This window comes from Episyrphus balteatus, chromosome 1 (genome assembly GCF_945859705.1).
Source record: "Episyrphus balteatus chromosome 1, idEpiBalt1.1, whole genome shotgun sequence".
Lineage (NCBI taxonomy): Eukaryota > Metazoa > Arthropoda > Insecta > Diptera > Syrphidae > Episyrphus > Episyrphus balteatus.
The window spans coordinates 54,294,285-54,366,373 of NC_079134.1; the positions used below are offsets into that span (position 1 = coordinate 54,294,285).

Consider the following 72,089-nt stretch of genomic DNA (forward strand, 5'->3'; position numbering starts at 1 on the left):
CACTCATTTTACCAATTTATAATAGACATGTCGCTGAATATTCAGCCATTTTTAAATTCGTTTACAGTAAGCATAGCTATTTTAAACTTTTAACTACGAATTCCTCTCCTAAAAATTTCTTAAAAAGAATATTGGCAAGTTTTTCGCTTCGACACAGTTCTAATGACCATTTGGTTTAGCGGGATTAAGAATCGACTGCAGTTACATATAGTTGATACAAAGTATTGTGATTCCTAAAAAAAAATTTATTTGGTCTGAGCTAACCCTCTCGAAATGAAATCCTAGCTACGGCTATGAATATGATCATTAAAATAAATTCAATTAAATGAATACACCCTCAATATCTAGAAAATTTTGCAAGGGCGTTTTAAATTGTGTACATATTTTAGGTAGATACTTTACGGTGTATCTAAGGCTGAGATATTTTGTTTTCAAGTTCAAATTAAAAAAACCTAGTATATACATAAAAGATAAATGGGGATTTTGCTGCCCAGTTCAGTCAGGTCGACATCTGCTAAACTATATCATATTTATATTACCATTTTGTCTACATTATGATATGACGTAATGTCATGTATGATTAAAAGTTTTTTGTGAATCAACACACAAATACACACTTATAAGTAGTATAACAACACATTTTTAAATTTATATCAGTTTTGAATTTTTGACGGAAATAGACTTATGTACTAAAAAAAACCACTCTTAAGGTCGCTTTCAATCCACTCTGACTCACTTTAATTAAGTGGCTTAAACCCAGTTTCAGGGTGTGAGTAATAGTAATACTAGATATTTACGATATTAGGTATAGAGACCAAATTGAACTTAAGCAGTGAATTGGTAAAATGAGATGAGATTGTTTTGAATTGAAAACTGTTTTTTTTTTTTTTAATTATTCATTGATAAATTATATTATTGCAAGATCGGAATGCCGAAAGAACATTATGTACCTACCTACCTACATACGTACGAGCACTTATTTTGCAGTTTGGGGGACATTGAAATAATACCAAACAAAACTAATGATGCAGTTATATTTCAAATATCTATTGTATTGATAAACTTAAATATTACGAAACTTCACCATTTTTGACAAAAAACTAAAAACAAATAGTGTAGAATTTCTACGTGTTCATTGTCATGAAATTAAATTTTTTATGAAAATGGGCTATAGATTCAATATTAAGTTCACCCATCACGGGCATATAGGTATAACACCCTTTAACCTTCTGGGCATCGAAGAAACTAAATTTTCAAGTTCCGCCGATGTTATACTAGCCGTGTTTTATTGGTAACTCAGTACTTAGCTCAGTAAAATTTTACACGGGAAACAACAACAAATGATTGCTGAGGATAAACAAATGTTTTGTATTTGTTGGTTTACAGAGAAACTGTTTTTATAGACTTATACATTTTTGACCCTTCAACAATATAGGATTATAAAAAATAAATAAAAGTTATCGTTTTTTGTTGTTTGCAGCATAAAATGTTTACTTAGTAAAATACTGAGTACCAATAAAACACGGCTACTATATATTCCTCTGCTAGCCATTTTCTTAGCATTGGCGCACTTTAAATGTTATGTTTTCGAGTTTTTCACTGCAAAATCTCCAACACGTGTTCAATTACATTTAAGTTTGGCATGTGTGGAGGTGAGTACAATTGCCATGGAGCGTGAAAGGAGCCAATATGAGCCGTAGGTTTTGGATCGTTATCTTGCTGAAAAATCTAACTCTGTCGAAGATTCAAAACATAGACTGATGCTTTCAAATTTTGTTCCAAAACTAATTTATATTGTAACGATGAATTACTGAACTACTTTTAAGATAAAAGTCTGAACACACTACCTACTACTGCAAAGGTAGAAATGTGAACGGACCTTTAGTAATTAAGAAACTACCCTCTAAACACATCCCAAAATATCCCACTAGACTGGAAGTATGAAGCACCCCTCCTGGAAAGGAAGTTTCGAGAAGCAAAGACGAGAACCTTCGAAGATATTCTCGAATCTCAAAATTCCGGTATAAAAGGGCAGCGTAGACACCGACCCGACACAGTTTAATCTTGAAAGTGAAAGAGTACAGTACAAAGTGAAATAAAGTGTTGCGAATTGTTGGTAGTAAATAAAGTGATTTAAAAGTGTGTTTGTTTGAGCGAATAATAAAAGTAAATTGAGTTGAAATAAAGTGTGTTTTTATTTGAACGGAAATATAAGTGGAAATTAAATAAGTTTTATTGTGAACCCGGAATAAAACATTACATTGGTGTCAGAAAAGTGGAATAAAACTTATTTATTTGTGCGAATCAGATAATTTCGCGAATAAAATAAAAAGTGCGCGTGTGTTTTAACAATAAACAAAGTGTAAAACATTTTGAAATAAGTAAAAGTGCTCGCGTTTTGAAAAGTTAAAATGGGTAAAACACTAAATCAGTTAAGTTTGACTGAGCTGAAGGCGGAATTAACTAGGTCTTCCTACTGCTGGATCGAAAAATGATCTCATTATTCGTCTACAGGATTATTTAACCCAGAAAAACGAAGATTTGGAAACATTTCAATTCGAAGTTGAAATGATAGAAGAACGAGTAAGTACTAGTTCCGATATGTCATCCATGATGGCTGTTCTCCTTGCAAAATTTGAAGAACAGAAAGATCAAATGGAACAACAACGTAAAGAACAAAAGGATTAACAGAAGAATGTTCTCAAACAAATAGAAAAACAACAGAGTAGTGTTCTAGAAAAAATAGAGACACAACGCACAGAGCAAAAGAACCTTCTAGATGAACAGAAAACCCTCATCGAAGGTAAGCTAAATATGATCGAAAACAAGTTTGTTGCTCTTGATGCTTCCATAAAAGACGTTGCAAAACAATCTCAAGAAAAAATCGAGAAAGTTGAAGAAAAACTCGAGAAAGTAGAAGGAAAATTCGACCAAGTCGATGACAAATTTGAAAAAATAGAAATTAAAATGCAAAGTTTTTACGAAGAACTTGACAAGGTTCGGAAGATTAAGATCCGAGAAAGCTCTGGTGAGTATTCAAAGAAGAAGGAAATGCATCCACCAACCTTTGATGGACAAAGTTCTTGGTCGATCTACAAGAAACAGTTTGAGGCAGCTGCCACAACAAATGGCTGGGATGACGAAGACAAATGTATAGCGCTGACTCTTGCTCTTAGAGGTCCTGCTGCTGAGTTGTTACAAACTTTACCACCAGAAAAGAATGGTAACTTTAACGCTCTTGTCCAGGTCCTTGAAAAGCGCTTTGGAGATGGCCATATGCAGGAGGTCTTCCGCGTCTAACTCAATACAAGAGTCCAGAAAAGAGGAGAAACTCTGCAACAACTCCAAGCTGATATTGAAAGGTTAGCGACAGCAGGAGACGACATTTTCAATCAGTTTGCGACAGAAGCCTTTGTTCGTGCTGTATCTGATATAAATCTTCAGCGAGCGATACGAACAGCTGGAAAACGTTCCCTTCCTGAAGCATTTGCGTTCGCACTAACTATGGAAGCAGCAGAACAGGCTTATCAAGGCGTTCATCGGGTAAGAGAAGTTGCAGTGGAGGAATGCTCTTGTCAAAAACTCGCATTCCAAAGAAACCAGCGAGACGGAGCTGCTCGATGCTGGAACTGTAACAAGACAGGACATCTCCAGCGGCAGTGCAGATTGCCACCAAGAAGAACTGCTTGCGAACACTGTGGAAACAGGAATTTTGCCCAACAACAGGTAAGCGATACAACCAACACTCATGCTCAGCTTGATTCCCATTCGGGGAAACGAGTAAGAACCAACTTCGAGGGGCAGAAGCTGGTTTCTGGTATCGATGGCCCCAGAACCACAATTCAAGTCTCACAGACTAAACGAGACAACAAAAGTCTGACAGTGGAGGCGACCATAAACAACAAACAACACGTGGCTACAATTGACACCGGTGCCACCGCCTCTATTGTACGAATAGACTTGTTGAAGATGACATGGCTACATAACACTAACAGCTACCGTCTGAAGACCGCCACAGGAGAAGCAGCAAGAGTGTACGGAGAAGTTCGTCTTGAGGTCCGTATAGTAGAACTAAAGTTTTCACATGTGTTTTTGGTGGCAGATATATGTGACGAGTGCATCATTGGAATCGACTTTATGAAGGAGCATGGAATCATTTTGGATATCGGTAATCAAGTCCTGAAATACAGAAATGTAGAGATTCCAATGGTCTATGGCAGCGAAAACTCGAGAACAATTAGAACTGTCATCAAAGAAGACATGTGCCTGCCTCCTTCTTCAGAAGTTTTTGTGTGGACCAAGTTAAAGGGGAACTTTGGAAGCCATCGATACCTCATGGTTGAACCAGAAGTTGAGCAAAGTTCCGAAAACATCATCATCGGGAAGACTCTTTTGGCACCAAAGAACAACATGGTACCTGTACGGATACTTAACATCAAACCGTACCCAATCAAGCTTAAGAAAGGAGAAGTTGTTGGGCAATGTGAATCTGTGGCCGCAATAACTAAGATCAACGAGGTGGATACACAGATGACTATGAACTCGGAGAAACTAAAGAAACAAATTCTCAAATCAGACAACTTGAGTCAACATCAGCTTAATGTTGCGGGAAGTCTTCTTCATGAATATGCTGATATCTTCTCTTCACCTAGCGGGCAATACGGCCGAACACAACTGGTGCAGTATCGAATCGATACAGGAGATGCTAGGCCGATTAGTCAACCAGCAAGACGTCTCCCCTTGGCCAAACAAGGTGAAGTTGAAGAAATGATAACAATGAAGAAAGACGGGCTAATCGAAAATTCCAAAAGCCCTTGGGCATCACCGGTAGTTCTCGTCAAAAAGAAGGATGGAAGCACTCGATTTTGTGTCGACTACCGCAGGCTGAATGATGTGACGAAGAAAGATAGCTACCCACTGCCAAGAATCAGCGATACTCTAGATGCAATGGAGAGCACAATGGTTTTCGACTTTGGATTTGAAGAGTGGCTACTGGCAGGTGGAAATCCATCCAGAAGATCGGGAGAAGACGGCTTTCTCCACAGGAAATGGTCTGTGGCAGTTTAATGTCATGCCGTTTGGGCTATGCAATGCCCCAGCTACTTTTGAGCGCTTAATGGAGTGCGTTTTAAATGGATTAACCTGGAAATCTTGCCTAGTCTATTTGGATGATGTCATCGTTTACGGGAAAACATTTGATGACCATTGTGAAAACCTAAAGGCTGTATTCCAAAGGCTACGAGAAGCACATCTTAAGTTGAATCCAAAGAAATGTGCACTTTTCAAGACCGAGGTTAAATACTTGGGGCATATCATCTCATCCCAAGGAGTAAAGACTGATCCTGAAAAAGTTGACACTGTGAAAAATTGGCTGACCCCTCAGGACAAGCATCAACTTCGGAGTTTCCTCGGTTTGGCAACGTACTATCGACGATTCGTGAAGGATTTTGCGAGAATGGCCAAAAGCTTGCACCAGCTTACGGAGAAGGGTAAACCCTTTAACCCTTAACTATAGTGGTGAAAATTTGTGGTGTTTTGAAATGATAAAATAAAATACAAAATTGAATTTTTTTATAAATTTTGTTTTTAAGCATCAAAAGATAACAATTTAAAAAAAAATAAAAAAATAAAAAAAAAAAAGAGAAAATTCATTTTCAACGGTTTTTATTAACTTTTTAAAAGTTGATGTGGGTCCCCTGGACCCACCACTATAGTTAAGGGTTAAATGGTCAGGTGAGTGTGAGAAAATCTTTCAGGAACTGAAGCTGCGATTATGTGCAGCTCCTGTGTTGGCCTATCCGACTCCCGGCAAACAATTCATCATTGACGCAGATGCAAGTAATGTTGGAATTGGTGCTGTTTTATCCCAAGTTCATGACGGAGAAGAAAAGGTCGTTGCCTATTATAGCAAGGTACTCTCGAAACAAGAAAGAAACTATTGCGTGACCAGGAGGGAACTTCTTGCTCTGGTATTGGCAACAAAGCACTTCCATAAGTACATCTATGGACAGAAGTTCCTTCTTCGTACAGATCATGGTGCACTTAATTGGCTTTTGAACTTCAAAAATCCAGAGGGTCAAGTAGCAAGATGGATCGAGATACTTCAGACGTATCAATGTCAGATTCAACATCGGAGAGAAAAGCTGCATTCAAATGCAGACGCATTATCTCGGCGCCCGTGCAAGCAAGACTGCAAGCATTACACACGACTAGAAGAAAAGGAAGTTGTCGCTGCTAGAAGAACGAGAGCTGATCCCATTTGCGGCTGGAGTAATCAAGAACTCAGGATGGCCCAACAGGAAGATTCGGACATCGAACCCATCCTTGCATGGAAGGAACATCAAGAGAAACCAGAATGGGCCGACATCTCCGACCGAAGCCCCACTCTCAAAGCATATTGGGCACAATGGGACTCGCTTCATGTGCAAGAAGGGCTACTCAGGCGTAAGTGGGAATCCGCAGACGGTAAATCCTATGTAATACAGCTAGTCGTACCTCAGTCAAAGGTAAATGATGTTCTCCGAGAGATGCACGGTGGAGCTTCTGGAGGCCATTTAGGCATCAACAAGACGCTGGAAAAGCTACGACAGCAATTCTACTGATTACGTATGAGAGAAGACGTTGAAAAGTGGTGCCGAAAATGTGATACTTGTGCCGCTAGCAAAGGACCAGCTAGAAAAATCCAAAGCAAGATGCAGCAGTACAATGTGGGTGTACCTTTTGAGAGAATTGCAATAGACGTAGCAGGTCCTTTTCCCGAAACCAACAACGGAAATCGATACATCCTTGTAGTGATGGACTACTTTAGCAAATGGCCTGAGGCATTTGCCATTCCAAACCAGGAAACCAAAACAGTTGTGGATAAAATTGTCTTTCATTGGGTGAACAGGTTCGGAGTACCCATGGAACTTCATTCCGACCAAGGAAGGAACTTCGAATCTAAGATCTTTCAAGAGGTTTGCTCACTCCTTGGCATCAAGAAGACGCGAACAACACCGCTTCATCCACAATCTGATGGGATGGTTGAGCGATTTAACAAGACACTTAAGGAACACCTGTCAAAAGTAGTCAATGATAATCAACGAGACTGGGACCGACATATTCCATTATTCTTGATGGCTTATAGAAGTGCAACACATAGTTCTACTGGACATACACCATCGGAAGCCCTATTTGGCTCAACAATACGCCTGCCAAGTGAGATAAAATTTGGAAGTGTTCCAAACGAGCCACATGAAATGGATGAGAACGTAGATAACCTGAAAGGAACACTGGCTGACATTCACCAACGGACAAGGACAAATATAAAAGTGTCTAGTGACAGGATGAAAACAAGATATGACGCACGAGCGACAGCAACAGGGTTTCAAGAAGGAGAACTTGTGTGGTTTTACAATCCCCACCGACAAAAGGGACTATCACCGAAGCTACAACAAAACTGGGAAGGCCCTTACACAGTAATAACCAGAATTAACGACGTGGTTTACCTACCGTATACAAAGAGGGGTAAGAGGCAAACTAAAGGTAGTTCATTGTGACCGTTTACATCGTTATAATGGTGAAAAAAGCAATGGAGTTGTTCGGGACGAACAATCCTAAGAGGGGGGCAATGTAACGATGAATTACTGAACTACTTTTAAGATAAAAGTCTGAACACACTACCTACTACTGCAAAGGTAGAAATGTGAACGGACCTTTAGTAATTAAGAAACTACCCTCTGAACACATCCCAAAATATCCCACTAGACTGGAAGTATGAAGCACCCCTCCTGGAAAGGAAGTTTCGAGAAGCAAAGACGAGAACCTTCGAAGATAATCTCGAATCTCGAAATTCCGGTATAAAAGGGCAGCGTAGACACCGACCGGACACAGTTTAATCTTGAAAGTGAAAGAGTACAGTACAAAGTGAAATAAAGTGTTGCGAATTGTTGGTAGTAAATAAAGTGATTTAAAAGTGTGTTTGTTTGAGCGAATAATAAAAGTAAATAAAGTTGAAATAAAGTGTGTTCTTATTTGAACGGAAATACAAGTGGAAATTAAATAAGTTTTATTGTGAACCCGGAATAAAACATTACAATATAGATTTTTGTTCGAAAATAGTAAAAAGTGCATAAGGGAGGGTTCGTCATCAACAATTGGGGAGGCTTCAACAAAGTGTCAAATACTCGCTTTGTTGCTTTTTATTAGGATGATTTAACTTTAAGCTTATTTAAGTTTCGGAAAACTAAGTTTTTATTCAGATATTGCAGAAACTCCTTCAAGTGTTTCAAAAATGTACGAAATTAAAAGAAGAACAATATTGTCCCGAATCAAAAAACAACAACAAAATATAGTCTTTTAATCTTATATTATTACAGTAAGTAAAGTTTATTACATTCAATAAGAATATATTTCTGCATTATTGAGCTTTTCTGTTTTGTTTTTAGATTGAAATTTCTCTATTTGACTTGATCTCCCAACCTATGCCGGAGGTTGACGAAGGCTCCCCTGATGTTTTTGTGTTATAGTTTTTCAAAAACAAGTTGTAACTTTAAGAATTTCCATTAAAAGTATGGTAAAAAGATATAAAGTTGAAATACAAACAAAAAGATATTAATATTTCATTTTGTTAAATAACTAAAATTCAATTAACCTCCCCCCTTTACCCTATGGTTTATTGTTTAATATTTTTCTCCACCTCTTTTCTGCCATGATACTCTTTTTTAGACCGTGTGTGAATTGCGTTAAATAGTTAAATTCGTGTTAAATTTTTGACACTATTGAGGTGAATAAAATTTTTTTTGCTGTTAAAAATTTATTGGGCTCTGGGACCTGGTTAAATTTGAGTTAAATTTTTTTTGCAGATGGTTTTGTTGTGTTTTTTTTTACTAAAAAGGAGTATCATGGCAGAAAAAAGGCAGAAAACATTTTAAACAATAATCCATACAGCTGAAATTTTTTTTATTAACCTCAATAGTGTCAAAAATTTAACACGGATTTAACTATTTAACGCAATTCACAAACGGCCTTAATAATAAAATCTGTTTTATAATGTAACTAAAAATTAGAATATAGCAATTAGAAATTTAATAATAAAATACACCTCTTTTTAGCATAAGATATTTGCTTTTCTTTATTATTTCTGAATTTGTGGTAATTATTATAATAGTAAATATTATAAGATTTAAAATAAGGATAATAATATTAATATTGAATTAATTTAATATTTGTAATTAATGCATTTCTTTTGTATTTAAACAATAATCGTTTCTAAACTTAGAAGAATAAATGTACATGACCTCAACGTCCTGAGATTTGCATTATTTTTTTTTTTTAATTAAAGTTAAACACAGAAAAAATAATATAATAAATTAAATACTAAAGTAGCAATCTGCAACGAAACAACCATATTTAATTGAAGAAAAACAAAAATTTTCTTATTGAGAACGGAGAAAAGGCAGATGCGACATTGATCACAAAAAAAAAAAACGAACAAATCGCAAAATAATTAAAATTTTTTCACTATACGCATTTATATAATTATTCTTGAAATTGTCTACTCATTTGTATTTTTATTATTACCTTACAATTATACAGAAATATGTTTTGTTTTTGTAGATCTATTATATTTTATTTTGTAGTTTTTCATATAATATACAATGACAAGGACCGAGAAATCCAACATTTTTTTTATTCAACTAATTCCCAACTTATGTATTAATTTGTGGGTTAAATTATTTGCAAAAAAAATTATAAAAAGAAAACTAAATTTTTTAAAAATAATTTAGCCCAGAAGTAATTTCTCGATCAACAAAACCAATGTGACAAACTTTAAATGGCGTTTTGTCCTTTTGAATTGATTTTTGTTTTTTGTGTTTATTTTAACAGAACAGCACGACCCATCTACTTGCTTGTCGCCCATCTTTTCCAGACTTAAATTAAATTTTATGGATATGTATTGAAGCGATACTTAATTTTAAATTTAAAAATTAAATTAAAAAAGCATTTTGTTCTACAATAAATATTAAATAATTCAGTTGTAAATGCCCATTTGTATAGGCATTTTTACACATCCAAGAAACAGAGATAGGTAATATAGAGAAACAGAGAGATATAAATTTTACTTTTGGCAAACACTGGTGTTGTATGTATGTATATTAATATATATTATATATACATATGCATATTTATAAATATTCACATAAATAATTATTAAAAACAAAAATTGTATACGTATGTATTTTTATTTGTCTGGAAAACGGTGAGGTACATTCGTCTAAATTTTATCTTAGACAAAAGTCCAACATCAATTTTGCGAATATTCAAAATTCTATCATTTTGATGAGAATTTTAGAACATCACTTGTCATGTATATTATATACTAATACCTAAATATTTTATGTTTTCATAAAGTAAACGTGCTTTTTTTTAATACAAGTTATGTATTTATTTTGTTTTTTTTTTTTTTTTTTATTTTAGCTGAAAAAATATACCAATACCCAAAATTAAAAATATTAAGGGAACACAAGTGCTGTTTTTTTTTTTGTTAGATTAGTTTATTTGAAAAAAAGATCTGCAGGGGAGACAGTGTTAGAAAGAATAGTAAAAAGAAGATTAATGATGTGGCAAATCCTTTTTGTTGTTGTTTTTCAATATTATGATATAACTATAAATTTTGACAATACAATAAGTTGTAAAATTCAAAACAAAATGTATAAATTTTGATTTTTATATTGCACATTTAAGTTCTCGCAATAAATGATTGTAAACTGTCATGTATGTAGAAAGCTTTTTGTTTGCAAAAAGAGGCTGAAGCGCTGAAGGGTATCGAGAACTCTGAGAAGCTGACGGAGGTTCTGATCTAAGTAAAACAATATACCATGATTGGTTTAGTCACTTCAAAGACGTTATATTTTTCTTCTCGATATTGATGACCGCCAGCATGAAGAAAGTTCGAAATTCTTCGAAAACAATGAATTGGAGACATTGATGATTGGTCGCTGAGGATCCGTACAATATGACACTCGAAGCCACTTCTAAACCATAGCATGCTTTGAGAATGATTTAACCCTGCAGTCGTCGCCTCCTGAAAAGTTACACCAGTCGTCGCGCGGATCACAATTAAATGTAATTCATTAAAATAAAAATTAAACCGGAATGAGTTGATTTTCCAACTGTTTTTTTGCTTTAAAATTCAATTACATATTTTTTAAAATAAAAATGAGTACATACCGTGGGCACAACGCCAAAACCACGAATCTGCAAAATTGTAGTTTTGAGAAAAACGGCTTCAGAGTTTTAGAAACTCATGTAATCTTATGGGAACCCGTGCTCCGAAAATTGATATTTTAGCCTTCTAGGCAACAGATGGAGGATTGGGGTCGAAACAGTAGATAGAGGCAGAGGGATCGATGACAAGTTAAATGACACATTAAAGTGAAAATATCCAAAAATGCAGATTCGCGGTTTTGGCTTTGTCCTGACGATATGTACTGAATATAGGACAATCCGCGCGACGACTGCAAGATTAGAAGTAAAAACTTAAGTGATTATGCAGCATAACAATACCCGTCCTTGCCTTGTTGAAACCGTTATAATCTGCCTTAAATGTTTAACCCACACGTTATATTTCTCAGATATGACTTGATTCGTCGCGATAGCTTTAAAAGATACAAATCTTGACTATATTGGTATAGGAGCTCTGTACAAAAGACGACAAGATTATATGAATTATTTGTCTCCATTTTGCACATTACCAACAATAGCGACGAGAACTCAATTGTGCACCAAAACCTTTTAATTGAACATTCTGTGATATATTTGCTTAAATTCCAATTATTTGTTTTTATCTATGTTTATAAAACCATCTAGGATGTACCACCTCATTAATCAAAGAAAAAAAAATACCCAAAATGATGTGAAAAATATGTAGCAAAGAGAGGGACAAAATGATTACCCTTTGTATATTAAAAAAAATATATATATAATCAAACACTCCATTCCCTAATTGTTTACTTCTAAATCTACACAATTAAAAAGAAATAATCAGGGAATACCTTTCCGTAGAATGCTGCTGCCTCTTCTGAATTTTATTCTGTTTTGCTTTTCTTGAAAACATAAATATAAGCGTGCAATTGCAACAAATAATTATTATCATGTCGGTTTATAAAGTTCGAACATTCGAATAGATTTATGTAATTTTTCCGTAACACCAAGCAATACATTTACCAAAACTAAGTTCTTTTGTTTTTTTTTACATTTTAATAATTATAAATTTTTAACGCAACATTAGTGAAAACATATAATTAGAAATTAGGTATAATATATGATAAGATAAAGTAAAGTTGCTTAGCTGTTTCATTGTGTTTATCCTTTTCTTTAACAGAATTATTTCGATGTAGGTAATTAAATCTATGGTAAAAGGGTCTCGAAAGGAAAGTAACATTACAAATAAGAAAATGCAAATTTTGTTGAAAAATGTACTTACAATAATATATTTTCTTTTGAAACGATGGTATGGAAAAAATAAAAAAAAAATTAGAAACTTCTTTTTCTTAAAAAATGTCTTACCTTGTATAATCAGTGGTAAAGAATAATTTTTTGCATAAAATTTTGATTGAAAATAATGCATTGAGGATATATTAAGTTAAATGGGAGTACCTTCACCAAAAATGTTTCTGATTTAGACGCTATTTAAGAAGCGCTCATGTATGTATGTAAGAAAAGCTTCATTCATTGGTATGTTTGGGACTTCAATTATTTGTATTTTATAAGTTATACATATTTGTTATTTAAAGTGGAACAGGTTAGGCTTTCACTCCACACTCAATCAACTGCTATAAAAGAATGTCTTTCCTACTCGGATTATAGTGACGTAGTCTATTTCTGTGCCCATAACCTTTAAAAAATGCTCCTGGGATTGTACTCAACCAGAAAATACCCTTTCACGCTTAATTTTTGCTGAACAATCTATCTACTATGCACTAAATTCAGATCTCTATAAAAATTTAGATAGTTTGGAGACAACTCTCTCAGAAAGAAATAAGAAAAAAAATGTGAAAAGTGTGAACGACAGTCACGTTTGGGAGATTCTACACTCCTGCTCAAAATTAACGCACACTTTTTTCTTCTTGAGTTTCGCCCCTGTATCTTATTTTTGTTTTTTAAGAAAATAAATTCTAAAAAATGGAAGCAAGTGACAGTTCTTTCCAATATTTTTATGCAACACTTGGTCTCACCTAGCGCATATGACAACCTGTCGTCTGTTCATTCCACTAATTAACTTTTGAAGGTTTTGTTGTAACACTTCTTTCACTGTAGTTTTGAATTGATCAAGACTGCTTGGAGGTGGATTTCGGTCGCAAATGCATATTTTCAATATTTCCTAGACATGTTCTATTGAATTCAAAACCGGATTTCTGTGTGGTCAATCCAAAGCCGGCATATTGAAAAATTGAAGATGTTCTCAAAGCACTCTAGCATGCATTATCGTGCATCAGACTAAACTGTGGACCAAATCTTAGGGTGATTGGAACCGGACGCTATTCGAGGACATCAGTCAAGTATCTTTATGTACTTAGCGTAGGTCTAGGAGGGCTCACTAACTCCGTAGGTGTTGTAAAGCAGATTTTACTCCATTAAAATTTATGACTTTTCTCTTAAAGGTTCGCGGGTTAAAAGACAAACTTCAGCAAAGCTGTCCCCAAATCTTCCCCAAAATCATTTTGTTCCATACCTTGAATTTAAGATCACTACTGTCTCATTTGAGAAAATAACCATGATACTGTAGCATACAGTAATAATAGTAGAAATTTACTATAAAATGAATAGGACGTGCGTTAAATTTAAGCAGGAGTGTATATTCGACAATATATCCTATTTTTCTTATCACACAATTTTTTTCTTTTCTATTATTCGTTTTTTTTTTTTTAATTTATGACGCGAAAAGTGTTTTATTGTTATTTTATAATCTCTCTTCTGCGCAACAATGCAAAGAAAGGTGGATAGACATAAAATTATCAAATCGACAGTCTCAGATAGAATTTGAAATTTGTCCTCAATATAATGTATGTGAATCGGACATCATCAATACCTTCATTGATTGAAACAAATTACATATGTACTTGTACATGTATCCATTATTTTGACCTGGATTTTTTCATTCATGGATCGTCGTACAGTCCTTAGACCTCAAATTTATAAGTCGATTTAAATTGGACAGGCGGATCTGAAAACATCGAGGACAACCTAGTCATCCGAAAACTTTACCATTGGGCACGTTCAAACACCTATCGGATAGGCTATCTGGGATACCCGTATCCACATAGCTTGTCAAAGCAGCTACGAAAAAATATGTAAATATTGAAAAGAGGAAATTGTTTTTTTTTTTTTAGCAAATTCCTTTTTTTTACTGTTGCATAGTACTTGCACAATTGATTTAGCTTTAATTCTTGCAAATTTATTTTATTTCAAGCTCAATAACCGCGTGAATAGAAATCAAAATAAAAAATAGCCAAATGTTTATCAGCTGATCACTCGGATACCTGAGGTATACCAAAAATTCTCGGATACCTTCAGATTATTTTGTGACCGAAAATGGTTCGTTTCTTTGCTAATTTGTAACATTGTTTACAACAACAAAAAGCTTTCCGATAGCTTTGTGTTAACTGTTTGAACGTGCCCATTGTAATAGGTTAATCCCTTTGTGACAACAAAGTTTGGTATCAATGTATTACAGAAATAAATTATTTTTAAGTCAATTGTAAGTACCAAGTTCAATAATTCAAAATTGAAATTGAAAAAAGACAATTTATTCAATATTTTCAATTCAACAGTATCACCAAGTTAACAAAAATTTGTTGTTATTGGCGTTATACAAGGAATATCAATTCAATTTTAAAATGTTCTTACTGTCGAACGGTAACGGAAACTTTCTGTTTCAAATAATGCGAACGATATATAAAAATGAGAAATGATACTTGCAATCCGAATCCGAGAGTATATTTTTTAAATACATTATTAGCTCTGAAATTTTTCAAAATATTCGCAAGAAATAAAGTTATGTAATTACATATTTTCTAGAAAGAAGAAAAATTGAAACGCCAAATTTCTGCGAAAAACTATATGAGCTGAAACACCCGTTAAAAAAATTTATTTTCAGCATAATTTTAACTAAATAAAAAGAAAATTGAACTAATTTCAAATAACCAACGAATGACAACAATTGTTTTACTTGTGCAAACACACAGAAAAGCCCAGGGGGAATATTATAGAAAGAATATACGCAAGTAGCAGGGAATATACATAAAATAATTTACCTATATAGATAGTTTCCATGAATATTTAAGTAGGATGTATATTAAATAACTTTAAGCCAACAAATACATGAAAGTTAAATGCACTTGTGATAATGAAAGAACGAAAAAAATATATATATATATAAAAGAATAATATAACAAGAAAAAGGTCAGCACAACAAAATAAAAAAAAATTATAATAAAAATATTACAAACAATAAAAAAAAAGAGAAATCCTTACCAGACAGTATTTTTTAAATTAGTTTTTTTAAAAGATGTTTAATTTTCATTGAAGAAAAATATGAAAATTGGGTGGATAAACTTTTAATTCTTTCGACATACCAGCTGTAGTAGTACGTACTGTCAAGCATTTTGTGATGTGAAGAGGAGTAGCAGGAGAAAATTAACAAAAAAACGCCCTCAATTTTTTTTATGCGTAGGAAAATCGTTTGACCTGTTAAGAATTCATTAGAAAAAAAGAGTATAACAGTGACTTTTATCAGAAAATTAATTAATTCTCATTTTCTTATAAACTAACTGCTAAAAAATGTACTACTTAAAATATTTAAATAAATAAAATATAAAAGTTGGATGCATTTTTCCTAAAATTGCTGACTCTTTTTTTTATATAATATTTACAAACAAATTAGTTTTGATTTTGTTATTATATTTTAAGTGTGCTAGAAAGCTTGCTGAATTATATAAAATCACTAAAAATAATTATATAAAAGAATTAAATTGCTACTTTGCTTTGCACGAAACTAACATAACCAAACTTAGCTGTTTTTTTTTTTTATTTGAACAGAAAAATATTTCCTCTCTTTTTCATTTGTGTTAATATTTATACGAAACTTTTCTTTAACACTTCTTGAGTGCATACATTTTCTAGGTAAATCTATCTAAAAACATAAAAAAAAAAAAAAAACTATTAATTAGAGTAGGAAATTGAGAGTAGAACGGAAAATCAAGAGGAATTATTTATTTGTGTTTTTGTCGTTTCGCTTGCTTTTTTTTGTTTATATATTAATGCTGCTTTCATTTTAATTTTCTTTTTGTTTCAAATTTTAACATTACTGTGATTAATTTATTTATATTTAATTAATAAAAACGTTTTTTAATTTTTAGAAGAAAAAACTTTTTCACTTGCTTTCTGTTTCTTCAGTTTTTATTGTAAGGTTTCCAGTTTGCCATGTTGTTGTAATTGTTTGAGGTACACTTGTGGTAGATGTTGATATTTGACAAGTTGTATTTGTTTGTATCGTCGTCTCTTGTTGTTCTCATCCATCCGGGTAAATAATTGGCATCGGCAAATTCAATATGGGAGCCAAACAAATTGGCCCCTGAGGAGTGGATCACCGAAATCGCGGCTGCATCATTTGAAGCATTGGATGGCCGGGTAACATAACACCCATTCCAGGGACTCCCATACCTGGTACAGGTGCTAACAAACCTATAAACGTTTAAAAAGAAAGATAAAAAGAAAACCAAAGAAATTAGTCATTCGACAGTTTCAAATAAAAAAAAATGTGGGTAATAAAGAAATTAAATTAAGAAAACTTAAAACAAATGGTTCTCTTTTCAGATGCATTGCATTAATTTATATTTATTATATATAATATATAAATATATAGTTAACGATTTATTTGACAAAAAATAAAGTGTATATATTACTGATCATATTTAAATTAAACTAATAAACGCAACATACGAATTTTAAAAACAAAAAAAAAAAACGACATTCAAAAACAATACATTTTTTCTAAAACCATAATTATATGTTTGTCTTATTTTTTTTTATATATCAAAAATGTATGCTGTTGAAAGCACAATACTGCAAAAATAAAAAACAAGAACAACAAAAACTAAAATTTTATAATTTAATAGAAACTTCGTTTACTAAACGAATTTTTAATTAAAAATATGATCAATGTTAAATATATTTGTTTTTCTATGTTTAAATCTTTTTTGTTAAAATAAATAACTCAATTCACCTTGGTAAAAAATTAAAATAAATTCTGGTTTATACCTGTTTGATAAACCAGATACATTTATGTTACAATGTACAATAGAAAAAATATATTATTTTTGTATGAAAAAAATAAACTATAGGGAAACAAAAACCAACATGAGTTTTTAAGAAAGAGTACATTTTTGCGAACTCCAGTTTTTTTTTTTTTAATTTTGATTTATTTTTGAAAGCAAATATATTGGTTAAATATAATTACAATAGTTGCTAGTTATGATAAATACAAAAATAACAGTCTAACGTCAACAAAAAGAAAAAAAAACTTTAAAGTGTGTGCAATTTAAGTAAGAAATTATATTTGAAGCAAAAATATCAATTAAGCTCATCTTTGAAAAATATTTTCTGTGATGAAAAGGTACAAAGTATTTGTGTAGTCCTTGATTGTTTAAATGGAACTGAATTATGTGAACGGATGATATATTTTATATTGTTGGTAATATGCTTTTTATATTTGTTATTCAAAGTGCACTGCCGTCAACTTTTTTTTCTGTTTAAATCGAGAGTGCAAAGTTTTGGTTATTCACTACCTCTTCAAAAAATCGATGAGAAATATGTTTACTAAAAAAATATGTTAATATATTATTACTATGTTAGTGTGAAATAATGATCGTGCCTTTAAAATCAAAATAAAAGTTCAGGTTTTGTACATACCATAAAATATAACAAGAAGCGTGAAAAAATCTAGATAGTGGTAGTTATGAATCAAATGTTTTCGGCCTTAGATTTCGGCTCAGAAAATTGAACATTTGATTCAGTGCTTCTAAATTGTTTTAATCATATTCAATTTTCTCTTGACTTATTACTGCAAAACAATAAAATCAGCATCAGTTTTACGACAACTTTTCCTTATTTACGTCACACATAAGAGGAAGACATTTCTCTATTGAATTCGTAACAATGGGCCATATTCATAGACACTGTCTAAGTCGCTTCTAAAAAAGACTGGAGTATATCCTATTCAAATAACATTGGATAAACCCCAATCTAACATAAACTGGGATCTAAAAATGACAGAATTTGCCCCAATTTATTTAACATATCGCACCTTCAGTGCAAAAGAGCGAGAACTCAAAAAAGTTCATTTCGATAAAACGCTGCTGCAAAATACATACTGACTCTAAACTTTCCCCTATAACTTCCATGGGACAGCAATTTCCATAATGTCAAAGCTCTATTACAAGAACCATTATGTTTATTTTGTAGTTTTAATAAATTTATTTTTTAAAATTGGTTAAATTAGGAAAGAGTTTGACTTTTAATATAGTAGGAATTGGATAAAAACAGTCATAATCTTTCGAATTTTTCGTTTACGTTAACAACAAGCCCTTCAAAAGAAAGTTAATTTAAAAAGCAACATTTCCTCATCATTATCACAAAAATGTCATTTTTTGACTTATCGCTCTTTTGCACTGAGGGTGCGATATATGGCTATGGCCAAAATATTAGGAACACTCCTTACCTCCAATGAAAACTGTTTGTTAGTAAGAAAATTTTAAAAGTTTGGATAATGATACTTATATTCTCAATATTATCAATTTATTATTTTGTTAGTAAACAAACAAATGTTGTGATATTTTACACTAAGTTGGTTGCAACTACTCAATCCTCTGGTAAAAAAAATAGGAACACATGGTTAAAACCTCAAATAACTTGGCTGTTTGTTTAAAATAGTGTATTTTTTTGTGGAATTTTTACTTTCAAAATAATTTTGAAAGTTTATTTTATAATTTTAAGTACCTACATTTTTCTTTCAATATGGCTTTAACATTAATGCATTTTAATGAGAAAATCGAAACATTGCATTGAAAAAATTCCGACAATATGGGTTGAAAGAATTGTTCCTCATATCCCCAAGAAAAAAATACGAACTCTAAAAAAGTTCTACCTTTAGGACCAAAAGCGGAGGATGATACATTGGAGCGGTCGGTCGGTGGAACAAAAATAAATAAAACACATATAATAGATGTTAAAAACTTTGTACATCGCCAAAAAACCAAAAGGTACAATCCGAACTTCATTAAACCAAAAATGAAACTTGGTTACTAAAATTCTATGAGGTTTTTTTTACTACATAAACATGTCGCTGGCCGAGAATTGTAAGGTTGTATCTTGTATGTTTTATGGAAACCCCTGCAGACATAAAACCATATTATTCTCATCCAGCGATATTTATGTAGGTTTTGATCTAATACTTTTACATAAAAAGAGTTTTAAGTGGATATAAGGCAGAATTGTATGTTGCCATGGTTTGGTCAATGGCCTTCTGAATAACCTAACCGAAATCAATAGAGTTTATTAAGGGTTAGTTGAGGATTGATGTTTACAGAGATAATTCTTCAATAAAAGTGGATCTTTGGTAAAAGTGCCAGTAATTTGTAGATTATATCCAAAATCTAATGAAAGTAAATAATTATGAAGTCTTAAGAAGTGTTCCAACTTTTTATTAAGAGAATCTTGCCAAGTAAACAAAAAGAAACAACTTTGTTTTGTTTATTAAATTAAATGTTCATAATTTTTTGACCAGCTGATTTAGTACTCGGCCAACTAAGTATAAAATATTGCAAATGTTTTTTTTTACCTGTAGAACTATGTATATGCGCCCTTGGATATGAAAGTGGCCCAAGTCACTTTTTGCATGGTTTCAAGATCAAGATGGTTTCAAGATCAATAATTTTACTATAAAAGTTTAATGTTATTTCTTTATTGAAACAATTGAAAGATCCTTAAACATGTCTATTTACTGCAATTTTAGTTTGAAGTAAGGTTTAATTGTTAAATTGTAGTTAGTTTTATGATAGTTTTAAATGTTTTTTAGCAGTGACTTCGCTTTCATAATTATGGGCACATATATTGAATATTATTGACATTGTACACGGAGAAAAAAGACATGCTTAAAACAAGAAGATTCTATATTCAACTAAGCGGATTTCTGCATGTTTTTTCTAAGAAGACGTACATCATTTAGCGGAAAAAATTCACTTATTTTAATTTAAATTAAAACAATTAGCACTAGGCAACTGCTTTACCATCAGGCTAATCAACTCAACTTGTTTCAACTACCAAACTTTTAGAAGATTTTCACATAAATTTTGAATTAATTCCTTTTCTAAAGAAAATCTTTTAATATCAATAAGTATTCACAAATAATTTATATGGAATCTTTTCATTTTTAGTCTTTTTTTTTTTAAGATGAAAATTCTCATCGAAATTAAATGAGATTCCAATTAAATTTAACAGAATTTAAGCGGATTCAATTTATTTTAAGTAGAAATCTTAGTCTTTTAAGAAGATGGGAAGAGGGCACCAACTTATTTTAGAGTGCTTTATTTTTCTCCGTGTAATACAATAATGTTTTTTTTTTCCTTCTGGCATTCAAAAAATATGAAAATCCTTTAGGGTTTTTTAATTTTTTGTGAAAAAATAAAAAAAAGTTGCTTTGGCAGCAAACCGAATGAACAAATTACGGGAAAAGCACATCCTACCTGATCTGCCTGGTTTGTTAACATGCTGATGATATCATTAAACAAAAAACGCTTTGTTTAAGATTGAAAGTAGGGGTGCTTTCATAAATGCATGGTTGGGCAAGTCTGACGAATGCAAAGCTTTCAATAATGCAAATGACAACTGTCAGGTGTTCATAAATGTAAAACCCAAATATTTGCAGCACAAATGCGCAATGAATTTAAACTTGAAGAAAGAAAGAACATGATTTAAAAAATGATACAGCTTTCCTTTATTTCTCAATTCTATCAAAATTTTGAACGGAAATTCAAAATTCAAGTCAAATTAACAAAAATAGCCACGAATTTCTTGCATATAATAAATTTGTAAACATTTGGAGAAATGTTTAAAAAAACGATTTCTTTCTTAATGGATGGAATTGGTTTATTTTGAAGAAGAGGCTGAATTGAAACTTCAAACTTTTGACAAAAAACCCAAATCAGAAAAAGTGTTCATAAATTCAAAGTAAAATACATGCGCAACTAGTTTTTCTGACATTAGTCTGATCGCAAATGACCGCATGTAAACAAAGCAACCATGCAATTATGCACCCTAGAAAATGGTATAAAGCATAGAATTCATACCTGAAGAACTTTATTTTGCGTAGATTTTTGAGGGCACACTTTACACAGAAATTCATTTCAAAATTTTTTGAAATTGAAAAATAAGATGGACTAAAATAGTGAATGACCTACTTCAAATTGATTTCGTTTTAAATTCAGGGTATATGGTAATGGCATCAACACTGTCATGCATTTATAACATTATAAATGCACACAAACTGACACTTATAAATAAAACTAATCTATAAGTCTTTAAGACCGCATACTATTTAAAGAAAGCACCACATTGATTATTTTTATGCCACCACACGTACTCTAAATCTTTTGCGAATTATACATAAAATGCTACACGAAATAATATATTGCACGAAATGATACTTATTTTGTTTTATAGAAAACTACAAGGTATGTATATGTAATTAATTGTTTAAAATGTATATTTAAAAATTACGGAAAGTACTACGTTAATGCATTGTTAAAATAAAACAAAAAAGGGAATAAAAACAAAAACAAAAATAAATTAATAAAAAATATTATCAAAACAATTACATAAGTATGTATTATTATTTTGTTTGTTTGTTTTTTTTTTTTACGATATAATATCAATTAGAAAGAAAGCAACAGGTATAAAATATTTATCCAATCACCTCGAATCTTTTTTATTTTACTCAACTTAACATTAGTTTACTGAAATAATGAAAGAAATATAATATATTTGTTGATTTTTTGACAGTTCTAAAAATGTATTTGATAACTTTTATAAATAAATATATTTTTTATTGTTATGTTAATTTCTAGTCAGAGGTTCGGTCTCGTGTATTTAAAATATTTTTTATTTAATTCTTCATAGGACATTGCTTGTTGAAGTAATATATATAGAGCTTGAATTAAGTTAAGAAACAATTGTGAGAGGGGTCATTGTTGATAGAGGAAGCGTGTAAGCTTAAATAAAAGAAAATCTACTAATTATCAAATAAATATTTTAACACAAAGCAGTGCCTAAAATTTAACATACGAAAATTCAATACACTTAAAGCGTGTTGGGTTTTGTAAAGAAACAATCATGGCAAATTTTAAAAGAATGTTTTCTTTGATGTAGTAAAAGTTTACATGCTTACATTACTTTTTGTCAAAATAATGTTGACTGACTTATTTGTACTTTTGTATCCCAAAAAAAAAACAAAAAACAAAAACCAAAAAAGCATGTGTTTGGTATAGGCAGCAATGGACGGGTTCAACTCACCAACTGAACATAACTTAAATATCATCTGAATATCAGGTGACATTTGCAATTAATATACTATTTTCATTTACATTCACCGCGTTCAACGCAGGCCACCTGAACTTTCTGAATTTTTAAAGGCTCTGATTGGTCAAATGTCATAAAAAAAAAACTAAGTGACATTAGATTTTGACCTCTAAAAATTATGAACTGATTTGACTGATTGACTGATTTTTAAAAAAGGACATTCATTTTTTTCGGAAAATAAAAATAGTTTAAGTGACTGTCAAAACAAAATTATTTACAAAAAGCTGCGTTCTTTTGGAAACATTTATCTTCTACTTAGTCCTTCAAGTTACTTTGAACTACTTTTTCAATAGTAGCTTTAAGTACTAAGCAGTAAATAAATGCTCCCAAACGAACGCAGCTAATTTTTCATTGAGTTGACTTCAGTACCTATTTGTCAAATTTTTTGATTCATCACTGAAAAACAAAAATGCTCCAATTTTTCAATACAATAGTCAGATAAACCTCAGTTAGAGCTTATTCCTAGGAATAAATTTTTTATATTGACATTTATTGTTCTGATAGTCTAACTGACGATTGAAAAATATTTGTAAAATCTTGTTTGCGAGCAAGTGATAACCCGTTACTTATTAATAATTTTTTTTTTTTTGAAATAAAATATCTAAAAAACAGAATATTCATGCTTTTAAATTCTTATTTTGAATTTTTAATACAGCCTGTCAAAAATTACTAAAAATTCGAGATGTTTTTGACTCTTTCTTATTTTCCACTATTATATGACATATTTGCTACTTGTACCATTTTCACTAACACAAACGTGACCATCTGAACTATCAGACTAAATTTGTAACTAAATTCAAGAAACGTAACTGGATGTCACATAACTTTTTATGATATCTGAGCAATCAGAGCCTAGAAAAATTTAAAACTTAAGTTACGTTGAATGTGGAATTGCGTTGTAAGTGTATATAGTTACATTAAACAATTCAAGGGCTACCTGCGACCTGTAAGAACAACCGCTGGAACAATTTTGACTCTTAAAGATCAACTTTTTTTAATAGGCATGGGCTCACATGAGCTTACGTCAAAATCGAACGAACTGCTTCGATTTCAGCTAGTAAAATAAGTTCACCAAGTCAAACAGATTGGACAGAGCAAAAACGTGTTCTTTAATATCTTCGTGTCACTTAAAATTTTAAACTCGAACTGAGCAGTAGTGAAAATCAAAAAGTAAAAGAAAAATTGATGGGCTATTCAAACGCAAATTGGGCAGAAGGTCGTGCATCCTGAAAATCAAATTCGGGTTACCCCTTTTTTTTTTTTTAATGGAGGATTACTGTGAAGTCTAAGGAATAGCTTTATATGGTTTTCGATTTATTCAAGTTTAGAAATATTTTAGTTTTTGGTATTTTTTACTTAACTCCGTGCAAAAAGTTGTTCATGTTTTAGAAATGGTCCTTATTATGAACTATCTATCTAAATATTTGGAAGCATACAAACCTTTGAAAACATTTATACATATGTATATTTTGTAATGAATTCAGTCTACATTCCGTTTAACAAGTTTGAACAATGCTTTTTAATAATTTACTCACTTGGTGTTCACCAACATATTTGTGAATTTATTAATGAGAAATGACTTGAAAAATCAAAAACCTGTTACCAAATCAAGTAAATCCCCAAAGGTATCGGCATATCATTATGGTAAATCCAATCCAATGGTAAAACTACTACACTAAAGTCGTGTTTAATTAGTAACTTTCTTATCAGCTCAGTAAACAATTTTTACGAAATACAACAACAAACCATTGCTTTAAGTTATTTTAAGTTATCGTTTGTTGTTGAAGGGTCAAAAATTTATAATATAAGCTTACCAAAAAAAATTAAGTCTGTAAACCACGACAGACAAATATTATATAGCAAATTAACTTCTTATTATCTTAATTCTTAACTTTAGACTATTAGACCATTAGGGCTATCTTTGCAAAACGCTTCTCCAAACTCATCCAATTTATCAAAATTAACGAAAAAAGCTGTCAAAATCGAAAAATTTAATAAATATCATTTACTTCCAAATTGTCACAACAATACACCACAACAATTTTTTTTTTAATTTAACAATTATTAAAAAAAAAAAACGATGCAAAATTGATTTTTTTTTTGTTAACTTAAACCAGCAAATAAAAGGTTTAGCATTGTTATTTATGTTTAATATTAAACTAAAGACATATGTATACGAAATTCTAAGATAAAAAGAACAACTTAAAAAAAAAATAAAATTGTTAAAATTTTTTTATTACACAATTATTATAATTTAAAAATTTTTCACGATCCCAACTAAAACCACTCTATAATAGTGCTTGCTCTATTATTGCCATGCAGTTAATAAATGCTAGTAATGTGAACACTTAAAAAAATTCAATACATAATTTATAATTTTTTTTAAAACATACGTTTATCTTCTCGGTAATTTTTTTTATGAATGCATCAGGAATTCATTTTTTTTATAACAAAAACGAAACTATAAAAAGTGAAAAAATAATGTTCATTATTAAGATAACAGCCGATTTAAGTGAAATTTCTGTTTCTTACTTACTGGCGGTTAAATAAAAAAAAAAACAAAATATTTGTTTTATTTTAGTTTACTTTAAAAAAAAGAAGACAAAAAAAAACAAAACAAACATAATAAAAGCAGGAAAATAGAGAACTTTTTCAACGTTATTGTATTGTTTTTTAATTTTTATTATATTCATACTAATTTTAAGATAAAATAGCAGATAACTACAAGTTTTTAATCTGTTACCTAACCATGATCAACTGATTGACTTTTGATGACAGAAAACGTCTTTTTCAAGACATTTTTTTTATTTATTTTCGAAGTATTTAAGCGAGACAAAAAACCTAAAAAAAATCTTAAACAGCAATCAATTGGAGATCTAAAGTTTAAAGATAAGTATTTATTCTATACAACAAAGAAGATTAGATAAAATCAAAACAAGACCTATAGCCAGCGAAGAAGATAACATTTATTCAAAAAATGTTTAATCGATGTTCGTCATTTTGACGAACATTAGCTTTCTAGGGTTAAAAAGATTATGAAACCAATATCCGGTTGTTTTACTTCCGGTTAATAACCACAATAAATGAAAAACATTAAGTTATACATTGGGTCACTTTTCAGTAGGTACATTTTCTTGAGTACTGAAAAATGAAATAGAGCATAAGCTCATTCTTTTTGCATGTGAGCCATTATGGTTTTATTATGCATAGCTTTTATCTGAAAATGAATTTAATTTAATTTCAAAAAAGTTTTACCAAAGATCATATAACTAGTTATATGATCTTTGGTTTTACTCTTTATTAAGCAAAGAATACAAATTCTGTGCATCATGTGAGTAAGAATTTAGTCAATCATATTTAAAGAAAATATTGGCAAAAAATATTAATTTAAGATTTTTTTTAACTTTTTGGAAATCACATCAATTCTTCAATGATAAAAATAAAGCAAATATTGATATAGGCAAAAATTCTGTAGTGTTATGCAAATCGTGTTTGCATATTAATTAATTCGTGTTATTATTCAATTAAGAAAAAAAAAACAAGATTTGTTTGCAGATTTATTTGCATTGTAAACTTTCAATGATATAATTTTTCGCAAACAAAAATCTAGTTGGAGTTAAATGTGTATCTGAAAACTGTTGTTTAAAAACTACCTATCAGAGCAAAATTTTTGTTGATGGAAATATGTTCATTTTCAATATGTTTTACTTTACAAAGATAAAAGTAAGATACAAGTCAAAACGAGAAATATTGTTGAAATTATTCATATAATAAACTCTGAGATGCCGCAATTGCCTCCGTTTTCAATTTTTACACAAAAATTCTCTGTTTGCATAAGATAATAATTTCTGAATATGTTGTTTGGTTATTGTTGCTTCTGAAAACTGCTGTTTTAAAAACTCGAGGGTACAATTCTCAGTCCGACTTTTGTAATAAAACTTACAAACAATGCATGTTGCCTAGTTCGATAATGGTTGTTCTTATAAAAAAAATATATATTATATAAACTTGTAAGGTCGACGAATAAAATGTTTGTATTCATCAATATTTTCTAGGATCTACAGACTTAAAAGTCATACAATTTTGATATACAAAACATAACTCCAATCAGAATCTCAATAAATTCAGTTATTCGAACATTCATTAAGTAATACGATTCTTTTTGTTAGTCGATATACATAATTAAACAAAAATCTTCTTAAATAGCAACATTGATTTCTGCAATATTGGCCTATCCAAGTTTCCCAAAAAGTTCTTTTAAATACGTGAAAAGACTTAATAATGTTCTCAAATTAAGTTTTAAATGCTAAAAAAGCATTTTCAAAAATGTTGTTTGAACTGTTATTGGTTTTCTCCTAACTGATCTAATCTTTTGTAAATCGAGTGGAAAAAGGAAAATCAGGAAGATTTATTTCTTTTTTACACAAAACAATTTTAAGTACATTTTATTGATTATAATAATTATTATCATATATGTAGCATTTGTTTTATAATTAAAATAAAATAAAAAATAACCATGCAAATAAAAAAAAAAATAACAGTTGAAACACACATATTTTCTTATAAATATATTAAAGGAAAACTCAAATTAAATTCTGTAATTTTAACTAAATGATGTTAAATAATATGTTTACAACTGAAGAGTCTGAAATAAAAATGTGTGTTATAAACATAAAAAGAACGAAAAAACTCGAATAGTCTATAACAACAAACAATGATGATTTCTTTATTTTACATATAAAATGGGGTAAATACAAAACAGTACAGAAGATTAAAAATAAAAACTTATTCTTCTGTGAGACGGTTTGTCGGTATTAGATTTCCTTTCCTAACTGATGCATTTTGTTTAAATTTTAATAAATTATTTTGTTTTTATTTTGTAATTTTTTTTTTTTTGATAAAATATTTTAAGCAAAATAAATGTGTTTATCGACGCTGTTGTTGTCGTTGGACTTGGAATGTTGTGGGAGTGTGTAATTTGTCTAACGGTAGTAATTAAAATTGTTGAACCTACCTGCAGGCATTCCACCCATGCCAGGTGGTCCAGGTCGCAACATATTTCCCCCAACCAATTGTCCGTGTGGTCCAATTCCCATGGCTGGGCGCATCATAGGTTGAAGTAATTGCATTCCTGGTCCCATTTGAACCTTAAGTGAAAGAATAATAATATAATGTTAGACATGTTGCTGTTGGTTTTTGTAATAATTAATTCTTGTAATTAATGAAAAATTAAAGTAAAAGAATATTCCAACAATAGACAATAGTGTTTACAATTTTTTTTATATAAAAAGCTTTACTAATGATTTTAATTATTTGTTTGAAAAGGGTTTGAAAAATGTTTGCACGTACTTACAAGTCTTGGAATGTTCACAACATTTTCTATACAAAGTATTTTTTGTACTAATCGGTTAGTGGTTCGCGTCTTCCAAATGACTGGAATTGTTTATTGAATTAATTTATGTATTTGTTCATAGATTAATAAAACAAACGGATAATCCAGCATTATTTACATTATTTCTTACACTTATTTCATTAAAGGTACCATAATATGTATGTTCTTAATTAACTCGCAGTGGAGTAACTAAAACTAAAAAATGGCAATATAAGGGAACCAACCCGATATGCACCGATTATGATGATGATTATTTTCTTTCAAACGTTGGTAATTACAAAAAAAAATCTGCCACTGTTGCGTTTTTATTAATAATAATAACATTTTTTGTGAACAAGAGCTTTGTTTAAATTTCATAAATTAAAAAATATCAAAATATTCCCTAGCCTTACAGCAGGAGCAATTTTCGCACAAATTGATAAATTATAAAATATGCTAGTCGGTTCAAAATGAATGGATAAATTAGAAAGCCTGTTATGGATAAGAGGAAACGGAGGTGCAAGGTTGGTTGTTTAAACTCCGCTCAAATGCTAAAGTTTTTCAAGTGAATTGAACATAAAATTACATAGCACCAGTAAAATAGGAATTTGATAAGCGGATTGGTCACCGTAAAATAGCTATAGCTCCGTAACTTGGTAGCAACATACAAGTTGTAGTTGTTCATTTAGAACTTTTAATGAAAGTATGAAAAAGAAATACAAAAACTCCTTTTCATAAAAAAAAGAATATTTGAACACAAGGACAACGCCTAAAAAACTAAAATATACATTTTTAAAAAGCAAGAAGTAAATTCGCATCTTAAAGATTTAAAGCAAGTTAAGAAGTTAAAAGTGTTCTGAAAAACTGGTCCTCAAACTCAGATTTTGAAAAAAACTGATAAAAAAATTGTTTTATATATGTAGGCACCATTGCAAATTATGTTGAAATAAATTACCACAACACGACCTCAAAAACATTCAAAATAACGTGTTTTTGTATTTTATAACGTTAATAGGTATTACAAAAACGGAGGTCAATTTCTGGTGAATTTACCAACCCTAAAACCTTGAAAAAATTATAATTTGCTTTGTGTGGCAAACAAAATTTTAACTTTGCTGACACGTGTAGGTAATCAATACAATGTTTTAATGTCACTTGCAGAGTAATTTTTATTACCGAAGCGCAAAAAAAATCATCAAAGTCGGACATGTGTGCTCGGTTCCGTTAATTTGCTTTAGTTACTCCACTATCACTTCTTAAGAACAAATTTAAATAAATGAACAGATGAGTATAGTTAAATCGTTTATATTTTCCACAAAATTAAATAGATTAAATTAATCCGTAACAATTTTCAATTTTCTGTTCTTTTTTCGTTCCTGGCAGGTTTTTGGGAAATTTGAAATTTTATAATAATCAGCATTTCCTAGAGAATGAATGACTCTATTTTCGTTTTATTGAATTATATTGTGTACATAAATTTCCGTGATACATTGTAAAACTGTTTGAATTTGTTTTTTTACACCGAAAATTGCACGAAACTCAATCAGAAAATCTCTTGTACATATCTGTGGATATTTTCTCAATGGAATCCAAAGTAACACAATACCTCAAAATGATATGTATATTGAGCACTCCACATCCACACCACACACCATCCATGCACATTTCTGCATGGCTAAGCAAACCTGTTTCCAACTGTTGTTAGAGTCTTGTTTCTTTTAATTTTATATCGTAAGATTGTGATCCTAAGCGGACTTCAGGTTTGTCTTGAAAATATTTGGAACTACTAGAATTATAACGCGTACGTCTTTAACAATGACGTACAGAGATTCACTGTAGAGACACCATTTTGTGATAACTTACACTTAAATACCGGCTTACTAACATGCATAAGTTTTTTGGTACCACCTTTTATTCAATTTAAACAAAAATCCTTAATAACGCAATCCCACCACCTAGAGTGGTCTTACCTCTTAATGAGTAAAAAATGTGCCAAGCTGGCTACAATCATCTCACAGCTTTGAACGGAAGAGATTGGACGACTTTTTACAAAATGTTAAAGCTACACTACCATACAGACATATTTTCTCATGCCATTAAAGATTTATTAAACAAAAAAAAAAAAAACAATAAACACTGTTTACTACATTAATTTGCAATACAATACATATTTTGTACCCTTAAACTAACTCTAAACTTCTCAAAGCTATTGGGCGACCTGCGCCTACGTTTTTTACTGTATGTTTAAGGCCCTTTTACTTTACTTCACTTTCATTTATATGGTAAAATTTGCCGCACAACATTTTAAGCCAATATTTACTTTTAAACTTTGTTGTATTATTGCTTATAATACTCATTTTGACACACACAAATACATTTTTAAAAAACAAAAATTTATTCACAAGAATAAAACTTTTAATTCAAATAAATGCATATTTTACCTCTTTTTCACTATTTTAGCCATTTTCCACAAATTGAATTACACATGAAAGAATTGACTTTTGTATCGATTTGACATTTCAATTTGAAGTTCTCAGCGATTTATCGCATGAAAGCTTATGCTGATTCATAATTCTGTGATTTGACGAGACGAGAGCGTTGCTGGGGTCTCGTTAATGATTTCCAATCAATGAAATTGTGTGAAACAATACACAAAATAGCTATTCTTATCGCGTTTAAATTTAGAAATTCCTGTCTGTGAACTTTTTCTTAATTAAAACTAAGATCGGCTGTATCGAAAATACATTTCAAATCTGCTTAGCGTACTTTAGTTCTTAATTTATTTAAAACAACTAAAACCTAAAACCATAGTACATATAAATATTTCACAGCTGAAACGGACCAAGTCAAAAAAAGAAAAAAAAAATCTGCGCAAGATTTGACTTTACTAAGGTCTTTCATTAGTTTGATCTAAAAGTGTTTCGATTCAAATTTTCATTTATTCGAAAAAAAAATATTCACCACCAGATCCAATGGAAAAGTATTTACTTTAATTCGTTAATCTCCGAATTCACTTTTTGACTTGGTTCTCTTCAGATCTCAACCATCCATATAATATAGATAAGCTAATGCAAAATAGTTTGTCTTGAATAATACAAAAAAAAAAAAAAACAAATACCTACTTACAGCTTATAGTATTGTAAAAAATATATTCGGACTTACAGCACGTGGAAAACCCAACGTATTCTCTGCAAACAAAATATTAAATTAAAATAATCAGTTTTGAGGCTTACCATGCCAAGAGGAGGACCACCAGGTCTAGCAGCTTGTAGTCTTTGCAGCATAACTGCACGATTCAGATCTTCTAATTGTTTTTGTTGTTGATGTTGGTGTTGGGCAACTGCTTGCGCTTGAGCGTGTGCATGTGCCTGGGCCTGAGCATGTGCTTGTGCATGCGCTTGAGCTTGGGCATGAGCCTGCGCCTGTGCTTGAGCATGAGCAACTTGGGCTTGCGCTTGGGCAACTTGGGCTTGGGCTACAGCTGCCATTGCTGCTGCCTTTATAAAATAATAAATTAATAACTTGGAATTATTTTGTTTTATTGCATAAATTACTTCTTGAGCTTTTGAAATGGCTGCTGCTGTAGTATTTACTGTCGATGTTGATGTTGTTGATGATTGAGCAGTACTACTCGCACTGGAGGGTCTGGGAGTCGTTGCAGTTGAAAGTTTATTCTGATATTTTGGTTTGCGGGCCCTTATTTCTTCTAAACTAAGATCTTCGGGAGGATGAATAATTTTTGAAGTCGTTCCACTAGTTACTATGTTTGGTTTTTGCGGTTGAGGTCCTTCCGTTGTGCTACTTGTTGTAGCACTTGTAGCATTTAGATTGTTTGTTGTGGGAGGTGCGCTGATTGTAGCATTGCTAAAAAATAATTTATTTATTAGCATTGTACCACTTTCTTTTGGAAGTTATTTAAGACGTGTAAATAATGTTACATAGCAAATGGAGTCTTTTTTTACTCCAATTTAAAAACAGTTACATGACTCTCAATCTATTTCGTAGTCTTGTTACAAAAAGCGAGATGCAATTTTGCTTTTGTAAGCCTTATGGCACTTACAAATGGAGTAATATGTACCGTATTGCTCATACGATACTTGAAGATTTAAGAACAACATAAGAAATGGAGTAATATGTACGGTATTGCTCATACGATACTTGAAGATTTAAGAACAACATAAGAAAAATGTAAATGTGATGATTTCTAGTTTCAAGCAGAGTTTATCAGCTCTGAGACAAACCTAATATTTTTACTTGCGATATAAGTATTATATCAAGTTATGCATTCGTACAAAAAAAAAGTTCAGATAACAATCAGACATTATTATGATAGAGAATGTCGTTCTATCAGTCTGTCAGACCCATTTGCTATTTTTATTGCAGAAAAAGTGAATAATAGTAATAGCGGCAAAAAAAATGGTGTTTAATTTAATAAAAACAAATTCTCCAATTGAAGGATTATTTTTATGTATGGACTTGTGTGTCATTGTGTTTGTGTGTGTTGTATGTGGGAATTTTAACAACAAAATTTCAAAGCTTTTATATGAATTTGTACGGAAAACTGTAGCATTTGCTAATAGTTAACATGTAGGAAAGTAATTTGGCCGTTTTCAAGGCTATATTTTTATGTGAGGTAATTTATAACAAACAAATTTGTAACGGTTCCTATGAGAACTTTCTTCTTCCAAAAAACTGTTTCAATCTTTCCGATATCTTTTTTACTGTCCGAGATATCTTAAGCCTAAGTTAATAACCCAAAAACAAACTTAACTTTATCTAAAGTTTAAGTCACTGGTCAACAAGGTTTTTGCCACAAGAACCAAAATACATTTTTCTGAAGGTTTTTGGGATGCTGTACTCGAATCTGAAATCAGAAAAATTCTATTAGCCTCCGTTCTTGAAATATTACCGTTATAAAAAAACCGTTATTTTGTAAGCTAATATAATTTTTTTGATTTCGGAGCCGACTTCAGCACCCCAAAAACCGGCAGAAAAGAATATTTTATTTCTTGTGGCAAAAAAAAGTTAAATTTGGTTGACCACTGCTATTTAATCTTAAGATAACTCGGGTAATGAAAGAAATATCGGAAAGATATCGGAAAGATTTTAAGAGTTTTTGGAAGAAGGCACCGTCACAAATTTCTTTGTAATGAATTACCTGACATAAAAATTAGCCATTTCATAACGCTAATATCTCAAGTACGGAGGCCAATCAAACTTTTCTGACTTTAGATTCGAGTTCAGAAAGCCAAAAACTATTAGAAAAGTATATTTTGGTTCTTGTGGCAAGTTCAAGGCGTATAAAAGTGAGATGGGTATGGGCGGGCATGCTGCCCCCCTGCAACCCCCCTCCTTGGGCTCACTATAGGATTTGAGATGGGGGCAAGTTTGGGTATGTAAAAAGAACTATTAAAAAAAATTGTTCTTCGTGGTCATCATTTGCATGCATTTTGTATAAAAAAATGAACTTTAAAAAATTAATAAAAAATATAAATACACGTTTCCTAACATTAAAATTGTTATTTTTATTACTTTTAGTCATTAATCTTTCAAATAAAAGTATTCGCGTATTAAAATTCGTGCGACCCTAAAAAAAGTTGACCCAAAAATAAATTTTATTTGTTCTCCAATTTTTTGCTCCTCGCATAAACTCTAGAAGGAAATTAGTTTCTTAACAATACAAATATTTCAAATCGCCTTCTATCCTGAAAAACTCCAGATTTCGAGATACGCGACTTTGCTTCTGAAGCGAAGAATTATTCAATTTTTGTTTCAACCTTCGAGTTGAATTCAATTCGCAGGTTCATCAGCTCAATAGTTTGCTTCAATTTAAGCAATAGTGAAGAAAATGGCTCTAAAGATGATCTGGGGCCAAATAGGCTGATTAGGGATTAATTTAATTCAAATAATTTCTTATATCTGTGGGGGGAAAGAGGCGTAGGATAATTTAATTAATTATACTTTACCTATAGGCGGGGAAAGTCGGCTTAGGTTGCGATGCAGCCGCACTTGACACAATCACAGCGGGAAACAGATTTCTAGGAGGTGCACCCATCATTGCGTGAGGTGGCATCATTGGTATTCCCCCTGGCCCGATATACGGAGGCATTCCCATGGGCGCCATCATGTGTCCCATTGGATTAAACTGCCCCATCATGTGTGGCATCATATTTTGCATCATCATTGGTGGTGGTCCAGCCAAAGAAACTAAAAACACAAAATAAACGTTTCACAAAAATATTAAAAACCTTTGTAGTAAAATTTCTAACCTTCGACTTTCTTCTTTGCCACGGGTTCATCGTCATCCGAGTCCGATTTGCCCCCGTTCTTCTGTCGTTCGTGTTCACGCAAGTCTTCTGGAGGTATTCCATCCATACCGAAAATTTCAATCTCTATATTAGAGCGATTGGGAAGAGAGTTCGGTACTTTGTCAATTGTTTCTTTATGCACTTGCATGCAATGAATCGATAGCCCGGGACCTGTGTACAATTTTTTGTGGCAAATGTGGCACTTAAAATGCTTCGCCTTTTGGTGTTGAACTAAAATTTTTTCGTCCTCAAATTCTCGATTACAATACCTATTTTCTTTGAATTAAGGAAATAACTTTTGTGGCAATGTTGCTTAGTAATTTATTATTTGTATTATAAATAAATAAGAAAATTATAATTGGGTTATGTAAAAATAGATACATATATATATATATATGTGTGATAGATGTTTTTCTAACTCAGATTTAATTTATTTTATTATTGAAAAGGATACCAGCACCAGGGTTTGGAAGCCTTCTTCTTTTTGCGTCCCATAATTAGATTGATAAAATTATATATCAATTATAAAAGAATAGAAACTAAATAACTAGAAAGTTTGCAAAATGTTAGAAAACGCGTTTAGCTTAAAATTTTCACAACTTATTTAAAAACAAAATGGCCTACGATTGAATTTTCGTTATTTTGCTTTGTGGGTATATTTCTTCTGCGCTTTGTCATTTGCACACATGACATCCGCAAAAGTTCTGTTTGTTTGTGGTTCTTGAAACAAAATTGATATTTTGGACTTAAAGGGATGAACAGAGTGCGTCGCGAATTACAAACAATTTGCGCTAATGCCGACTTTTCACGAGTCGATATTTGTCGTGCGGCGAAGCTTTTCGACTCGTGTGAACATAAGCCGCAGGTGACTAGAAAAATTCTAGTTCACTTTAAGGCCCCAGCCCATAGAATCCGTTGCGTCCGTTCCGTCGAAGTTTTTGACTGACAGCTCGATAAAATACACACGTTCTTAAGGCTTGGCCACACCGGAGGGTACGCGGTAGCGGTACGGGTAGCGGCTACGATATTTGTACTAAAAAAATTCCACACCCGAACGTTGATGTGTCAGTTTGGAATTTTTTCCATACAAATACCCGTACCGTTACCTGTACCTCTACCGCGTACCCTCCGGTGTGGCCAAGCCTTTATGGGAAGCGACCCATAAGTCAGCTATTACATGAAGCCTCAAGAGGCTTGACGCTTTTTTCGAATTTTCTTTTGATAATCATTCTGTGAGGCGCGTACTATTACACGATGCCTCTTGAGTCAAAGACTCAAATTTGACATTTCTCTTTTGATTTAAGTATTGTTGTTATTGTATTCCACCAAGAAGCAAAAAGAAATGTTGAAAAAAGAAAGAGTGGAAAAAGAAACGTCAAAAAAGAGTCTCAGAATTTTGGCCCACGACTCTCCGGTCGGATAATTTTTTGTTTTATCTTCTTTCTCTTTTGCACTCATTGGTTTTGAAAAGAGGCGCGCCTCTTGAGGCTTCATGTAATAGCTGACTAAGCGACGGATCGGACGGAGACGGACGGTTTCGACGGAAGAAGTTGCCCAACTTTCTACTTTTTCATCCGTCGTATGGTTTGACATTGGTTGTCAACAATAGATCTGTTCATTTTTCTGTTTGAGAGTGCACACCGGGGAATTTCAAAACTAAATGAACTGCGTTCTTTTCTTCTCCGATTTTATGAATTGTGAACTTTAATTGTTTATTTGTGAAGAAAATGTAATAAAAGTAACATTTAATGATATATCTAATAAATTATATCAATTAAATACTAAAATTCTGTTGTAGAGTTCAATTTTACTATACCAAAGTCATATCTACAATATGATAATCTGTTATTAAAAATTGTTTTTAACTGAAGATCAAGTACCTACATGAAATCTAGTCGCGCATTTTATTTTAATAAAAAAAAGAACAACAATTATAGTTAAAAATTTCTTGCATCAGAACTTCCTTAATGCACATGCAGCGATAAAATATCGAACACACCTCGGAATTTGAAGTGAGCTGTCAAAAAGCAATCCGTCGTACGACGTATTCTATGGGTCACCCCTTTCTGTCCCAAACTTCAACTTCAACGGATGGATTGACGGAACGGACGCAACGGATTCTATGGGCTGGGGCCTTTAGCCGTGCGACATATCGTGAGGCTGAAATCGACTCGTGAAAAGTCAGCCGAAATCGAAAAAAAAAATCAATATGACTACATTCAAACGCTTAGTCTTTTTTCGAATGCCTTACACGATGCCTCTTGAGTCAAAGACTCAAATTTGAAATTTCTCTTTTGATTTAAGTATTGTTGTTGTTGTATTCCACCAAGAAGCAAAAAGAAATGAAAGGGAATGTTGAAAAAAGAAAGAATGGAAAAAGAAACGTCAAAAAAGAGTCTCAGAATTTTGGCCCACGCCCAAGTAACAATTTTACTTGCATAAGGTCCATTTTGTTCGATTCGACAAGCTATAGTTTGTATTCGTTTATTTTAAGGCTTACTTACGCAAGTCATCCATTTTGGAAAGAAAGGAGGTGTCTCCTTAAGGCTATCTAGAAGTGTTATGAAGAAGCCTTGTAAATATCAGTTAAAGAAGACCTTTATAAGACCTGTTTGAACCGTTCTAAAGAAGCCTTGTATTTTCAAGTGAGAGAAGGCCTCTATACCCAACTAACATTTCAGCTTCGGTTAAGGTATTACAAAAGCTACATTTCAGCTTCTTTTAAACTTTAGTAAGGTTGTTGGGCATGGAAAAAGGAGAACGTTATACAAGTTTGACCCTCTATAAGGATCTTAAATGGAGCTTTACCGAAGCTCTATCGAAGCTTTGAGATTTGACAGATAGCTTCGGAAGAGCTTGTATAGCTCTTTAATACATGTCTTATCGAAATTTAAAAAAAACTACAAAAACAAAAAAAAATTATGTTTTAACTGGTTTTAAATCATGAATTTTATCTTTTGATCTGGTATTTTATATAACATTCCATTAGTTTTTAGTATACCTATTGTTAATAATTTTAAAAGTATTATAATTTTTTACCACACCCAGGAATCGAACTTCGTATCTGCTTGGTGGTAATCCACCACTTTACCCACTCGGCCATCCTAGTATATTCATTAATGAAATCAATGACTAGACCAGTTGCATCGGATCGTGAATACCCCTTATGTGTATTCGCGTCAAACTTCATTTGTTTTTGTGCTGCAAACATTTTGTACTGCTGACGCTGACATTTAAATCTATGAATGTGTGAGTGATTCTGCTTCTTATTCTGTTATTAAAACCAGAAGAGAAATTCTCTTTTTTTCAGAATCAGAACTGTCAGTTTTGCCCAATTGAACGCATTCAGATTGCTTTTTTTACTTCCAAATTGCCAATTAAAAACGCCATAAATAATAAATAAAATAATAACACAATCTTTTAAATTCACTTTTATTGATCTTTTTAATAAATAAATATAATTTTCTTCCCAAAAAATATTAAAACAGCCACCCAAGAATTCGACAAGTAGTCCATGAAGAAAAATGTAAGAGTAATCACTTCGTCACTCCTTCAAAATTATGCGAGTGAAGAATTCACTGCAAAAATTCACTCCTTTTTCAATTTTGGAATTTGAAATCACTCTTTTTGGGAGTAATTATATAACTAGGAGTGACACTTTTTGGAAAACGATATTAAAATCTTCGGACTCACATAGCTTTCAAAATGAGTCGGCGACGTGAGGCCAATGTGAACACCGTCCAATGCGCAGTGCTGCGTTTTTATATGAAATGACTAAAATGTAAGCCCCCCTTTAGTAAAATATAACTTCTTCGAAGAAGCAGAATCTGACAAGTCCGACCTCGGTCCGAATCCGCTCCGCCTCAGGCGGAGTTGAGTCCGACTTCGGCGCAGAAACGGGTCCGAAGGCGGCTCAAATTAGTATGTCAGCTATTACATGAAGCCTCAAGAGGCGCGCCTCTTTTCAAAACTAATGAGTGCAAGAGAGAAAGAAGATAAACAAAAAATTATCCGACCGGAGAGTCGTGGGCCAAAATTCTGAGACTCTTTTTTGACGTTTCTTTTTCCACTCTTTATTTTTTCAACATTCCCTTCCATTTCTTTTTGCTTCTTGGTGGAATACAACAACAACAATACTTAAATTAAAGGATAAATGTCAAATTTGAGTCTTTGACTCAAGAGGCATCGTGTAATAGTACGCGCCTCACAGAATGATTATCAAAAGAAAATTTGAAAAAAGAGTCAAGCCTCTTGAGGCTTCATGTAATAGCCGACTATGGAAATCAATAATCACCGCGGAGCCGATTTTATATGGATTGGTTTTTTCACCACGATTTTTCCTTCGACTTTGTGTTCATAGACAAAAAGTTGCAAGTGTGTGAGTGCAACCCCGTTTTTCTCGGTCGGAGGTCGGAGTGTATTTTCTGAACTCCGTTTTCTTGCTTGAAGGGTACCCTTCAAGCAAGAAAACGGAGTCCAGAAAAGACAGTCCGACCTCCGACCGAGAAAAGCGGTGTTGCACTCACACACTTGCAACTTTTTGTGTATGAACACAAAGTCTAAGAGAAGCGTGGTGAAAACTGAGAAAAGGAAAAAAAAGTAGACAGACATAGCCAACAAGAGCAAAAGCGTCATTTTGTTATTTTTTGTTGAAGTGTTTAGTCGCGTCGTGTCTCGTGTCGTTGTTAATAAAATATAAGTATAATTATAAACAATTATATCAAACTATTAACAATATGGAAACAAAAAAAGGTATGTTGTTTATATCGCTCAAAGTGTTAAAGTGATGTGTTTCTGTTTGTGTTGCAGATGTAATCTCTAATGATGAAGAAAAAGGCAGAATGTGAAACATGCGATTGGGCATCTAAAGAAACACCAACAACAGCAGCAACAACAAATAAAATAAAATGAAAAAAATGTATTGTATTTTATATTGTATACATTGTGAAAATTTCGTTTGCCAAAATTAAATAAAAAATAAAACAGTTTCAGTGAAAAAAAAATAAATCTTGTTCTTTTTTTGGTCGCAAATGCGAAACGTCATCCCTTTTTTATTCCTCTTTCTACTAGGTTTTCGCTGCTCCGACTCAGGTCCGCCTTCGGCTCCGTTTTCTCGGAATGGAGATTTTCACCACACCAATACATATGCAATCGACTTCGCGGTGATTATAATTTCCATACTAATTTGAGCCGCCTTCGGACCAGTTTCTGATCCGAAGTCGGACTCAGCTCCGCCTCAGGCGGAGCGGATTCGGACCGAGGTCGGACCTGTTTGCTTGAAGGGTAGTTTAAAACCTCAGTAATTTTTTAAGTTTGGGAGCCTGTGCAAAATTTCTCCTTTCCTTCCCTACTTTCCTTATCATTTGACATCTTCTGATAGAAAATTTAAATAATTTTAGAATTTATACAAAAATCAAAAACACATTGATCATTGTGACCTTGAACCTTGAAAATGAATATTTTCGAATTAGTTGGCCTCATTGTAATCCTTTACTTTTTGGCCAATATCATTCTCTGGATTGTGCTAGATGCTGACATTCAACTTTCTTTCAAAGAGCGTTTTGGTCAGCCTATCTCTTCCCTACGTGGTCAAGTTGTATGGATAACAGGTGCTTCTAGTGGCATCGGCAAATATCTTGCTATCGTATTGGCCAAGAATGGAGTCAAAGTTGCACTCTCCGCTCGAAGAGAAAATGAACTCAAATTAGTTCAACAGCAGTGTTTGGCCGCGTCAAATGGTCTCCTTAGCGATAACGATGTTCTTGTTTTGCCCATTGATATGTTGGATTTTAAATCACATGACAAATGCCTTAAAATTGTGTTGGAGCATTTCGGCTCTTTAGACATTCTAGTGAACAATGCCGGCAGATCCCAACGTGCTAGTTGGGAGTCCATCGACATTGAAGTCGATCGAGAAATGTTCGAATTAAACGTTTTCTCAGTCATTAATTTGTCTCGCCTGGTTTTGCGCTATTTCATGGAAGCCAAAAAAGGCCAAGGCCATTTGGCTGTGACTTCAAGTGGGGCTGGTATAACAGCTGTACCATTTTCGGGGAGCTATCTTGGTGCTAAACATGCCCTGCATGGTTACTTCAAAGGACTTGTAGTAGAAGTTCCATCGATCGATGTAACACTTTTCTGTCCTGGACCAATTGCGACTAATTTCCTGGAAGAAGCCTTCACTGGTAACCCGAATGAAAAAGTTGGCCAGAGTACTGCGGGTGATAAACGTAGGATGACAGCTGAACGCTGCGCTGAGCTGTTTGCAGTCGCTTTATCCAATAAAGTTAAACTGGCCTGGGTTGGACTGTTTCCGGTGAACATATTGCTTTATTTATCACAATACTACCCCAACGTGACGATGTTAATTTACAAACTGTTAGGTCCAGATCGTTTGAAGAAAATAAGAGAAGGAAAGTCAAATTAATTTCAACATCGATTCCAACTTATTTAAGAATTTTTTTAGGATTTGCAATCAAAAATATGTAAAAAGACTTAAGGAATTAAAGAATAATATGTTTTATAAAACTTTTATGGTTTATGTTGTTTACCAACGAAATAATTGTTAATTTAAGAACTGAGTTGCATAAGGTGCCTTAAAAACATTATTGGATTCAAAATCGAAGGATACTTTGTTGCATTAAAACAACAAAAAAGGGTTAGGGAGGTATTTTCAAATTGTTAGTTTGGATTCAAAATTGAAAGATACTTTGTTGCTTTAAAACAACAAAAAAGGGTTAAGGGCCCAACCCATAGAATCCGTTGCGTCCGTTGCGCCGAAGTTTTTGACTGACAGCTCGATAAAATACACACGTTCTTATGGGAAGTCCGTCTCCGTCGCTTATGGGTCGCTTCCCATAAGAACGTGTGTATTTTATTTTAAAACTTCGACGCAACGGATTCTATGGGTTGGGCCCTTTAGGGAGATTTTTTCAAATTGTCAGTATGAAGGGGAATTATAGAATATACAGTTTTGCATCAGATCTTTATTCTGCTTTTCAATTCAAGTGATTTTTAGTTGCTCTATAGGGCAAGTATTGGTTTCGTGTCGAAAAAAAATTTGAGGTTTTAATCAAAACCAACATTACGATGATGGAGAATTTCAAAAAAGTGGGTCTCGCAATTCCGTCCGTGCGTCTGCACGTCTGTGCGGTTGTGCGTCCATCTGTACACATTTCCCCAGCCTAAACGGGTGGACGGATTTTCTTCAAATTTGGTACAGATGATTTTTATGGAATTCTGAAAGTTGTTTTTTTTTGTTTTTTTTTTATATCTCGTTTAGAACAAAAAAATACGATATTGCGAATTTCTCGAAAAAGGCTCTAACGATTTTGATTAAACTTTGTATACGTAATATTTAAAGCAGTGGAAATAAAACTGCATTTTTATTTTTTCTCAAAAAAGTCAAATAACAAAAAAAAATTTTTCATGCCCTAAATGTAGGCTCTTCCCCAATATCAATTTTTTTTTTAAATTTAGAGCCAGCTTTTAAAATCTACAAGTAGACTTACATAAAAGTGCTTTAAACTGCAAGAGTAAGTACGTGCGACCTCAGTCGTGCATTTTATTTAATTCGCTTTCAAATATTTGTATATAAATTTAATTTGGCTTTCAATTGTAGACTTCCATTAAACGATTACCAGAATAGGGTTATTAAATTAAATAGTTCTCTGTAAACTTTGACAAGAATCTACTTATGAGTTTTTAAACTAAAACTGAGGATTATTAGTAGTAGGTATTCGCTTCGAATTCCATAATTTATCTTAAATGATCGACTTCGTTTTCCATAATCAAGCCACTAGAAATATGAAATTTCAGCTTCATAGAATTAGAAATTTCTGAGATAAACTGCATCAAAAATATAAAAGGAACTTATTAACTAACTGACATCAAAATTATAGAGCAGTTCTGTTACTGCATAAGTTGGAATAGCAGTGTGAACTGTGGTAATTAAAAAAAAAAACACCAATCAGATACCTTCTACGCAGATTTGTAATGTGAGACCATAAAGGGTCTTAAGATATCCGGATGTATTTGTGTTATTGTAATCCCATGTTAAAATATAACTTATCGTTGACAAGTAAAAAAATCCAAAGGTATCCTAAAAATTTCTTGATATCTATACAGGGTGTTCCGGAATGAGATAAGAACATTTTAGGCGATAATATAACGAAAGAATTGATTTGTTTTAAATGTTATTATTATAAATATTATTTACGTATTTGCAAAGAATCATATCAAAAAATTTAAAATTTTTGTGTACAAAGTCGATTTTTGGTTTTATAAAAATTTCTTTCGTTAGAAAGCAAAGTACGTATGTAGTAGTCTCTCGTTTTTTTAACAAATAAACTTGACATTTTTTTTTAACTTCAGCTGCCTCCTCGGCAAATGTGCCTATAGGCAATATGGAATATTTCATGATTTTTCCACACAGAAAATAATCTCACCTGGAGGTGAGACTATGTTATCCCATGTTTTTCGGGTCGCTGAAACCAGATTCGAAGTCTATTTTGCCCTATCACGTCAGGTTTTTGAGATATTCTAAGAAAAGATGTTCGTTTCAGGTTGCCTGTGAACTCCTTTTGAGTTTATCTAGAAACCCTGACGATATAGAGAGACTTCGAATTCAGTTTCATCGACCAAAAAAAAAAATATTATTTGCATATTCATATCCCCAGCTCAAAATTTTTTTCCTGCTTGCCCAAAAAATACTCTGGGACAGCAAAACAAAACATTCTGACTTGGGGATGCGACAATCAACACAATGTTCCCAAAAAATTTTTTTTGTCTGCCATGACGTTTTTGCAAATTATTCTGATCTGCTCGGTCTTGTAGAAGAGGTAAAATCTTTTTTGACCATTTTTCAACGAATACTGAATATTAAAAATATCAATTCGCTTGATCATATTGCTTCAATCGAAAAAAACAAAATTGGAAATCAGGGGTCGAATTACGGCACACGATTACGATCATACGTTAACGTTTTGACTATTTATGTCTCTATTTAATTATTAGAAAACGATAGGGACACATAGCAACCATTCGTTAACGAACGTATGCCGTAATTCGACCCCAATGTTTTACTCCGGGTCGAAATTTTAAGTTTTGCCCCAATCTGCGCTCATAAAGATATATATATTCTGAAAGAAGAAAAGAAACTCTAATAGCGTTTTCGTTTGGTCGTCCGGGACTGTCCGGAATTCTCCCGAACGATTCTGAAACTGATCGTTTGGCACTCAATGACAGTTCTAATTCTGAAAAAAAGAGAAAATCGATTCCGAATTTTGAGGCAGAATCAAAACCAGAATCAAGCACACATGTTAAAACTTAAGACGTCAAAGTAATGAAATGTCATTCTTTGTTGTTCATTTCTCAATATCATGATTTTTAACTATGCACAAACTTTAAACTATATTAAAATAATGTGAAGAAAACAAAACAAAAATAGATAACTTAATGATTATAAAAAAAAAATAAACAAAACTAAACTTTCATCAGACGTTCGCATTTGATATTTCACAAATACAAAGAAACCCAAACTTCAGAATAAAAAAAAAGTATCCAACCCTGATCGTTTGGCATTCCGGATCGGACAGTCCCGGACTCTTCTAAGAATTCCCAAACGAAAACGCTATAAATGACGTATTACTTATACTTATAACCTTACTTATACTTATAACCGGCATTTACCGGTATTTGCTGTTTTTATTCTTTAAAAAAACACGAAAATGAAAAAAAAAAAACACAAATCATGTACTAGTTCCAATGGAGGTATACAAAAAAATAAATCAATATTCAGAAAATAATTTAAATGCCTTCATTATTATTATTGTTTTAGTATTCCCATCAACTTTTCCAAAATAAGCTTCAAAGAATCTACTAAAATTGATAAATGCGAAGTCGTATTTTCAGATTTATTTTTTTTTTAACTTCAAAAAAACACTCAACTTTGTGATGCGCCTGACAACCAACAATTAATTTTAAATGAATAATCTTATTGTCACTTAACTATCCCGTTATCATAAACTATTTCTGCATTAAAAAATAACAATTTGATTTATCTTAACATTTTGACCTATGACCTATGGGAACCACTGTGCCATGGTATAAAAAGACAAGGTATGATCATTAGAGCCGCCATCTTACAAAATGGGGTAATAAGGTTTTGACGTTTGCATTTGGCAAAGTCAAAAGCAACAACAATTTCCAGGACAAATTTGTTTACAACAACAATTTCAATGGGCTGGGCTGTCAAAACCTTAAGTAGCCATAAGTTTTGACAGTTCTCGATACTGAGTTTTTTCTAATGATCATACCTTCTTTTTTTATACCATGCCACTGTGCTGTGCCCCGAGGGACCCGTTTCGTAGTCGAGCTGTGACTCACTTTGGAGCCGATTCGGACCGAGGTCGGACTCGTTTGCTTGAAGGGGACTTTTTTCTAATGGTCATCATATGGATGATCATACCTTCTCTTTTTATACCATGTCTGTGAAACAACTTCAGAGGCTAGCGGTATCAGCTGTCACTCGAACGTTGTTTTTAATTTCTAGTTTTTCAATTTCAATTGATGAGTTTTTATTTTGCTAAAAGTGAATGAAATTGGGTGCGTTCCTTTGGAAATATTTATCTACTTTTTAGTACTTAAAGCTGTTTTGAACCATGGTATAGGAAGAGAACGTATGATCATTAGAAAAAACTCAGTATCGAGAACTGTCAAATGAAAGAAAAAAAGATGGCTACTTAAGGTTTTGACAGCCCAGCCCATTGAAATTGTTGTTTTGACTTTTGACTTTGCCAAATGCCAAACGTCAAAACACTATTACCCCATTTTGTAAGATGGCGGCTCTAATGATCATACCTTGTCTTTTTATACCATGGTTTTGAACTACTTTTTCAGTATAGCAAAGTAGATCAAAGTAGTTTTAAGTACTAAAAAGTAGATAAATATTTCCAAAGGAACGCAGCTATTAAATCGAGTATAAAGGCTTGGCCACACCGGAGGGTACGCGGTAGCGGTACGGGTAGCGGCAACGATATTTGTATTAAAAAAATTCCACACCCGAACTTTGATGTGTCAGTTTGGAATTTTTTCCATACAAATACCCGTACCGTTACCTGTACCTCTACCGCGTACCCTCCGGTGTGGCCAAGCCTTAATGTCGTTTTCTTTCACTCCAATGAGAGTACCCTTTTAGTACTTATTTTTGCACTTTTGAAGGTTTTGTGTTCTTTGACGCCACAAAAGTGTAAAAAAAATTACTCCGGAGTAATTTCAGTACTACGGAGAACCCCGGATTTACTCCACATTTTTAGTCAGATTTACACTGATTTGCACACACACTTATGAATTTGAAGTTTGACATTTTAAAAATTTGTTTGAAAAGAGAAAAATGCGAAAAGTTTTTCTTTAAAATTCTTTTGTTATTAACAAGAACAACCATTATGAATATATTTCCTATTATATTATATTCCGCCATATATATTTCTTCCATCATTTCGTTAATTCTTCACTTTTTCCAAATGAAATTGAAAACCGAATAAAACAGCCAGTGTTCTTCATCAATAAAAAAAAAATCCTGTGCCAGATAAAAATAAAATCCCATTTTTTTTCTGCGATGATGGGATATTTTTATTTTACAATGATCAAACTATGGGTATAATGAAAAATATACTAAAAGTAAAACTAAGTCCGCTTCTACACGAAGACGCAAAGTGTGAGACGCACATAAGAGCAAGGGAGAAATAAAGTTCGAAAAAAGTGAAGGAAGATTTTCTACCGTGAGTCTCCGGTGAAAAAATTTGTGACTCTTTTTGACGTTTCTCTTTGATCTTGTTCTTTTTTTTGCTGTTCTGCTTTATTTTATTTCGTCGGTCGCGGAGTCTGCTTCGTCGGTTGTGTTTTATTTGCGTGTATAGTAACGTTTTTAATATATTCAAAAGTTTTCGTTGCACATAGACCCTACTGGAGTTGTTTTTTTTTTTTGTTGTATATTTTGGTGTTTTTTTTTTTTTAATTAAAATACATGGTCTGCTTCCACACGAAAACGTAGACGCACAAGATACACAGAATACGACGTGAAGAAGCGCGCGACGCACCGAAGCGAAAATCAAAAGGAAATTTGAAGATAATTTCTGCGCCTTGAGTCTTCGTGTAGAAGCAGACAACGAACGCTTTTTATGCTTCTATGTTATTAATATTAATTTTTTTTTTCAATTCATAAAATTTTTCCCTAGTGCTATTATCACTATTTTTTTCAAGGAAATTATCCATTTTTGCCTTGTCACACACACAATTACAAAAAAATAAATTACTCTAATTATGTTCTTTCACTCCAGAGAAAGGAGTAAAAATTAAGAGTATACTCCTTAATAGAGTGAAAGAAAACGACATAAAATTGTAGTTGACTGTGAGGGATGTGTTGCAATAGAGGACAATATGGTTCTTCTAAAAAATCAACTTTGTAATGTCGTTTTCTATTGACTTTTGAGATTTTTGTGTAAAATTCTCAGATTTTCCACTGCAATTAGAATATGAAATCTAGTTTTGTAATTGTGTGCGAAATCTGTGCGTATAAAAAAAATAAAACAACAACAAATGTTCAGACAAATGTCAAACAGAGGAGTGTGTGTGAAAGTGTTTGGTTTGTATGCGTGAATCTTGATAAAAATCCAGAATCAGATTCTTGAATCTGAGATTCATTTTTTTGTCATTTTTTTGAATCTCAAGACGCAAATAGATCATGAAATCTGAGATTTGTCCACTATTTCCCCTCTTCACCCCCCTTTCAGCTGTCAAATTCACAAATCTCATTCTGAGATTCGTCAATAGAAAACGACATAACAAAGTTTTCTTGATATTTTGTTCAAGGTAAAGAATTGGTGAGGGCGGATTTTTCTGGGGTCGAATTACGGCATACGATTACGATCATACGTGAACGTTTTGAATATTGCTGTCTTTATTTAATTAGTAGAAAAAGATAGAGACATAAAGCGTCAATACGTTAACGTATGATCGTAATCGTATGCCGTAATTCGACCCCTGAAGTAGCAGAATATTTTCATCTTTGAAGATAAACAAAGTAAGCACCTATATGACCAAAACAGCAATTTGCATCTAGGTATTATTATAAATTAGTTCATGTTACTTTGTAGAGTAAGAACCTATATTCCCAACTTAGAGGATATAATATATGGAGTGCTTGTGCTGTTAGTTCCATGAAGCTTTTATAGAGGGCTCTAGTTTCTTTAAGTTTTTCGATGAGTGCATGCCTCCATTTTATTTTCATTTGATGGCTGTCATCACCAAGCGCGTTTATTTACAGCTGCGGAACCGGACTCGCACTGAAAAACGAAGGCAGCGACCCCTATCCATGCATATGGCGTTACAATGTATTAGGTATAGGAACAAGCACTCCATATATTATATCCTCTTAGATTCCCAAAGTGCCTGGCCACACAGTGTTGTGCCCAATCGCGTTCCAATTCACATTTTCTAGGAACAAATGTCAAAAAGAGGAAAATCCTCACCCCTCTTGCCTACAACCTGACTGGATAGGCGATTGAAAAATCACTGTGTAGCCAGGCACAAACAGAATGAATAAATATTAATACCTACATTTTTAAAGGTCCGCGCCCATCAAGTGGGGTATAGGAGAGACCAAATTTTTACTACATCTGTACGCCAAAAATATTGAAAATTTGGGTCCGTTGAAACCATTTCGATTGAAGAAAAATATGTGGAGTTTCATAGCTGAGGAAATTAATAAAAAAATCAAGCTTGCTGACAACAGTGTACAAGTTGAGACTAAGTAAAAATGCGTCGTAAAACGTACCAAAAAAGGAATGGCAAATAACAACCTAGGTGGAGCTGTCGTAGTGGAGACTGCATTGGATGACGAGGCTAATGAAATTGTGAAACTAGATGATCCACTTGTTCCAGAGTACTTGGTTTCCACAGGAAAAATTAAAACAAAAAAATATGGGTCATTGGAAATGGAACATCAAATGAGGATAGTGTCGTAGGTGAAAGTGACTCCTCAGTTTCAAACGAAACACCACTTGCAAGCACTCCAAAGCCTCCAGAGCCGATCACACTTTCGACGAGTAAAATATGGTGCTTCTGGATTTAAACCAAAACGACGGCAACGGAAAACAGCAAAAGAAAGGATGTTTGAGCAATAGGGGAAGTGGGGGCAAGACCACCTCTTTAGTATTTAAGTGTCTTGAAAACCAATAAAAAACATAAAGGGCGAAATTCAGAATCCTCAAACCAAGCTTAAATTTTGTAATGAAAAGCTGCGTCCAGATAATGTCGATCAACACTGTTTTAAATACGCTTTTATTTTATTAGCCTCACTTGTAACTAACTAACTAAGAATAATGTAATAAAATCTTGGAACTAAATTTTGGCCCACTTCCAATTATCGCACCGAACTGAAACTTTGTACATATATGTAGTTCGGGTGACAACACAATATTTTGGTGGTCCGGACCTTGGGGAGGATATTTTATATTCTTATAGCAACCCTTAGAGTAGGGTGTCCATTTGGGACCTTACTAAAAAGAGAACATTTTACTCTCGAACCATTAAAAAAAGAGGACTTAGAAGAAAAAAAAAGAGAACAAAAAGAACGTAACATAAGCACTACAGATTTATTGTTCCTTAACAGTTACTTAAAAGTAGTGGATCTAGGACACAGGATTATACTTATCAAACAGGAATTACGTTAAAATGATCAAAAATTTGTTTTTTTTTTTTAAAGAAGAACGCCGGCGAACCCCAAATGCGGAGCCGTAGTGTGAAGCAGTAGAGTGGGACAATTGTGATCCCATCCGAGATCATGACTATCGTCGATAATGGAGAAGAAGAAAGAAGAACGCCTCCATTTAAAGCAAACGCGGAAGTTGTTTGATAAACGGGATTTTTTTTTTATTTCTCGATTGTCTTCTGTATAAATACAGTCAAACTTCGATAAATCGAACTTCGATAACTCGAATTTTTTATAACTCGAACAAAACTATGTGGCAGTAGCGTTTAGAGTTCAAATCTCATACGTTTTTTTCCTCATAACTCGATTTTCTCTATAATTCGAACAAAAAATATGGCCTATGCATCAATTAAGTCGAATTTTTTGGGGGAATTCCCATTTAATGAAACAAAATAAAAAAAAACATCACGTATTCATTTGAAATTCGAGTTTTGCAAAGAATTATCTTTTGACAACAAAACATTTTGAGGGAATTCCCATTTGAAAAAAAAATATTAAAACATCACATGTGCATTTAAAATTCGAATTTTTAAAGGGAATTTTCATATGAAAATGAATACATACCTACATACAACCACACATAGGGTAACGTACCCAGTGACCGACACCCTTAAGGGATAATTTGTGTTTGAAAATTCATAACTTTCCCTACACTGCTTCAATTTTAATTATTTAAATGGTTAATTAAACTATAAGAAATGGTTTTTAAGTATAATGAAAGCATAAATAATTGAGTAATTCCATAAAAATATCAAAATTAAAAATGTAATACCTTACCGGTTTTTTAGTTACCGACACCATTTTTTCAGTAGTGGACACCCGATTATAGCTAAGCTGCATTTACACTCCTGGTTTTATCGCCAGTGTGTAAGATGTCCGTTTTTAAATTAGAACCGAACAACAAGACGGTTTTACTACTGACATTCCCTCGTTGTACGGTGTTAGTTCAAGAAGGAACATCGTACAGCGGCAATAAAACTGAGAGTGTAAATGCAGCCAAGCATTCAACTGATCTTCGCCTTTGTTTTGCTTCTGTTTTGGCCTTTTTAAATAATAGCCTGAAATGTCGACGCCAACGAACACTCAAGAACTTGAAAATAACGGTTTAAACCTAGCTTACAGTTCAACGCATAACAAAACTTAATTTTCAATACCTGGGGTCGAATCACGGTAAAAGAAAAAGGTGGTACAGATAGCGTTCATACGTTAACAACTTGTGCCGTGATTCGATTCATGTTCTCTGTTCTACTTTAGGTCGGCTATTCTGGTTCTGTAAAAAGTTTGATGAAAATAGTTTTCATCGATTCTGATTCAGTGAAAACATGGAAATTAAAGTCAAAATTCTATCACATGAAAATAATTTTCTCATCGAAAAGTTTTCTGTGAAAAGAACAATACGTACCTGCCATGATAACAAAAAAAAAAGGAGCTCCAGTCCACATAAAAAGATAAGCATTCGAGCAATACAAACAACCGTTGAACTATGTACCTACCTACTATATCAAGACACAAATTTTGATGGAAAAAGGAAATACATCCTTTTTTTAACAAGAAAATTAAAAGTTGCCATAGAATACGTCAAAAATTATATTTTTACGATCGTTAACGTTAACGTTAACGTTTTGACTGTATCTATTTAATCAGTAGAAAAATGTAGGGACAGGTAGCTTAAAAGCAAAAATGGAATGATGAAATGAAAATTCGAATGAAAACTCCGATGATGAAAATTTTATCATTTCATTTTTTCACAGAACCAGAATAAGGACAAAACGTTACATGCCTTAAAATTAAAAAGAAAGATTTAGGAACACAAAGAAGATTTGACCTCAAACTTGAATGTGGAAGTTTTCTTTGTAAATTTAAAGCTAGTATGTGTGAACTTAAGGGAAATAAAAATAGGCAAACTTAGCCCTTAAGTCTTTAGCGTGTGCATGAAAATGACTGTCAAACAATACACACAACTTGCATGAATCGAATGAACCGTTTTCAGATTCCTTTCACACTTTTTTTAAGTAATTTTATTTAAAAGCGCTATCTATCTAAAAGTGCTTTAAATCTTTGTTTTTTTTTTTAACGGTGAACTGTAAACTAGGCCTTAGGCTTAGAGTTGAGTGGGAAATAACTGAAAATGAGATACTTTGCGGTACTCTTACTTTGAACGTATAACTCTTAGAGAAAAATGATGTACTAGAGAAAGATAGATAATTATATTTCCAATCTAAAAAATCTTTGCAAATTTTCTGTCCGACCAGCAGTCGTTCTCGAGATATTGAGACTAATGTTTTTCAAAATGGCGGACGCCCCATAAGACCAAACAATACGCAAACTGAGATTTATACTCAGGATAAACCCCTCCTCAATACTGCATCCAAACTTAGCTGTAGTCACAACTTTTTTCGGATTTTTCCCCATTGGCTGAACTATTTTTTTTTATTAATTGTATGTACCTAGCTCAAATTATATGTACTTCTGTGACTGTGTACACTGTACATACAATATGTACCTAAATACAAAAAAAATATTTTTTTTCTGTTTCGAAGAGTGAAAACAGACTCATAAAACAAAACTAATGTAGTAATCATAAAGTTCATTAATAACGATCATAAATAAAACAAATGTTTGCAAATCAATAAAATTTCGGTGGTAAGTAGATATTCAATGGCTAAAATGAAAATATTACCAAGTATAATTAATTAACCGTAGTTATAAATTTATTGGCAGTTTAGACAATAGGTACTAAAATGTCCTAATCATAGAATGAACATATTGGAAAACAGCGTAATAAAGTAGATATAGCTTCGTCCCAATCTTAGACAAGAATATAAAATCATGTTTTTATCTTCTGGATGATAAATTAAAGATTGTTGTTGTTAACTATTGCAAATATATAAATTATAGACTTCAAGGACGCACCTTGAAGTAATTGAGTTAAAATTGATCAGGGAATTGAATTAAATCACCAAAAGTAGTGATTGGTTAGCATGACATATTATTTTCCTTACTCGTTAGTTTAAGGCAAAATAAACAAAAAAATGATCAGAATCCAAGTTTTTTTAGAAATTATTTCTTGGAAAAAATTAAACCTTGAAATACTATTTGAATTAAATTAGTTTTTAAGGCCGAAAGGCATTAGTATTAAGAAAAATGAAGAATAACTTAGAGTGCCCGTATAAGGCCAGTAAGTTAGTTGTAAGTAATTGATAAGTAGGCTAGTTTTTATGAATTTTTGTCTAGCTTTAAGATAGTTTTAAGATGATGAAAAATAAAAATGAATTTAAAATTGAAAAAAGTAGTGATTGGTATCTTAAAGTTAAAAAAAAATTAAAATAAAAAAGATATAAAAAAGTTAAAAATTTTGAGTTTAAAAAATATTTGTTTGCAAATGTGTACGACATTTTAGCATCTGGTTTTTTTCAGTAAATGATGTAAAATTGATTAGGAAATTGAATTAAATTACCAAAAGCAGTGCTTGATATCGTAAAATTAAAAACAAAATAAAAATTAAATTGATCGTGAAATTAAATTAAAAAAAAATAAAGTTAAAAAAAAATTAACTAAAAAAGTTAAAATTATGGAGTTTAAAAATAATTTTTTCAAAAAATTTTCACGAAAACAACATTATTTGAAAAGATAATTAAATTAAAGCGTCTGGCTTTAAAAAAGATATAATATAAGATTGTAGCAATACCTACCGTTGTTTTTAAATAAAAGTTTTATTTTGGCACTCTCTGAATATCTACCGTTGTTTTTAAATAAAAGTTTCATTTTGTCACTCTGAATTGAAAAGTTGAAAAAAAAATAGAATCCATTCAGTCTGCTTTCTGCTATTTTGAATTTTGTCACTACATAGTACATACCATCAGGATCACACTTGAAAATGGCAGCCATTTCCGAGTCAGTAAAATTAAAAAAAAATTCCCACTTTGGGCCCTGCTGCCACCTGTTTTCCATCGACTTAGCTTTCAGCCACTTTGAAATTGTCACTTTTACACCTTCTTCAACAACCTCTGCCACTTTGCACCCATTTCTGAGAGAGTTTTTTTTTTTAATGCAAGTTTGACCCTCTACCCTAGCTTTTTCCATCAGTCTGCTTTCTTCCAATTTGGCATTTGCTTATCCCACCCCTACCCAACAATTTCATGAAAAAAAATTCCATTTCTCGAGTGAGTTTGAAGACTTGCAACCATCTCTCCGTACTCCGTCTAGTACTCATGTGTGTACTTTAACACTTAAAACTAAAAGCATGTTTGAAATGGTTTTTGCTTTAATATTAAAAGGGTACCTTATAAGTTATAACTTATGTACGTCAAAAGACTAGAAAAATCTCATGACCGCAAGTCGGCTATGTGAAGCTGGCACCCCCAGATGCTATTTTCTTTTTTCAAATCTATCTGGTTTGATTGCCTAAGGTTAGCCCAGGTTAGCCCAAGATTTTTTTCGTTCGCGCACCCTTAGTTCTAAAATTATAACGGAATTATTTTTTTTTTTCACCTCAAAAATCACAAAAAATAATTTTTTTTTAATTCAGTGTAAAAATTGTTGGTTTTGCACTGTGGTTCGTTTGCCCAACGTTAGCCCAGGATAGCCCAACTTCTTGATTGCACTATTTTTTCAAATCTTTTTTTCATATCAGCTAGTTCCAAAATCGTTAGTTTAAAACCGTAGTTTGTTTGCCCAAGGTTAGCCGAGGAAAGCCCAACTTTTATTTTGCTATCCTACGCTTAGTTTAAAAATAATAGAAGAATTAGTTTTTATTCACTGCACAAAAAAAAGTACGTATACACCACAATGACCTTTTTAAATTTATAATTAAGAACAATTAAATCCACTGGTATTTGCATTGCGCCTCAAATCTTTTTAATTTGACTTAACATTTTTACTTGATTGAATGTAGTCCATATAACATTCCTGTTAAGAAGCTTAAGTTGACATTTAACATTAAAAACCACAACATACAAATAATTTTTCAAGTCTTAAAATCAATAATTTTTTGGTTCGCCATATATAAGTACCTAGAAAAGCTACATGCTTAGTAAAATATATCCAAACATTTTTCAAAAGTAACAATAAATATAAAATGGTGTAAAGTAATTTCTTTTTCAAAACACGAATATAGGTAAAACTTTTTTCAAATAACCAACCTCTTAAAAATCAAAAATTGTTTTTTTTTTCAGTGTAAAAATTATCCTTTTTCCATTTTTTCTTAATTAACCAAACTAATTCCAACAAATTACATCACTTTTTTCGTTAGCCCACCCTTAGTTCAAAAGTTATAACAAAAAAAACTTTTTTCAAAATACCAACCTTCTAAAAATCAAAATTTGTTTTTTTTTTTCAGTGTAAAAATTATCCTTTTTCCATTTTGTCTCAATTACCCATACCAATTCCAACATTACATTACTTTTTTTTCGTTAGCCCACCCTTAGTTCAAAAGATAACAAAAAACTTTTTTCAAAATACAACTCAAGTAGCCCACTGGTGTATAAATTGGTTTAAATTCAATAATTTTATTCTAAAATTGAGAAATTTGAATAAAATGGTGTATTTATCATAAAAGATGGTATAAAAATTATACCATCATCTTTCCTGTGCAAAATTTCAACATTTCTTTTAAGATTTCGTGAAAAAAATACGCCGATATTCAATTGTTTTTTATTATACACCATTAATGGCGCATAAAATTATTCGATTCTCAGATCAACCGAAACGGTATATTTTGTACACTCTCTTTGGTGTGGGAAGTACACCCTTTGGACATAAAATTCACCAGACTGCGTAAGTGGAAGACACCATAATTTTCCCTGGCCACCATTTAAATAATGAAGACAGCGATTAATTATTTTCCTATAATCAGGACCGGATTTAAAGCTGTGGGGGCCTGGGGCTTCAAAAAAGTGCCCCCCCCCCCCCCCTCTCAGCTAACTTATTTCCAAAATAAAATTGAGATTATTTTTGATAGTTTTAAATTTATAGGGAATAGAAGATAAATACCATAAAATAGTATGATTTTTTTACTCAAAGGTGATTTTATTTAAACATGGAATTTCTTTAAATGTGGAATTGTGCTGGGATGCTTTTCCAATCATTTCTTTGGGAACAGAATAAATATAAAATGACGACATTCAAAATAGTTTATATTAAGCGTTTAAGTCACACGCAGAAAAATAATGGACCTACCGAGAAGTGGGTTAAAACAAATGTGTTTAAAATAACGTAGTCTTGGTTAAAAACTACTTAGTTCAAATTTTGTCCTTTTCAGTGTAAAAATTATCCTTTTTCCAATTTTTCTCAATTAACCATGCTCCAACAAATTACATCACTTTTTAAATCAATTTTTTTTGTTATAACTTTTGAACTAAGGGTTGGCTATCGAAAAAAAGTGATGTAATTTGTTGGAACTAGCTTGGTTAATTGAGAAAAAATGGAAAAGGGATAATTTTTACACTGAAAAAAAAAACAATTTTTGATTTTTAAGAGGTTGGTTATTTGAAAAAAGTTTTACCTACACGGAGAAAACATAACGCCAGGGATAACTTTACTTCTAGTATATTTAATCAGAATAAAGTTGAATATACCAGAAATAAAGTTAAATATACCAGAAGCATAGTCATCCCTGCCTTATTTTTTCTCTGTGTATATTCGTGTTTTGAAAAAGAAATTACTTTACACCATTTTATATTTATTGTTACTTTTGAAAAATGTTTGGATATATTTTACTAAGCATGTAGCTTTTCTAGGTACTTATATATGGCGAACCAAAAAATTATTGATTTTAAGACTTGAAAAATTGTTTGGTTGTGGTTTTTAATGTTAAATGTCAACTTAAGCTTCTTAACAGGAATGTTATATGGACTACATTCAATCAAGTAAAAATGTTAAGTCAAATTAAAAAGATTTGAGGCGCAATGCAAGTACCAGTGGATTTAATTGTTCTTAATTATAAGTTAAAAAAGGTCACTGTGGTGTATACGTACTTTTTTTGTGTGGTGAATAAAAACTAATTCTTCTATGATTTTTAAACTAAGCGTAGGATAGCAAAATAAAAGTTGGGCTTTCCTCGGCTAACCTTGGGCAAACAAACTACGGTTTTAAACTAAGTTTTTTGTTGTATCTTTTGAAAAAATTGTGCAATCAAGAAAAAAAAAAATTTGGGCTATCCTGGGCTAACGTTGGGCAAACGAACCACAGTGCAAAACCAACAATTTTTACACTGAATAAAAAAAATTATTTTTTGTGATTTTTGAGGTGAAAAAAAAAAAAATAATTCCGTTATAATTATAGAACTAAGGGTGGGCTAGCGAAAAAAAATCTTGGGCTAGCCTGGGCTCAGTGACGGATTTGCCATAAGGCTTAGTAGGCAGCCTAGGGCGGCAGATTTTGGGACCGATCTGTTCACCTCATAGAAGCCAAATAGATTTTTCCATGACGATTTTCTGATGTCTTGCAGATAGAATTCTGTAAAAAAAATTTTCCAATGACTTTTTTCTCCCATTAGTAATTGCACATTTCGTATTCTAAACTAAAACAGCAAGTTCGCCGCCCCTCGATTAGTAGTCAGCATCTGCGCCTTTTGCCCATTATTTGTATGAGAAAATCCCCCCTATTACGTAACTCCCCCCAATTACGGCTAACTTTGGGAAAACGAACCACAATGCAAATCCAACAATTTTTACACTGAATAAAGAAAAATTATTTTTTGGGATTTTTGAGGTGAAAAAAAAAAATAATTCCGTTATAATTTTAGAACTAAGGGTGTGCTAGCGAAAAAAAACCTTTGGTATCCTGGGCGCTGGGCTAACCTTGAGCAATCGAACCAGACAGGTTTGAAAAAAAATTAGCATTTGGGGGTGCCAGCTTCACATAGCCATTATAGCCATTAAGCCGGTGGCCAAAAATGGGACACTAGTTAGCCGAAATTAGGAACAACGGCCGGATTTAGGAAAATCGGGCTTTAATAAAAAAAACTTAAATAAATTGTTTTTTTTTTTGGAACAATTACTAACTTTGTTCTTAAATTCACAAAAAAAGAAATGAATAATATACTAAATTTAACTTCCAGAATTAATCGAAAATTTTGATATTTGACGTTTCTGTTTAAAATTTTTGGAAGAAAAAGTTTTTTTTTTTATGTATTGAAAACAAAATTTGTATGCCGTTATACTACACGTTTAACATCTTCTTTTAAGTGTTCTAGATGTCCCGAGAAAAGTACTTTTTGAAAATTGATTTTTGTCATACAGTGTTATTAATGCAAATCAAAATCAAGGGAATTTTATATACATATTACAAGATTTTTTTTTAATATGTTAAACAGTTACCACCAACAACAGTGTCAGTTAAATAGTAAACATAAAAGGAAAGTTGCAAAAATTGATATCAGATGTATAAATCAAATATAGAACATATATTTTATTTCTTTAACCTAAAAGAATATTTTTCTCAAAAGGCAAAACGTGCCTCGTTCAATTCACAAGATGACATTTTTTAAGCTTTTAGATTATGGTTTTTGTGTGGCCAGTTTTTGTTGAAGAGTTAAATAAGCTACCACCTACTCATTATCATCAACTTGTGTGTGATTATTTTTGCACTTAGCCGATGAAAAGATACTTGAGTAATGCGGCACAATTGAATGAAAGTATTGATTTCTGTGAAAGAACGATATATTGGTTGGCCCTTAATTACGAAGTAAAAGCTCATTCCTGTTTCGCTGTTGGATACTCAAATCCTTCGTGTCCATGGTCAGGATCTCAGGATTAATTCTTCTTTCATTGGAAAGATGTCAATGCTTCTCATGTACATATGAGGTACATTGAATAATGTTGATTTTCTTATACCTACATATTTCGAAATGTACGGAAAAAACTTGTTGAATAACAGAAATATCATGTGCTTCGTACGTACTTTCTGGTCTTTTTTTATGAAAAAGAAAACTCTTTAAGTTATGCGTGTGTACAAGTCAGCGAACATAAGAATATGTTCACTGACTTTTGAGAGCCAAAATAATTATCTGAAGGCGGTGTTTTACTTTCACCATTTCCGATCAAAAACCTAAATGAATAGGGGTTTCCACTATTTTCACTCATAAATCTATGGTAAAAGTTAGCCTACCAACTATTGCTTCTTTTATCTCTTAAAAAATCAACAATTAACTACTGCAAAAAATACAAATTCAGTTTTGAAATGGTACAAAAATTAAATAATATGGAAAAATTACTTAATTACAAAAGTCGATTTCTTTAAGAAACACATTTTTGTTTCCGTTATTTATTGAGTATTCTCAACCATTTTGAAATGAGAATTGTGCACAATGTCGAAGTGCATTTTTTACACTTCAGTTCAAACACATGGCTACGGTTTTTTTTTAAATTATTTTTCTTATAACTGTCACCATTTACCAAAGGATATACAGGGTTATTTGAATACATTTTTTGGTCTAAACCTTAAGCTAAGTGTATATGATTGCAAGATCTTCCAATATTATTAAAAACATAGTCCAAATTCAAATTGGGAGATATTTTTTTATTTAAAAAGGAGTTCTCTTTTTTAATTTCTTGAAAACGACAAAACACTTTCGCATCCGGTTTTCGGTTTTTGAATAAAAAATAATAAGAGAATTGAAAACAGAGTTTATACCTACTCATTTACATAAAATTAAAATTTTTTCAAAATTTTGAAATTGAACATAAATTTTTCAAAGACTATTCCTTAAAACAGCTTTATTTAAAAATAATATAAAGTAAAAATTTATTGGCTTTGCTAAAAGTTATAGCACGTCGCGTTGTAAATGAAATTTTTAATAATTTATTTCCCAAGCTAAACGGAGGGGACTATACCCTATCAGTTACGATTTTGTTCCTGTCTCAATCCAACTTCTAAATAAAGTTCATATTCTCCGTCATTTTTCAAAAAAAATGTCTTCTACCAATTTTTTGGTCTCGAAAGTCTTCCAACCATATAAACAGACAATTTTTAATTAGATGACAAAAAATCGGAGGCAGATATCAGTTCATTTTCTCCCAATGATTTGTCTAATTTTTTGATAAAATGATCTTACCGTATAAACAGACAATTTTCACTTGGTAGAAAATTGGCAATTGACGCTAATTGGTTGCTTTAGGAAGACTTTTGACAGTTCTGCCAATATTGGAAGATCTTGCAATTGTGTATACTAAGATTAAGACTCATTGGATATTTGCATTTGCATTATCAAAAATTTCATAATTGTCATACAGATTGATATTTATAGCCTGTCCAAATGAGATAATTTCTCATTTCGTCAAATCGTACAGGAAATTATTTTATTTTAAATTCGAACAGCCCTAATTTACGAAATTATCTAATTTAGACTGTAGTCAAAACAGGCTATTATTCCGCTTATTTTTTACAAAATACATGCTTTAAACTTAATAAAAAAATCATGAGAAAAGGACAAAAAAATGAGTACAACTGAATTTTTGCGTTGTATAGCCTACACATTCTGTTTTTATGCGTGCGGTGCTCCTTTCATACATTTTCTTTAAGATTCTGACTATTTTGTCATAAACGCCTTGGTTAAGAAGAGCCTCCCAAATGAAGCTCTGGTCGACTGTATCGAAAGCTTTTGCAAAGTCGATGAATGCAAAGTAAATGGTTATATTATATTCCTTGCATTTTTCTGGCATATGGTTTGTAAGTGATCAATTGTAGAGAAGCTGGACCTAAAACCAGCTTGTTTGAAAGGTTGATTAAAATCAAGAGTGGTGTTTTTCTGGCATATGGTTTGTAAGTGATCAATTGTAGAGAAGCTGGACCTAAAACCAGCTTGTTTGAAAGGTTGATTAAAATCAAGAGTGGTGTAAAAACTCGTGGTGTACAAACTCATCACTGCAGAGATGATTTGCGATCATTCCTGTAGCACGTTCATAAACGCAAATAATTAGCATCACTTAAAATATCAATCATACACTAATTTTATATTCTACTGGAAAACCAACTTATTGGCCGGCAGATACCTCGAAAATACCTGACTTGATTGATTTCTTTATAGTCAAGGGAATACCGTCAAATCGAATTAAAATAACGGAATGATTTGATCTTTTCTCTGACCACTCTCCTGTTATTCTCACTATGAGCGAAAGTCTTGTTAAAGTTGAAATACCACCTAGGCTAACCCAACTAACAATTTTACTTCTTGAAGGTACTAACGAAGCTATTTCCAATTAAGATAAAATGCTTGTATAAGCCCATAGAGAAGTCTTTTTGGCCCACCCGAGAAGCTTGACAGGCTCTTAAACAGTCACATAAAAGTTGATTGGAGACACTCATTACATTTTTTTAAAGCCTTATAGAAAAAAAAGCAAATACAAGATGCAATAAGCTTCCTAGAAAAGTCTTTTATTGCAGGCTTTTAGTTTTATCAGAAAGCTCTGAGGAAGGTAATAATATTTCCAAGTGCAGGGTTTTGCATTCCCTTAGAAGCCGTAGATTTCAAGAGATGTCTTTGACTCAAACTCTAAGAATACTTACAAAACCTTATAAAAGTACTGTCGTAGACTTCTGGAAGCCTAAACGAAGTATATCAAAATGAAATAAAAAAAAAAGTAGTCATGTTTTTTATTATTTTTTATTATTAATTTCTTATTTTTATTTCCCCATTCATTATTTCTTTCTGCAATTATATGTATCAATGTTATAATTTAATTTGAAAAAACTTTTACTTACTTGATGGGTTTTCCGGGATTTGAACCGTGGACGTCCTGGTTACGAGTCAGCTACCTTATACTTCGCACTATTCTGCTATATGAAAAAACAGTGTCAATTTGGAATCAGTTGAAACCGAAAAATATAAAGGCGGCTTCGAATCAGATTTCTAATGAGCATCGCTGTCAAAAAAATATGGTGACCATCTGTATATTTTTCGAAGTTGTTTCGTTTTTTTACTTTTTTAATTTTTTTTGTTCCCAATCATCATATATGAACAATATTATAATCCACATAATATGAAAAAATATTTTGCTTTAAATTTATGTTTTAAAAAATGGATTTAAAAATTCTGTTTTTTTTTTACAAATTCTTTGTTCAAATGGCGTATACTTTGTTTTAAAACAATATTTTCGTTTAAATGTTTTTTTTTATTTTTTATTTTCTTAAAGTTAAAATAAAATTTATTATTTTATCAATATAAAAAGTTTAACGGCCATATTATTCACAAGTTAAAAAAATACATCTGTATGTTAAGAAATTGAAATGTGAAAAATAAATCCAAATCCATAGATACATTTTCAAACGCATTGTTGTATAGTTTTTCGGGCTGAAAAATTAAAACAAATGATGCAGAAAGCTTATTTGTTGGCCTAAAAAAACAATTTATATACTCTTTTTTACAAAGAGAAAAAAAAATAATATTCAATTTTGTACTTTTTCAAAAACTTTTTGCAAAAAGTAAACATATTTTTTTTTACAACTATAACAAAGTACCTACTTTTGAAAATTTTCACTTTTCTACTTTTTGAAAAATTAATTTTTTTTAAATCTTCAATTATTAATAATAATATGTGTTATATTACATTAGCTGCGTTTTACTAAGACCGATGACCCATATATGTAGATAAAATAAAACGATCTGGATATGGATGCATATTTGTATATTCATCTCTTTTTCGCTCATGTTCGTTTATTATCCAATTAATACTCCATCTCTTATTTTTCTACGAACGTACAAAAGCCATCTACCTATCAAAATAGGAACTAGTTGCTGATTCAATGAAAATGATACCGATAGAAAGTAGGATCACGCCGTGTTGTTATTGATTTAAGCCTAGTTCATACTTATGAAGCAAGTCGTGAAGTGAATCCATATACATATTTTTTCGTGGTGAAAAAAAATTGGAGAGTTTGTCTTCACGACGTGAAATATAGAGTTCACCTGCAAAATATACTGGAATCTTTTTCACTCGTGTATCAACTCGCCCTATACATTTTTTCGAACAAAATTAATTTGAAAATTAAACACAATCAAAAATTTTATGAATTCACTTCACGACTTGCTTCAAAAGTATGTACTCGTCTTTATGTGTAAAATTGATCCTGATCTAGATCCTCATCCATAATAAAACACGGCTATTATTTTTCTTGTTTTTGTGAAAAATTTAATAAAAGTTCGCCACTTGATGTGCCAAATTGCTAAACATCGCCATTCACACTATTTACATATGACTCAGAAAATCGGGAACGGTCACCCTATTATTACATTATTTTGTCTCAAATGAACGACTACTCTATTTTTTTTCCAAAAGAAGTTACATTCGAAACAAAAAAGTTTGTCAGGAACAGCAGCAGTTTCCACAGAAAGTTAAAAGTTTGTCTTCAACGGCAAACACTCTCCGTGTAAACCAGTAATTTCCAATGGTAAGTAATGACTTATTGAAATTCACCACAACTCACCACATGAAGCTAAAGGTTATTTAACAAACAAACCTAAAAGCAGTGCATTTGAACAAAAAAATACATTCGATTCGAACAACGGCTCTGTGAAAAAAAAGTTAATAAAATAATCTGCGATGGTAAGTAGTAATGTTTTTCTTTTTATTTGTATTTTATATAATAAGTTTTCAATTCTAGAATGAGTTTAATTACTACAAAATTGTTCAAACCATCGAGAATGGGAAATCACTGTTGTCGCCTGTCCCTCGGCTTTGGGAAAACAATGGAAAATTGATGTGGCCACCGAAAAACAAAAAAGATACCGCAATGAAAAACCCCACAGCACCACCAGGGAGCCTTAAAGATGGCTGGAAAGAATATAATTGCATCCTTAAAAGATCATATATTCCCACCTACAGCCAGGCCTTAGCAGAGGTCAAAGCTATGGCCGAAAAAAGTGACACCAGCGATGCGGATCCTATTCCACCACCGCCAAGGCCTTCAAAAAAGAGACTGGCTGCAACCAAAAAAATTAAAAATTCTGATGAAGATAGGTTCAATTACAACCAAGTAAGTTTTTTTTGTTGTTTTTATTTGATTTGTGAAAGACATCACTTAAACGTTGCAGATTATTCAAACGATCAACACCAAAAAAGAAATTGAACCCCAACCGCAACAACAATCTTGGGAATATGCGCTTTCCAACTCCCAACCGGTTCAGCAATGGAACTTTGAATACCAGCGACAAGAGCATCATGAGCATAAACAGGAAACACAACAGCAACATCAATACGAACAACACCCACATCAACATGAATACCAACAATACCAACAACAGGACCATCAACAAGAAGACCACCCACAACAAGACCACCAACAACAACTACAACACCAAACACAGCAACTAAGTCAACCGACCCAAAGTCAACCGGAGGAGCAGGTTATTGTTGTTGGAAATGATGGGGCGTTCCACCTCTATCCCACATCAAATGAAAATGAAGCTATCGACACAGGAACTCTAAACAGCGGTGTACTCATGTCCATTGTCGAGAGTATTTCCAAACTGGAGCAGCGTGTGGAGTTTTTAATCACACTGGTCGAAAAGCATTTTGGACAGCAACCAAAAGGTGCAAATCAAAACCAAAGTAATGTTGACATCGAACCATTTAAACCCATTGACACCATCGAAGAACTGGTACAATTCGAAAAGAAATTGGAAAAAAAAGAGTTCGTTGATGAGTTGGTAAGTATTTTGCTCTTTATGCCTACTTATTTCAAATATAATGTTGCCCATTATTTTTAGTGTCCTAAATTATATTGCGTTTGCGGCCCAGGAAATGGCATTCTTGGCGATAACGTCAGCTACAAGTTAGTAGACGTTATATTCAGCCGCAAATTGTTTACATTGGTTTCATGGTCAGGCAACTCTAGGGTGAAACAAAATGAAAGTTTCAGCCGCTTCACATCAACTTTAAAATTTTTTTTTCATCTTGTTCAAAGATGTGACTCAACCTACACAGAGTCGAATTTGAAAAAATTTTTTTTTAAAATTATAAACAATTCAAAAAGACGTTATGAAGTCACATTAACCCAAAATAAAACAAAAAGAATGTCAACAGTAAGACATTTGGGCAGCATGCCAAAAAAACGCAAAACACAATCCATCCACGCTCCAGATAGTGACCCTTTTTCAATTGATGTTGAAAACAGTCAAGACAATCTAAAATCATCAGAATCTGGCCAAGATACAGATTCTGATATCAATAATGGCAGCGTCATATAAGGTGAGTTTCTTAATTTGTTTGATTATATTTGTATTGATCAAGTTTCAAAGTAAAAATTTTGATATATCCTGAAAATGGTAAAACCAAAATTCTCTTAATTGTCAAGCAGCTCGCTCATTATTTCAAACGAATGTGTAGCTGCATTCCTATAAGTAATCTCAAAGAAGCTGGACCTTATTTAAGTATTTAAGAATTTCATTGTGTCCCCAAGTCCTAATTTCCATCTCCTATCAACCTGCATACTCAGTTTTTAACTTGCACATGTATTTTAGAATTTGGTTTTTTGGGTGAGCATATCGGTTATCTTGAAAAAAAACCTTAAAATCCGAAACAAAAGTCTCGCTGTCTGCAAATGTACTTGCCTTGGAACTAAAATTTGTATGTCCCCAAGTCCTAATTTCCATCTCCTATCAACCTGCATACTCAGTTTTTAATTTCCACTTGTATTTTAGATTTTGGTTTTTTGGGTGAGCATATCGGTTATCTTGAAAAAAAACCTTAAAATCCAAAACAAAAGTCTCGCTGTCTGCAAATGTACTTGCCTTGGAACTAAAATTTGTATGTCCCCAAGTCCTAATTTCCATCTCCTATCAACCTGCATACTCAGTTTTTAATTTCCACTTGTATTTTAGAATTTGGTTTTTTGGGTGAGCATATCGGTTATCTTAAAAAAAAACCTTAAAATCCAAAACAAATGTAGTTGCCTTGGAACTAAAATTTTTATGTCCCCAAGTCCTAATTTCCATATCCTATGAACCTGCATACTCAGTTTTTAATTTCCACTTGTATTTTAGATTTTGGTTTTTTGGGTGAGCATATCGGTTATCTTGAAAAAAAACCTTAAAATCCAAAACAAAAGTCTCGCTGTCTGCAAATGTACTTGCCTTGGAACTAAAATTTTTATGTCCCCAAGTCCTAATTTCCATATCCTATGAACCTGCATACTCAGTTTTTAATTTCCACTTGTATTTTAGATTTTGGTTTTTTGGGTGAGCATATCGGTTATCTTGAAAAAAAACCTTAAAATCCGAAACAAAAGTCTCGCTGTCTGCAAATGTACTTGCCTTGGAACTAAAATTTTTATGTCCCCAAGTCCTAATTTCCATCACCTATCAACCTGCATACTCAGTTTTTAATTTCCACTTGTATTTTAGAATTTGGTTTTTTGGGTGAGCATATCGGTTATCTTAAAAAAAAACCTTAAAATCCAAAACAAATGTAGTTGCCTTGGAACTAAAATTTTTATGTCCCCAAGTCCTAATTTCCATATCCTATCAACCTGCATACTCAGTTTTTAATTTCCACTTGTATTTTAAAATTTGGTTTTTTGGGTGAGCATATCAGGTTAATTGAAAAAAAAGTTTTTTTTTCAAGTTTTTTTTCAAGATAACCGATATGCTCACCCAAAAAACCAAATTCTAAAATACAAGTGGAAATTAAAAACTGAGTATGCAGGTTGATAGGAGATGGAAATTAGGACTTGGGGACATACAAATTTTAGTTCCAAGGCAAGTACATTTGCAGACAGCGAGACTTTTGTTTTGGATTTTAAGGTTTTTTTTCAAGATAACCGATATGCTCACCCAAAAAACCAAAATCTAAAATACAAGTGGAAATTAAAAACTGAGTATGCAGGTTGATAGGAGATGGAAATTAGGACTTGGGGACATACAAATTTTAGTTCCAAGGCAAGTACATTTGCAGACAGCGAGACTTTTGTTTCGGATTTTAAGGTTTTTTTTCAAGATAACCGATATGCTCACCCAAAAAACCAAAATCTAAAATACAAGTGGAAATTAAAAACTGAGTATGCAGGTTCATAGGATATGGAAATTAGGACTTGGGGACATAAAAATTTTAGTTCCAAGGCAACTACATTTGTTTTGGATTTTAAGGTTTTTTTTTAAGATAACCGATATGCTCACCCAAAAAACCAAATTCTAAAATACAAGTGGAAATTAAAAACTGAGTATGCAGGTTGATAGGAGATGGAAATTAGGACTTGGGGACATAAAAATTTTAGTTCCAAGGCAAGTACATTTGCAGACAGCGAGACTTTTGTTTTGGATTTTAAGGTTTTTTTTCAAGATAACCGATATGCTCACCCAAAAAACCAAAATCTAAAATACAAGTGGAAATTAAAAACTGAGTATGCAGGTTCATAGGATATGGAAATTAGGACTTGGGGACATAAAAATTTTAGTTCCAAGGCAACTACATTTGTTTTGGATTTTAAGGTTTTTTTTTAAGATAACCGATATGCTCACCCAAAAAACCAAATTCTAAAATACAAGTGGAAATTAAAAACTGAGTATGCAGGTTGATAGGAGATGGAAATTAGGACTTGGGGACATAAAAATTTTAGTTCCAAGGCAAGTACATTTGCAGACAGCGAGACTTTTTTTTTGGATTTTAAGGTTTTTTTTCAAGATAACCGATATGCTCACCCAAAAAACCAAAATCTAAAATACAAGTGGAAATTAAAAACTGAGTATGCAGGTTGATAGGAGATGGAAATTAGGACTTGGGGACATAAAAATTTTAATTCCAAGGCAATTACATTTGCACAAAGCGAGACTTTTGTTTGGAAAGTATATCTACATAACTCAGTTTTAGAAATTTTTTCAAACGAATTTGATATGCTCAACCTGAAAGCAAATTTTACATTTAGGTGAAGTATGCAATTTGGTGTGTGTTACTAATATTAATTCAGAATTACCTATTTGCAGGAAAGGGTTTGTTTTTTGCATTTATAACTTTCTTTGTTGTTGTTTTCATTAGTTTAAAAGATTTTATTTAGCTTGTGTATGTCAAACTACTTATATATTAATGTAAACATTTATTATTTATTTTTTCAGTGTTGAAAGCTGTCATATGTGTCTCCAAATAGCAAGAGTCTGAAATAAAAGTACAAATTGAATACAAATTATTTTATTTTTTCTTAAAACTCTTTATTTATTTTTTAATCTTTATTTTTTATTTACTGTAACAGATAAGAATGAAATAAATTTAATTTTAAACTGTGTGTAACAAAGGTATAAAAACATGTTTTTTTTCACTGGGCAAGCAAACTAGCTTGAATTTAACATCATTTTCTTCAAAAATGTGTGGATTTTTGTTGTTGAGGTCGTTACTTAAGTCTGCCGAATATATGTTTAAATGCTTTGACTCTACTGGCATTATAAAGAAATTATTCTTTTTAACAACCTTGTTGCAGCAAAATTTTATTTTATGTAGACTTTTTTCCAAAATTATGTTAGTTATTTTAACAATTTCATTTGTTGATGTTAAGAACCAACAGTTGGCTGGATCAGTTGATAAGCAAAATTGTGTTAGTTGGACTTTCGAAAAAAAATCGTATTCATAAGTTTGATAAGTTTGAGGGACATTATCTCCGTTATTTTTCTTGCTTAAAGCTGGACATTTTGGGATCGTTGTATCTGGATGTAAATTAGGTGAAATGTTGCAATTAAAATCCTCGAGTATCCGTTTGGCAACTTGAGGCAGGGGATGATTACCGTTTCGGAGCAATCGTTTTATTTTTCCCAAAGCATTTTCGAATGGATATGCGCTGAAGGAATCCAATATACCAAACCGTTCCACCTCGTCCACCAAGTGCGATAAATTGTGCACATTGCTCGTCATGTGATGTTCACCGTAAATTTCGGCAAACACTTCAATATATTGAAGTATCATTGAGCGTGCTAGTGACAAAAATTTAAAGTATTGCCTGGACGATAAAATAGTAACGGCGCAAAAAATAAGCAGAAAATGGTTGTAAGCTTCCAATGGTAGATGTTTTTGTAGGATATTTATTCCAATGTAGTGGAGGAATGTTCTGTACTCTGTTCCTTTCCAATGGGACAGACAATCCAAACCACGAACAGCTCGATGGAATTCTGCCGGCATCTTGCACTGAACAAGGTATTCAGAGACTTCGTTCGTAGTTTGGGCTCTCCATTTTGTATTTGATTGGCGAAAAGTACCATCCCTCCACCCAAACAGGAGGCGTTTCATCAACCCAAGGTGAAGGAGGTGTAAAGCATCACCAACTGGGAATTGTTGGATCATGTCTATGTTGAGTTGCAGTAGCGGAGAATCAGTCTTGTGGTGAGATCCATACTTTTTTTCCCTAAACTTGATATTGGTTCTTTGCTCACAAATAGTTCTGGGGAATATATTTGTGTTGGTGATATAACTATATTCCCCAATAGTGGTACATTTTTGGCACCCATGTTGTGCGTTGAAGTTTGCAACTCCTGCAACAAAATATGGTTATTTATATTAGGGTTAGGGTTTAAAATATTCTTAAAAAAATAAAAAAAAAAGAATTTTGATTATACACTTGCCTTTTATATATGCACGTGCTGGAGAATCACATATTATGCTGCGAAGGACCACAGTTATTTTATGGCAGTTTACGCGGACTCCATTATCCATAGCAGCCCTGAGCTCATTTACAAAAGGGAGTAGGAAAGATTCCAAGTCAGAACATTTTCCTACTCCACTATAAATGCCAATGACCATGGCTGGGAGCTTGGGCATTTCCGTGATATTAAAAAGTATTGGCCAAAACTCAATCCTTGAACTGTTAAAAAGAGGCAAACCGTCCATATTAATATTGATCGAAATTGTTTTCGATTCTGTTGTGTTTTTAAAAATTTTTAGAATGCAATTTTCAAGGCCATGGTGCCAATATTGCCCCCCATTTGCATATTTTGTTGTTGTGATTTCCTGTGGTGTCTTTAATAGAGTCCTCGGATCTTCCGGTAAAATATTCGATATATCAGAGTTTATAATTTTAAATAGTGATTTTAAGGCAACGTGAGTAATTTGGTGGTTGATTGCCCACGTTCGCAAATGAGAACGGAATCGACTGTTTTTTTCAAATTCGCTTTCATATGCCAACCATTCTTCATTGTCGGCGTTTTCAAATTGGTTAAAATTGGAATTGTTTCCAATGATATTGTCATTGTCAATATCAATATCATCTTAAACAAAATCAGTAAATTAGAAAAATGTATGGATAAAAATTAAAAAAACTAATTAATTAATTAGATAAAATAAAATTCATATATAAAACCCTCGCGGATTTGAAGGCTTCATTTTGTACCAAGAACTCTTGAAATAAAACACCACACATAAATGAAATTAAAGGCGGTGAACTTGAAATAAAAGTTATTTTTATCTATAGGTACATCAGTGTCAATATTGAGAGGATGTGCATGAAATTTGCCCAGGCAAAATATACATTTGCTGTGAAAAATGACAAGTGAAGATTTTTAAAAGCAATTTGCTTTATATTGTCACACAGATTACGTATCTGTAAGTCCATACGCGAATCGCGACAGTGTCAAAAGTTATTCAAGGTCAAAGTCGAAAATTTATGCATATATAACTCTTGGAAACGACATTTGACTTTGAATCGCTTGTACGTACTGCATTATTTTGCATTCAATTTGAAGACTTAAAATATTTAATTAAACATCTCTCTATATTGAAATATTAGTTAAGACACAAATGTACGGTGTACATTAAAATAACTTTTATTTCAAGTTCACCGCCGTAAACTTCGTTTATAATGTTGGTGTTTTGAAAAGTTCTTGTTCTTGGTGCAAGATGTAGTCAGTTCAAATCTCGCGAGGGCATGTTTTTGTATCCGAATTTTGTTTTTCATATCTGAAATTCAAATTTATGCATATATGTATGTATTTGCATTATAAATACAAATACATAAAATAAATTAAATTTGCAGATAATTTGAAGCACATCGTCCGACATTTATAATATATAAATTTTGTAATAAAAAAATGTGAAAAATTGGAAAAGTTACCTAATAAATTATCAGAATGGTTTACATCACTATGCTCAAATTGAATGGGTTCTAGCACTTCTTGTGAAATTATGTTAATATTGGGATTTTTTGATAATGCGAGGCCATTTGATTTTTTTATTTTTTTTGATATTTCAATTGCCCTTTGCAATATTGCTTCACTTTCTTTACGTACTGCTCTCTTATAAGTTCCAGAACGTTTTAATTTTTTCCACGAGCTCATTTTCAATATAGAATTTTATAGATTTTTTTAAAAAGTGAAATTATTACCAACAATGAAAAAATTGAAATTTAATCTCAAAACAAATATCAATCGTTAAGCTTATGAAGGTTTGGGTGCAGCACTTTAATAGAAACAAAATAAGATGTAATCATTTCGCCTAGATTAACTTATCGAAATAAATGCTTTTCGCCTGAAAGTACACAAAATTTATGCTTGTGTTATCAGGGCTTTAAGAAATAAAATTTGGTTACATAACTTCGATGAAAAAAACTAAAAGAAGTATATATGCTTGTGTCAGGCTTGTGTTCAAATGACTTATGAAAACAATATTATAGTTTATACATAATTTCGCTAAGTGAAATTTGTCGAAGGCGAAGCTAATGATTCTTAGCACATGCATCTGACAGATGTAAACAAAACTTTGTATGTATCAAGATTATTGTTTTTACAATATACTTCTACTAAGTAACTAGGATAACCTTTTTATTCGCAGAGATATAAATACTCGCGTGACAAAATAAAAAAAAATATGATATTAAGGGGATTGTTTCACAGGACTTGTACAAAAAAAAGTTAGTTGACTTATTTCACTGAGATGAAATTATAAAAATAGATGATTTTTACGCATTTGCTTTAAGTTATTCTTCTTTTAGAGTTAACTAAAAATGACTTATGGAAACTGAGCGTTTTCGGATTTGAATAAAAATATAAACCTTCTTCAAGGTTTTTATAAGCGGGCCTAGTACAAACTCTTTGGTAGAGCCTGTTATTAAAAGTTATTTCTTGGCTTTTATTTCTCGTGCTTTTATAATCGAATTTCACATGGTCTTATTGAAATTTTAACGAAAGTTTAACATTTATGCTTGTATAGAACATTTAATTCAACTTCGAATGGTTTTTAAAGAAGCCGTTTAAGAAATTATTGCTTCGAAAATTTGAATCTTCGATGCACAAACTCAATACAAGTCCTAAAGAAATAATAACTCCAAGAAAAACGAAAACTTTTACCTTATAGAAGAAAAAATGTTAGTTGGGAACAAACGGTAAAACTAACTGGGAAGGCTTTAAGAAAGATATTGAGGATAATGTTGAATTAAGGGTATCACTACAAACACCTCTTGAGCTTGAAGCAGCGGTAGATAATTTTGTGAATATTATCCAAAAAGCCGCATGGAACAATACCCCTTGCCAATGAAAAATTTCAGGGTACAAAGATGCTAAATATCCCCAAGAGATAAAAGACGTTCTTAAAGAAAAGCGAAAAGCGCGCAAAAAATGGCAACAAACTCGTGCTCCTCAACACAAATCTAATTTAAATCACTTAAGTAATTTACTCAAAAAGATGATATCAGATTTCAAGAACCGCGAAGCTAAAAATTACCTTGAAAATTTGACGGCAGGTAAAGAATCTAACTACTCTCTATGGAAAGCTATAAAAGCCACGAAAAAACCTAAGATTCCAGCACCTCCGATTAATGAAAGACCAAAATGAATTGGCAAGAAGCGACAAAGAGAAAGCAAACGTTTTCGCTGATTACCTAGATGACACATTCAAACCATTCAATGGGCAAGCATTGAATGATAGTATAAATATGAATTTAACGTCAAGTGAAAGCTTAATCACAAGAAATGTTACACTCGCCGAATTAAACAGAGAAATCAAGAAGCTAAAGTCAAAAAAAGCACCCGGATACGACTTAATTACTGCGGAAATTCTTAAAATGC

General features: G+C 32.2%; 2 protein-coding genes and 1 pseudogene across 3 annotated transcripts; 2 read left to right on the plus strand and 1 right to left on the minus strand.

The window, feature by feature from the left end:
- Positions 1–16,020: 16,020 nt before the first annotated feature.
- On the minus strand, positions 16,021–35,091 carry LOC129920940 (BUB3-interacting and GLEBS motif-containing protein ZNF207). 2 transcript variants are annotated; one of them, XM_056002493.1, is made up of 8 exons: positions 34,808–35,091; positions 34,315–34,622; positions 34,012–34,252; positions 31,600–31,909; positions 31,279–31,542; positions 27,689–27,821; positions 22,013–22,052; positions 16,634–16,725 (listed from the first exon to the last, which is right to left on the minus strand). In XM_056002493.1, exons 1-7 carry the CDS (start codon positions 34,846–34,848, stop codon positions 22,045–22,047), a joined length of 1,305 nt encoding a protein of 434 aa, XP_055858468.1. In that variant the 5' UTR covers positions 34,849–35,091; the 3' UTR covers positions 16,634–16,725; positions 22,013–22,044. The 2 variants fall into 2 exon arrangements, with proteins under 2 accessions (XP_055858467.1, XP_055858468.1); XM_056002492.1 differs by lacking the exon at positions 22,013–22,052 and having other exon boundaries at positions 16,021–16,725.
- Positions 35,092–39,683: 4,592 nt separating this feature from the next.
- LOC129920941 (dehydrogenase/reductase SDR family member 7) lies at positions 39,684–40,881 on the plus strand. The gene has a single exon (XM_056002494.1). It carries the CDS (start codon positions 39,806–39,808, stop codon positions 40,778–40,780), a length of 975 nt encoding a protein of 324 aa, XP_055858469.1. The 5' UTR covers positions 39,684–39,805; the 3' UTR covers positions 40,781–40,881.
- Positions 40,882–63,144: 22,263 nt separating this feature from the next.
- Positions 63,145–64,307, plus strand: LOC129921039 (uncharacterized; annotated as a pseudogene).
- The last annotated feature ends 7,782 nt before the right edge of the window (positions 64,308–72,089 follow it).

Excerpts from the sequence above, each read along its gene's own strand:
- LOC129920940 (XM_056002492.1), bottom strand. The coding sequence starts at position 34,848 with ATGGGACGCAAAAAGAAGAAGGCTTCCAAACCCTGGTGCTG. Across the intron at positions 31,543-31,599 it reads CCATTTCAAAAGCTCAAGAA|GCAGCAGCAATGGCAGCTGT; the intron begins GTAATTTATGCA and ends TATTTTATAAAG. Across the intron at positions 16,726-27,688 it reads CATGGGTGGAATGCCTGCAG|GTTTGTTAGCACCTGTACCA; the intron begins GTAGGTTCAACA and ends AAACGTTTATAG.
- LOC129920941 (XM_056002494.1), top strand. The coding sequence starts at position 39,806 with ATGAATATTTTCGAATTAGTTGGCCTCATTGTAATCCTTTACTTTTTG.